Source organism: Lactuca sativa, chromosome 8, assembly GCF_002870075.4.
Source record: "Lactuca sativa cultivar Salinas chromosome 8, Lsat_Salinas_v11, whole genome shotgun sequence".
Taxonomy (NCBI): domain Eukaryota; kingdom Viridiplantae; phylum Streptophyta; class Magnoliopsida; order Asterales; family Asteraceae; genus Lactuca; species Lactuca sativa.
This window is the reverse complement of record NC_056630.2, coordinates 118,248,064-118,320,152: the sequence shown is the minus strand read 5'-3', so window position 1 is coordinate 118,320,152 and position 72,089 is coordinate 118,248,064. Positions and strand designations below refer to the sequence as shown.

Genomic DNA, 72,089 nt, shown 5'->3' with positions numbered 1-72,089 from the left:
TGAATGATTTACACAATCAATCCCCATATATTTAATTAGTCTCTTTTTGATCACTAAATTAAGTCCAAATTAAGTCTTGATCATTACTAATTAAATAACATGATTTCATATTAATATATTAGACCTTATAATATATTAATATTTCACAAATGTCCTCTCCTCACAAACGGTTTATTCAAATGTTCCGATGCCATGCAACCCAAATGGACCATGCCGAGTCGGGTCAAGTACATACCAATTACAGTTATGAACTTAGACACTAATCCAACAGGAACAATACAAGCAACATATATTGTAATGAATTGATATATTGGATATGAGTATTTCATTGAATAATTTTTGTGTTCTATATTAGCATATTTAAATCATTGAATAGCTAAGTTATTCTAAATGTCCATATTGGTTCATAGTTGTGGGAGCATCTATGAGGTAAGGCTAGTATGAGTGGATTGGTTAATTTTCGTGGAAATGAAAATAGAAAGAGATGCTACCAACTTCATAGGTAATGGATTAGGAGAATAAGTATTGGACTTGACCCGCATCAAAATCACTTTATGGATCGTAGTCAAGAGTAATGTTTTGATCAAGGTTGTAAATTTGTATTCTTAGACTTGAGATACATATTTTGGACTTGAGGTGTAGGTATTGTTGTGCTTTGACATGGTTTAACGTTGTTCCGTTAAAGACAGTCATAAGGGCCATCGTTGGGTATAACATGAACTACATTGATGGGTGTATGTAGTCGAGATGGGATTTTTCCCTGTTATTCGTTAAGAGTTAGATATCTAAGGCCCCACTCAAAGTTGAATGCTAAATAAGATTGATTGTGATCCATATCTCATGTTTAACATGATATCTAAGACAAATGAATAATTGATACCACACCTTTAGTAACAATTGTAGCTTAGAGCTCCTGGAATTGGTTGTTGATGAGATGACACCCTTCATATGTTGTTAGGGGCAGTAGCCCACTACTAGACGTTAGCTACTGTCTATGTTAATCTATAATGAATCTTGTGCAAGTGGTAGATTTTTGAATCTATATTTCCAAGAATCATTATGGAGTGATATTGTTAATAATATATGATCCTATAGGGTCACACCTTTATCAAGTTGGCGCATTTTGTATATTTATTATTAATATGATTTTTAATAAATAATATCAATTCTTTTATTTAATTAGGGAATAGTTATTGTTTTGTGAAAATAATAATTATAAGAGAGTATAACTAGTTATTATTTAATATGGTATGAATTAATAAGTCATGCACAACCTTTTGGACTAGTTGAGTTGTTTTGTATTTTACCTAAAGACAATGTTTATATTTTATATACTTTGAGTTTATAAAAATTAAAGAACTCTTCACTTTTCAAGAGGTATAGCCAAAAATATTAAACAAATATGGGGGTTGCTTGTCAACCTCCATGATTTGTCTCCCAATGCTTCTAAAGGCTACCATTACTTTAGAGTATTTTAATGGTTATGCCTTACTTTTCATGGAGTATTTAAAGGAGTGCCTTGCATGAGTTTTGAGAAAGTTTTTAGCTCTTCTCTTCTTCTCTTTTTTCTCTCTAAAACCATGAGTTTTATGCCTCAACAACACTCTCTCTTTCGAAGCTATATGTTGGTGTTTAAATGTGACATCCCCATTTTCACGGCCAAAAAAGACCGATTTTGTTTATGCTTTATAAAAATCAGAGTATCTCTTTTAATAAAAAGGTTGCGGAATTTGTTCCCAGTAAAACATGATAAATACGTTATCAAAGCATTTCCGAAGAAAAATATTTTTATTCATTTTAAAACATTTGGGATGTCATTGTCAATACAGAAACATAAGCATAAACAGAACTTACTTTCATTATCACTAGTGATTTATATCTCCTTAATCTCTCAGTGTAACGTGACTTTATATCAACACCTGTGATATAAATAAACTGAGTGGGTCAGGTTGGGAAACCCGGTGAGTACATAGGGTTTTCAACCCACAATAATATAATTATTATGATTAATCATCAAACAGTTAACCCAATTACCCATCCCCATTATCTTCTTTACTCTTAAGGGTCTACCCTAAGAATCAGCTATTTCTCATTCATTCATTCCTAAGGATTTTCCTAAGAAATAGGTACGAAGTCCATCGTTGCCTATGACACAACTGTTAAGCACATCTGCTAGTTCTATCACTTAGGCGCAGCTTCCAGAATTGTGACATTCTCTATAGGGCGCATCTGCCGGTATAGTCCTTTAGGCGCATCTGTCGGGGTTATGAGGTTATCTATTAAGCGCTTCTGCCGATAGAGTCCTTTAGGCGCATCTGCCAGGGTTTTATTGACAATATCATTTTCAAGAGTCCACTTGCAATACATGTTAATGGGTTTTTAAAGTACACCGGTGAACACATCGTTCACAACACCTACAGGTTGCGAGTCTGCTAGTGTTCCACTGGACTGTCTAGAGTAGTCCGTGGTTGTCATCTATACTCTGCTAGATGACGGGGCCAGCATTTGGGTATAAGGCTTATCACATCGTCCACCTCTCACCCTTACCTCATGGTCTATTTCCCCTCTCACCTCATCATCCAACTCATATTTCATCTATTACATCTACCCATGTTTTACCCAAACATTTTCATAGATATAAAATACATATACAGTTTAAATCATTCAAAACGTGTATAAAATCGTTCATCTAGCATAGACAACAAGTACTCAGATAATATGCACACATAACACGTAATTTATATAAAATACTTCATATATATGTGTAAGATGAAAGTAACTATGCACTCACCTGGAAAGGTGGTGACTCGGTACTCGGACAACACTTCGTTACTCTTAAAACGATTTCCCTCGACAAAACCTAGTATCATTACCACTAGGGTTTAGTTCAATATTCGTTGAGACTAGTTTAATAGTCTAGCTATTATTATTATATAAGCGTTAAACAATACTATATAACTCATAATAATAGCCCAAATAATTATTTTAAGGTCCTAATAATGTTAATATAATTAATTAGAAACTATATTAAAAATAGCATAGGCGTAGCTCACTTACAGCAGGTTTTATCGAAAACCGGGCTTTGCTTGGAGCAGCGTTTCCGAACCGAAGGACCCTTTTTCTCAGGACTCCGGGAGCCTCGGGGCTTCCCTTGGGTGCCAGGGGTTTTACCTAGGGTTTAGGGGGCTTAAGATAGGCTAGAGAGAGAAAGTAGTGAGAGAAAGAATGAGTTTTGGTGTAATTTCCTCGACAGCCTTTGCAGCCCTTTTATAGGCGCAGCTCCTCGGACGAACGTTGGGCGTTCAGCACAGCTACGCTGGGCGTAGCTTCGGATAGGGTCCAATTGTCTCGCATTTCGGAAGAGGATAAGGACCAAAGGTACGCTGGGCATACCAACCTCGGACGTGGGGCGTAGGGCGAAGCAAGGAGACATGGCGTGATCCGAAGGGTGCTTTGCGATCAGCGATGGACGGCTGCAATGAGGCCACGTCATCCATCTCGCATCAGACTTCGTGATTTCGATTCCAAACTTCAAAAATTCGTATCTTCCTCATACAAGCCCCGTTTTTGATGTTCTTTATATCCACGTGAAGGCGGGAACGTACTCTACAACTTTCGTTTAGACTCCGTCGGCTAATTTTGATTTATTTTAAATTTTATATTTTTAACAGGCTGGGACATGATTGGTTTGTTAAAAAATCCATAACTTCTTCATCCGACGTCCGTTTTTGTCTGTCCTTTTATCGTTACACTAATATTAACGATATCTTCGATTCTCGTTTAGGTTGTGTCGGCTAAAAACCGCTCGATCTAATATTCGAACTTCGGGTTGTACACTGCTAAGCCGAAACTTCGAAAAATCATAACTTCCTCATACGAAGTCAGATTTGGGCGTTCTTTTTATGGACGCTCTCGTTTTAACATATTCTACGACTTTCATTTAGATCGCTAAGACGAAAAATCACTCTATCGTAAATTCACTATTTACGCTTCCCGGTAGCGTGTCGGTTCCGTCGCGAAACTTCGACGGGTCATAACTTCTTCGTTATAACTCGGATTTCGGCGTTCTTTATATGTACGGAAACCTTGTGACATATTCTACAACTTGGTTAGGATTATTTATTCTAAATAATCTTTTGTCTAAAAGTCACTTTCGACCCCTATTATCTCTTAATTGACTAACCCGGATCTACGGGTGTTACATTAGAGCCTTACTTTGTGTATTCCTTTAGTGCTTAATTTTTTAAGCAGTTAAGGCTTAAAGAACAAAGTATTACAAGAAGGAACTAGCATCCAGGTGCCTTACTTTTGATGGTGGATACACATAGAGAAAATTACACTCTTTGATTTTTTGCTATCTTCATCAACACCCCAAAACCAAGTGGGTTCAAAGGCTTCAAAGGTTATTAGTCTGAAAACTCTTTGGTTGTTTTTTATTTCATTCTACTAATGGTTTGGTGTTGTTATGAACTAAAAATAAACTTGTTATTTTTAAAGTCTTCCGTTGCGATTTTTGTGAAAAACAAACTTATATTTTGTTTCAAAACCTATCACAAAGAACTAGCATTCTACATCAAGTTGAGTCATTGTTGGTGTCTCTAAAGTTCATCATTCTTCATCAACTTCAAAGCCTCCCAAGAGGATCCAAAGAACTACAAATTTTGTCATTTGTTCATCTCTTCTTTGGTTGGTGATTTATTCTTTCTACTACCTGCAAGATGATTCTTGGTGGGTATAAATTTTCTTATGTTATTTCGAAATCTCAAGTCTTCCATTTGCCAAATTTTCTAGTTTATGGAACTATTTTTGAAATAAAACCCAACAAGCCTTGATAAGCCATGCAAAGACATAAAGTTTGGAGTTTTATAGCTTATGACGTTTATTAAGACTAAATATGAGAATTAGACGTGGTATCGTTCTATACTAAACACTTAACGATTAAGTTGAAGTTCTTGGGAGTATGCAGGGTGTAACTTCCATTACGCGGGGCATAACGTCAAATTTCCCGTGTTTTCCATCTAAGGCTCTATACAGGGTGTAGAGCTGGTACGTTGGGCGTACTCGGTCTGAATGTTGACTTTTGACTTTTGATTGTTGACCGTTGATGTTGACCAAGTTTGACCTTAGGTCATTTGGGGTAATTTGGATAGTGTATTGAGGTTGGGTCCCTGTTTTATTGTATAGGTGATCTGTAGAGACAGTGTTTGGAGCAGGGATCAATTCAACTATCTTTCAGACTGTAAGGTGAGTTTTCCTCATTGTACTCGTGGGTTGAAGGCACTAATGCCGGCCCGCTAGGTTGTATGATGTATCATGATATATAGGATGTTGCTGTGTTGTGGGGTTTTGTTTGACTGGTGGATTTGCATGATTATCTGTTTGGTGGTTATATGTTTATCGGTTGCATATGTCGACATAGTGCGGTAGGTTGAGGCACTACTACTTTGTACGAAAGCCAACAAACCCGGGAGCAATCCAAACATAAGTGGAGGGCCGGGAGGGAAAACCAGAATTATGATGTGGACTCGGGAGCAATCCAGACATAAGCTGAGGGCCAGAAGGGCAATCCAGACTTATGTTGTAGGCTCAGGGTAAAGTCCGATGGTTGTGGACCCAATATTCATCTTTTACTTTATCTTTTCCATTCTCACTCCCTACTTGATTGCCACCATTCAATTCAGATGACTTTTCTCCTCTTGGCGAAGAGGTGGCATGGGCTGTGGGACCTTGAAGTTTTTTTTATTTATTTTTTATTTTTTTATATTTATTTATCAAATCCAGAGCAGATGATGATGTCACAAGTACACCTGATATTGCATCACAACCACCTATGTGAATAGCAGGGGCACTCAATCTTAAAGGACCAGATCCTTTTTCAGTTAAACTAGTAGCATTTTCATTAGCATTTGACACTAACATTGATTGTTCTTTCAAATTCACTACATCATTCTTTTGCTTTTTTCTTTTCCTAGTCAAATCTGTTGGAATTTTCCAGTTGCTCAACTGATCAACCAACCAAATAAAGATTAAGCTTTTATAAGATTCAAGATGTTTTAAAAAACATAAAGTTAGTAAAACAAAGTTAAAAATAGAGCTTTGTCTCAGTTTACCTTGGTTTTAGCCATCATTTGTGGCTCAACCTTCTCAACTTCAACTCATGACATAAAGGTTTTGTTTTACATCATTTTATAAAACTTTATTCTCCATTAACATAAAGATTGATTTATATGAAACTTACAAAGAATAAGCGACCCTTCTTTGCTTCTTTCCCATCATTTTTACCTTGATAAAATAACATCCAACAAGATTTAGATACACATATGAATGTTAAAGAATATTAAAAAGTTTAATTTCTTACCTCAACTATATTTCCATCACTTCCTTCACTCGTTCCTTTAGTTTCCCCACTGTTTTATAAACGAGTTAGCATTTATATGTGGAAACATGTAAGTTGACCAATATAGGCATGATGCAAGTTATGTTACCTATGTAAGTTCCCATCATTGTTTCCACCTTCATAAAAGACTTACAAGATGATCTTAGAAAGGTCACATTATGATCTTAGAAAGGTCAAGAAGACTTACAAGATGAACTGCAGGATGTGCATAAACACCTCCATGCGGATAGAAAGCAGCATAGGGTGGCATCATATGCTGATTTTGTGATCTTGCAAGTACAAAAAAGTCAATAGAATGGTCAACCTGATAAATCTGAAGGAATGGAGATAAATGTTTGCATGTTATACCTGTGGAGGACCCCACATATAAGGGGGAGGGGCATGACCAGATGCAACAGCAAGATTGTAGTATGGTGGTACAACCATTCTAGGGCCATAATATGCTTATGGAAATATAAATATCCAAAATAAGACTTGATTTAATAAAATTTAGATGGTTTGTGTTTTTAATTAACCTGCATGACTGCCTAATTTGGATATACATGAACACTCGTCTGTTGTTGATGCTGCAATGTTAAAGTCATACAAATTTATAAATACAAAAAAATGAATATAGGAAGGATAAAGAAAACTACAAGATTTATATGTAGTGTAAGAGAGATAAAACAAAATTTGGGAGCTTACTGGTGGAGGTGAAGAAGATTTTTCAAGCTTACAGTCTTGTGCCTCTTCATTGAGCCCCATCGAAAAGCCCCTAAAACTGTATCAATGAAGATATAAGAAATCCTTTCTACAGATACCCGCTCACTCAGCTGCAAAAGGACAAGAATGTCAATATGAATATGAACAAATAGAATCTAGGCTCTACTTATGGGAACTTGTTAACGTCACTCGAAAATTTAAATTCGAATGCGAATGAATATACTATCATACATCACCCACGTTGATTACATTTGTTTTTGGATCATATAATCCATGCATACCTTTCAAACTGGAGTTCCAGCATATCGATTTTATATTTATAAGAAACCAAAGCCTCCATGTTAATTTAAAATATCCAAGTTCATGCTTCTTTAAACAAAATAAACAACAAAATTAATTCCACATGTCCAGAAAGCCAGTCTTACTATATGGAACTTATTATTCTTCATTCAAACTAAATAGAGAAATCTTTAGAAGTAGAAGATGAGTATCCTTCATAAGATCCATATATAACAAGAGGAAAGCAACACAACACCGACCAAGTATCTTTTGCCATCATTTATGGTAACCAGTGACCAATCAGTGCCATCACACTTCTCCAAACACAAAATATAACAAACAAATAATGAAAAAGGCAGATATTTGACATTTCGAAGGGGCTAAGAGTGAAAGAAACAATAAAAACAATATCCAACTGAAGCATGCGGGCACTCACCATGAAATTAGAGTCAGTTGTGCATAAATTGTTTCAGGTTGCTAACAACAAGTACATATCAAGAATGTGAAAGAAAAAAAAAAGCAACATTAGTTTAATTAAGAAACACCATATAGATCATGAAAAGATAAATCATAACAATACACCAAAGAACAGTTGACATGAAACATTGGATTTACCTCTCCCTGAAAACCAGGTGGTTTCTGGTAAGTAGATTGTCCTGTCACATAATTATAATAGTATAATATTCATGTTTCAGTCCTGTGGGTTGACCATGCGTCCAACTGTTCTACACCAACAACATTTACATGCTTGCTATTGTCTGCAAAAAACCAAACATAAATAAATAACTCAACTAAACCCCAACAAATTCACTTCTGGACATTATTAATTAACCCACACACATGACATACCAATCCATGGAGTGGCATCACAGAAGCAACATATAGCATGCTGTCAGAAGCTATGCCATGAACTCCAGTTGAAGTACCAAGAGGCTGAGCATCAGATGGCGGTGGCATACATTGAGTTGGAAAAGGAAAGGAACCAGGAAAATCAGGAGGACGAGGTTCTCCATTCATCTGGGGGCGACAAAGATGTATAGGGACCTTTTCCCTGATTATTGGTGGCCCTGCATGAAGCAGGACATAAATTGGTATGTGGACCGATGCTTGACTTGCAGGAAAGTCAAGGCCGAGCATCAGCGACCTCACGATAAGACGCAGCCGTTGCAAATTCCTTTGTGGAAATGGGAAGACATCACTATAGATTTTATCACAAAGCTTCCCAAGACCGCATGAGGAGTATATTTTATCCGGGTCATCGTGGATCGGTTGTCCAAGAGTGCACATTTATCCAGACCCAGGAGAGTATATCGATGGAGAAGCTAGCCGAAATTTACGTCCGTAAGGTGGTGGCTCGACATGGGGTGCCGGTTTCGGTTGTGTTAGACCGAGATGATTACTTTACTTCTAGATTTTGGATGTGGTTTCATGACGAGATGGGTACTCGTCTTCATTTTAGTACCGCTTTCCACCCGTAGACAGATAGACAAAGTGAGAGGATGATTCAAACTCCAAAGGACATGCTGCGTGCGTGTGTGTTAGATTTTGGTGGGAGTTGGGATACGTATCTTTCGTTAGCAAAATTTTCGTATAACAACAACTATCACACTAGCATAGACCGACCTCCCTTCGAGATGCTCTACAGGAAGAAATGTAGGACCCCAATCTGTTGGGACGAGGTAGGTCAGAGAGTCATGGGGAGTACCGAAGTGGTACTCAAGACTATTGAGAAGATACAACAGGTCTGGAACAAGCTCTAGACTACTCAAAGTCTACAAAAGAGCTATGCTGGCAAGCGCCGGTCAGACCTAGAGTTTCAGGTGGGTGATATGGTTCTCCTGAAGGTGTCATATTGGAGAGGTGTCATCCGGTTCAGGCAGCGGGGCATGTTGGGCCCCAGGTACATTGTTCCGTTCATGGTTTTGGCTCGAGTGGGCCGGGTTGCGTATCGAATGGATCTTCCAGCCAAGCTTAGTCAGATCTACACCACTTTTCATGTCTCCCAGCTGCGGAAATGCTTAGTGGATGACTTCGTAGTTGTGCCTTTAAAGGATATTCAGGTGGACGACATCCTGAACTACGTTGAGAACCAAATGGAGATTCTGGATCGGAACACAAAAGCCTTGAGGCACAAGGTTGTGCAGTTAGTGAAGGTGCAGTGGATGCACCGTAAGGGGTCAGAGTAGACGTGGGAGCCAGAGGAGGAGATTAGGGAGCACTATCCAGGATTATTTGAGACAGCGGACTTCGAGGACGAAGTCCGAGACAAGTTGGGGAGAATTGTAATGCCTTGTTTTTGGTATGTATTTAAACTTATAATTTATTCATTTTTGTAGAGAAACTCGATGAGTCAGAAGCCCCAGACTCGTTGAGTAGAGATGTTTTGGACCCCGCGTTTTGGTGACCAACTCGACGAGTTAGGAGGTATCAAATCGATGAGTTGGCTGGGTGAAATGAAACCCTAAATTCAGGGTTTGCACCCTATTTAAACACCATAAAACTTTCATGCTGACCTCATTTCCCAGCCTCCACTTTCCTAACCCTAAATCTCGAAACCCTAAAGCTACTTTGAGTGATTGTGAGCAATTTTGGGTGTTTTTGGTGTGTGTTGAAGCCAATGGAAGAAGGAAAAGCTTGAAGACTCAGGAAGGAACTTATAGATCCAGAATCCTTGCCTCATCCACAACCCTTTTCTGGTATAAATCTTGAACTTTGGCCTTTTTGGGTTAGGGCTTGAGCTCAATCTCATTAGGAAGGGTATTAATGGGTAAAGTTGGAAACTTTACCATCCTAGAGGCATTTTCAGTCTAGATCTGTTGTATAGGGTGTAGATCTGAAGAATAATGGCTTAATACATTAAGAAGGGTTAACAGACTGAAGAACTCGATGAGTTCATAAAGGAACTTGGCGAGTTGATTAGAAGTTTCCCGATTTTGTTGTAAAGGACGAAATCGACGATTTGGAAGAAAACTCGACGAGTCAACCCGAGATATCATGATTCTGTGAGTTATGGAAACTCGCCGAGTTGGAAGATAACTCGACGAGTTGGATCGCAATATCATGATTCTATGATTCATGAAAACTCGACGAGTTGAAGGGCAAACTCGACGAGTTGTGTCATCTTGGAGCGTTGAATTTGACTTGGACCAAAAGTTGACCCTTAAGGGGATGGTGAGTATGAAAGGGTAATTAAGGAAATCTTTTATGTTCACGGGATTGAGTTGGGTTGATATTTGGAGCCGGGGAATGTTCAGCTATTTCCAGTTTTCGAGGTGAGTTACCTTCCCGGTATAAGTGGGTTGAAGGCATCAATGTCGGCCCCTAGTAGTTGTTTATAGTAGAGATGATTGTCTTTGTGATAATTGTTTTGTATGCCACTATCTGTTGAGATTATGTGCTTGTATGCTATGTTATTACGTTGTAATGGTAGGGGGTGAAATAGACCCCGTAACCGGTTGAAAGAGACCGAAGGGGTGGACCAGCACCCATATATGCTAGGCAGTTACCGGTTGAAAGAGACTGAAGGGGTAGGCCAACACCCTGATATGTTAGGCGGTTATAGGTTGAAAGAGACCGAAGGGGTAGGCCAACCCCCTGATATGCTAGACAATACCGGTTGAAAGAGACCGAAGGGGTAGGCCACCCGGATATGCTAGGCAGTATGTTTATTGTATGGTATGTTGTATGATGGGAGAACTCACTAAGCTTTGTGCTTACAGTTTTCAGTTTTGGTTTCAGGTATTTCTACTTGAAAAGGAAATGAGCCGACATGATCGCAGTGCATCACACTATGATTTTCCGCATATGAGATCTTTGAGATTTGTACTCTGATGTTGTTTTACTATGACATGTTTTGGTTATTGATATATTGGTTTTGATTGTGATATGGGAAGATACTATTAATGTTTTCAGACTACTGGTTTTTATAATTATGTAATTAAAAATAAATTTTTTGGTCATGAATTTTAGGATGTTACAGCATAAGAAACTCTCCGAGTTAGGATTCATAAAAGGTCACATTTTCCTATTAACTACATGGAGATAAAGAAGAAGAAGAGTAACGTGTTGCCACAAACCATTGTGGGGCTGGCCATTGCTGCTTCCGTCATGATCGTTTGGTATAGCATAAGGGGGAGGTAAGATAAATCAATTAGCATATGAAAAAGTCGAAAGACTAAGAGGTATGCATTAGTAAATGGTGAATATAATACAAAAAGTTGCGTTTTTTTCCTACCAAAAAGCGATGGAACAAGGTAAGACATTGATTAGCTCCTCACCTGATCATTCTTCTATGTAAAAGACATTAATGGCCTCTTCATCCTCATCATTGGAAATATCCCAGTTTAACAAACCTAGCCATAAGCTCATTTCATGTTTATGATTTATACATGTTTTAACAGATAAAATTGGTAAAATGCGAACACATATTCTTCTTTTTTGGTTACATTTTCTTTTGGTATTTTTGGTTATCAACTTTTTGTCATTTAATTTGATTACTTTGTTGTTTGTAACTCTTATTTTAATGCACAAGTATTTTGGATTCTATTTTTTTTTACATAATGAATCTTTGATAAATAACGAAATTGCTACAGGTTTCAAAAACTAAAAAACCCTTGTGATCGGTTCCGGTTCCTATCAAATTAGGTGGGCGTCCACCTGTGCTTACCCATAATTAATTAACCATATCAACCGTATATTTTTATTAATTTATCTATGCAACTTCAAGTGAAATACATTCGACCAGTTAACTTTTTTTTCTTTTAGCTGGAGTTATTTATTTATCAATTTGACCCACTAAAAATAAAACATGATCCAGATTGACCTAGCCAGTCATGAATAAATTGGCTAAATTGTCACTAGAAACATAAGATAACTAATATTTATTCAAGCTCAAAATACAAAGCTAAAATCTCTGCTGCTACCTACCCAAAGCTGGTGCTCTTGTTGGATAGAGATCGGAGATAAGAATACAAAGCTAAAAGTTATGGTGTTGTTTACTCCCACATTTCATTGTTAGTTGGTTTTCTCAAGTTTTTCCCTTAATTTATGTGTTCTTTAGGCATTGCTTTTGTTTCTTTCATTTTTTGGAGGATTTTAACCTTGTAATTATGACCGATTAATTCTTGTACTTTCTGCTCGTTTAATTTATAGTATTTTCCGCCGTTCAAACTATAATATGTATATTCTGCTTAATTATCGATTGCCATTTCTTCTTTTGTTGATTTGGTTATTTATGTTGGTTAATCTGACCATATACGAATCCTTTTACACAAAGCATGCAACAAAAAAAGTTGAGCATACAATCTATAAAGTGAACTAATTTCATATTTACTTTTAGTAATCAATTTTGTTACATGATAAAACACTCATAAGTATTCAAATTTGGGTTACCCTAACTTTAAAGCTTGGTTATATTTAGTTAAACCGACACTTTATTGAAGAAACTTGACTCTTTAAATAGAACAAATTCAACCGAACCGAAAGAATAAATAATCAAATCAATAATGAAGATTGATGACGCACCCTTCAGAGCAGGCCAGAAACAAGTGAACCCCCAGCGAAGAGTTCCTAACGAAGCCTGGGCTGGCGACTCGGCCGTCCTGACCGCCTGAGACCCTCGAGAGGCGACCGCGTGGGAAGTCCGCCCTTGCCAAAGGTTGTCCTTAGCTACAGTCCAAGGATAACGGCTCCAGACGACAAAGAGCACAACCAAAGCACTATCGCCTGGACCAATCGTTGGACCGAACACGAACGTAGAGCATGATCCTCCAATAAGGACGGTCGATCATGTCGAGGCCGCAGTCCTTGTCTCTCGTATGGACCGAGGAGGATCCTTAGTATAAAAGGCCGATCACTCTGCCTTGAGAGGTAAACTTTCCTCCCCGATCATTCACCCTCATACTTCCATACTCCTCCAACTAACTTGACCGTCAGAGCGCCTTTCCGAGACCTCTCCCGGAAGGCAGCTGACGTTTCTTCCTTCTTTGTGACCTCACAGGTTTTATTTTATCGATCATCTCCCAACAGCGAAGGTGGTTTGGAGCCAGGTCGCATCAAATATGAAGTTGATTCAATTGTAATTACACATGTGAATGTGATGCGAACAATAAACTTGTTAACAGTCGGAGTGTTGTTTCTGAATTACAAAACAATATTTTCACCTACTAAATATAAATAAACATCTCACAACGAGCTTGGGGCTATTTTGTGTAAATTGTATAGCACTAGCAATTGCACAACTACCTTTTAGAATTGTGAGAGTTCTTAACGTGAGTTATCATCTACGTTTGGTACAAGGTATGACATTATTACTAATTATCTGGATTTTCTACCATGCAATTTGACTTATTACATATTAACTAGCTATGTAGTTATACTATGTAGTTTTTACTTTGACTTCATTGGTTATTGTCGTCTATGTGTGGTAAACAATAATATTCTTAATCCTCCAAAGAATATTAAGTTATGAGAATGTGCTTCTAAATGTTGTATTTTAGGTACAAGTTAAAAAGGTACAAGTGGGTGCTAAGACCCAAGAGATAGTCCGATAAATATTATATTATGTTGGGATAAACATAGATTGTTTAAAAGTATGTCTAAGTGGTTGTGCCATCATCTGACAAAAGTTGAAAATATAATACCTAAATAAGTTTTTCGGAATGGAAATTATAATTAAAATGACCCTAGCAATAAGAACGGTTGTGTAAGTAACCAACCCATTTAAGCTTACAATTATAAACCGGCTTCGGTGACAATTTTGTCAAACAACTCAATTTTTCGCATTTTGAGAGCTCCTGTTAAAATATGACTCTACCACAAATTGTGGTAGAGGGGTATTTTATATATGATTGATAAAATACAATGAGGTAAATAAGGAATACAAGATAACTAAAAAAAATAATATACAGAGTAAATTTATTTTGGTCAAATATCTCTAATAGCCCACCTCAATCGAATAGTGGTGGACGAAGACGGAGCATTGCACAAAAATAATGAAATTGTGCACGTGGGAGACTTTTGGTGAAAATGTCCGCCACTTGAAGATTGGCTGGAACAAACTTGGTGTAGAGTTTTCCTGAAGCAACAAGTTCCCGAATGAAATGATAATCAAGATCTATGTGCTTTGCCCATTTATGAGAGACCGGATTTTGAGTCATAAACAAAGCACTTTTGTTGTCACACAAGAGAGTCGGACAATCAGGTGGTCAAGCATGCAACTCACGTAACAAGTGAGTAATCCATACAATTTCTGCAGCAGTGTTGGCCATTGCTCTGTATTCTAGTTCACAGCTAGAACGAGACATAATATGTTGTTTCTTAGCACTCCGGGAAACTAGATTTCCACATAGAAAAATGGAATAACCATAGGTAGAGCGTCTCATTTCAATACAACGAGCCCAATCAGCATCAGAATATCCCAGAATAGAAGTAAAATGAGGCCTTGTAAAGGTAAGCTCAAAGGCGATGGTGCCTTTAACATACCATAATATCCGTTTGACACACTGATAATGATAAACGGTGGATGCCTGTAGAAATTGACTTATTTGATTTACTGCATAGGAGATATCTGGCTGAGTAATGGTTAAGTACTACAAAGCCCCAACAAGTGATCGGTATAAAGTTGGATCAGAGAATAAAGCTCCAGTGGAAATAAATGTCTTATGTGGAGCAAGAGGTGTATGGACGGGTTTTGCATCAAGCAATTTGGCACGATCAAGAATGTCACGAGCATACTTTGACCGACTTACGAATAAGCCATCAACGGTGTAAGCAACTTCCATACCCAAAAAATAGTTAAGATCACCAAGGCCTTTGATAACAAATTCTTTGTTTAGACGAGAGACAAAAGAAGCTATGGTATCCTCTTGGTTTCCTGTCAGAATTAGATCATCTACATACACCAAGAGGTACATGACACAAGTACCACGTTTGAACTCAAACAAAGATGTGTCAGCCCGACTACATGTGAAACCACTAGAAGTTAAAAATATGCTCAGACGTTGAAACCAAGCGCGTGGTGCTTGCTTAAGGCCGTACAATGCCTTTTTTAAACAACAAACATGCTCTGGAAATTTAGAATCAATCTTGGTGGTTGCTCCATATATACTGATTCAGATAAGTGACCATGTAGAAACATGTTTTTAACATCTAATTGATGAAGTTTCCAGTTGTTGATGACAACTAAAGACAAGAAAACACATACTATTGAAGCCTTGACCACCGTATTGAATGTATGAGAATAATTTAAGCCGTGGATTTGAGTAAATCCTTGAGCAACGAGATGAGCTTTGTATCTTTCCACAGTTCCATCATAATTAAATTTTGTACGAAAGATCCATTTGGAGCCGATGACATTAACATCATGAGGTCGAGGAACTAATGTCCAAGTGCCATTTTGATGTAGGGCTTGCATCTCTCCATGCATTGCAAGAAGCCATTTAGGATCTTTAGAAGCCGACTTGAATCCCTTAGGTTCATGTTCCGTAAATAAGGCCAAATATAAAGAATGAGTTTGAGTATGCACTAAATTGGCTTGATGTCGTGGCTTAAAAATTTCAGCTTTAGCTCTAGTAATCATGGGATGAGTGTTAGAATCATCCACTGGTGATGTCGAAGGCTGTGAGGTTGAAGTAGATGGTTGTGTTGAGGAGGTAGAAGGTAGCGGAACCTGTTGGCTCATAACTGGGATCTGTTCGGGTGTGGAACCGACATTGACGGGCTGATCTGCTGTATGGGATGGAAGATTGATGGCACTAATGGGATAAAGTGGCCCGGAAGGCATTTGATCAACACAATCCAGACACGGTTTAGTCATGGAAACATGAGGGGCATTTGCAGGAAATGTAGAATGACCGAAATGCATGTGTGAAGTAAATTTTGAGAGCCCCGGTTTATCCAAAAAACTTGTTAATACCATCTTGGAATATTCTGTGGAGGATACAAGGCCCGAAAAAGGGAATGAGTTTTCATCAAATCTTGCGTGACGAGTAATATATATAAGAGAAGTAGTGAGGCCAAGGCACCGATACCCTTTATATTGGGAACTATACCCAATAAAAACACGTAGAACACTTCGAGGAGCAAGTTTATGTTCAACATAATCCTGAAGATAGGGAAAAACCAAGCAACCATAAGTCCGAAAGTTATTGTAAATCGGAACCTGAGAAAACAACAAATCAAATGGAGATTTGTGATCCAAAATAGGAGTAGGTAGATGGTTTATAATATAAGTTGCTGAACTAAATGCATCAACCCAATAAGTTGCTGGAACATGAGCATTAAAAAGCATAGATAAGTCGATTTCAACAATGTGACGATGTTTTCTTTCAGCACGTCCGTTTTACTGTGGAGTATAAGGACATGAAAGTCGATGAAACGTACCATTATCTTCAAGAAGAGTACGTACAGTGTCACCATCAGTTTGAAATACCTTGACTTTTCTAGAGAATTGTGTTTGCACAAGCTTTAAGAAGACATTCAAAACAGAAGAAAAACCAGATTTGGTTTTAAGTGGATAAAACCAACTAAATCTTGAATAATCATCTACAAACACAACATAATAACGATAATCATCCATAGAAGTTACTGGTGCAGGTCCCATAAATCACAGTGAATTACATCCAAAGGATGAAAAGCACAATTATTATTAATCTCAAACGACAAACAATGTCCTTTTGAAAGTTGACAAGAAGAACAAAGAATAGGTTTAGTTAAAATAGGGGTAAATGACAAACATCCACACTTATGCAAAAGGGAAATAACATCATAGACAATATGCCCTAGTCTTTTATGCCATAACTCAAAAGAGGCTCTAGAACATGAACTTGAAACTGCAACCAAAGCTTTATGTCCTCTTCAAGAATATATAAATCATTTTCACATTTTCCTTGTGCCAGAACTTGTCTCGTGTGCCTGTCCTGAATCTGAACGAAGGGTTGAGAAAATAAAATATCCACTGGGTTATCGTTTGTGAGTTTGCTTATGGACAAAAGATTCTTAGTGAGATGTGGAACAACCAAGGCATCATTCTATTTAATATGGTTTGAAACGGTAGTAGTACCAATATGAGAAATAGGAAGAGAAATATCGTTTCCAAAAGTAACTTTGGAATTACCCAGATATGGTGCACTAGTCTGGACAATGTCTTGAGAAGGAGTCAAATGAGCAGTTGCTCATGAATCAACATACCAATCCGGAGTGGATGAAGTCACATGACATTGAGCTTGAAATGCTTGTGCCAGATTCGCATATGGAGATGGTGCTTTCATGGCGTAACTGTATTAAGTAGGACAAGTGTTTTCATAATGTCCATTTTGACGACAAAGTTGACAGTGTGGAGGGTGACGAGTACCTCGTCCTCTGCCACCTGAGTTACCTCCATGGTATTGGGGTGACCGACCACAACCCTTACAGTTGGAATTGGGCTGAGAATTTTGAGCATAAAACGCAGCAGGTGGTGGTGTAGAGCCATGAAGCGACTTTAAGAAAAGTTCATGACTCTCAGCTTAAGAAAGCAAGTCACGAAAGGCAGGTCCTGGTTTGGAGGTGCGTATGGCTGTAGAAAAAGTTTCAAAAGATGCACTAAGCCCACATAAAAACCAATGAACTTTATCTGTTTCATCTACCGGATGACCGATAGCTGCAAGTTGGTCACAAACATTCTTAAATTTTCTACCAAAATCAGCAACATAAGCGGTCCCTTTTGTGCTTTGTCGAAGCTGATCACGAAGGTTTTGCATTCTTTCAACATAAGTATTACTATAGGCCGATTCAAGAGCTAACCATATCTCTCTGGCATGAAAGAGTCCAAGAACTTCGGCAACTGCTTCTTCAGTTAAAGAAGCATTTAGAATGATGACAACACGTTGATCAGCAGATAACCAGGAGCCATAATCAGAATTTGAAACTTCTTTACCATCTTTAAGAACTGTGATTGGAGGCAAAACAGAGGAGCCATCCATGTGGGATAAAAGATTTTGATATGTGAGAATAGGAAGCATCTGATGCTTCCATAACATGTAGTTAGAAGAGGATAATTTGATTGTAATCATGTGAAGAACAGTAGCCATGGGTAGAGACGCATCACTGATTGAAGAAGAAGAAGAAGACGACATGATGGGTATGAAAACAAAATCTCACCAGGGATGTGATAAACCAGAAGTCGATGCTCACCAGGGCAGGAAAAAACAAAAAAACGTAGGGTCCGATGGAAGAAGAGAGGGAGGAAGGCGACAACCCTAAAAATTGGCTGATACCATGTTAAAATATGAATCATACCACAAATTGTGGTAGACGGGTAGTTTATATGTGATTGATAAAATACAATGAAATAAATAAGGATACAAGATAACTAAAAAAATATATATACAGAGTAAATTTATTTTGGTCAAATATCTCTAATAGCTCCAAACATAAGGGCTATGTAGCAAACACCAAATGATCCAAGAAGCTGTGATAATGCATGCGTCAAAAAAAATTATTTGGAGTTTTAATTTGGACGACATTAAGCTTAACCTTGTCGATCCACTTTAATAAAGAAATAGTGTTTAGCCTTGAGGATTTAAGTAGGGAATTGTGGAAATAAAGCGTTCATCAAGGCTGTTTTGGGCGGGAGAAGGCCACACAAACCGTACAGCGATGTTGCGTTGATCCGTTAAAGTCGGCTAGGGTGACTCTTTATTAAAACGATCGAAACCTTTTACTTTCTATCACGAAAACTCAAAGATCTCCTCAAAAAGTAATCAAAGCGACAAATCAATAAAATGGTAGCATGGTCCTTTGATGTTCTCGCCCTAAAAACTCAGAATCTGAATTCAATGATGGAGAAAGGAACCATTTTGCAGATTTTGATCCAGAATTCTTTGATGGGTTGACTACACAGATTAAATTGAGGCGTTCAAATTAGAGGTATGGTTCCTTAAATTCATGATTTCATGAGTTTTGACGTTAAGGTTTGTACTCAAACCGTGTATAGTATATGGAGAAATTATGATATGTTCAGGCTAATTACCGAAATTAACAACTGATGTAGTTTAAAACTAGTGGTTATTTCATTGGAATGTGGTTAGGGCTCTGAGTTAGAAAGCTACGGTTAAACCCCGTAATACGTGTGCTTTGATGCCTAAGTGCTATATATAATGATCGAGATTAATGACTGTAAACAACTCATGTAAAGATGAAATACAAGTAGAAATTGTGTTAATTATGGATCATGGGTTTGAAAGGAGTATACAAGTTTTTTTAATTGTAGAAAGAAGTCAAGGGTATCGTTTCAATGGAAAGATATGTTGGTTTTTCTGGAAAATGAAACCGGTGTTTCTGTTGCATGGGAAAGCCTGTTGTTGACGCCGAGTACCAGGAAGAAATAGAGAAAGCTCGCCGAGACCTACGCACTTTGATCTTCAACAAAACTTGCGCCCCAATCATGCTTCGTTTAGCGTAAGATCCTTCGCACACATATATATTGTCATTGATGATCGAATTGAAATTGATGATTGTATTGTACGTAGATTTCATGATGCCGGAACGTATTGCAAACATACGCGGACTGGAGGTCCAAATGGTTCCATCAGGAAGCCTGAAGAGTTTGAACAAAGCTGTAATAAAGGATTAAAAGTTGCGATTGATTTTTGCGGTACTTACTCTATTTATTTTCCTTTGATCAATTTTTTTGGCACAAATTTTTCGTTTTATATACTCGTGTTATGTTACTAGTTATTTACAACACTAAAGTTGTGATGCCTTTACAGTAGAGTGCTTATATATATTATGTTGTTGAATTTTGTGTTTGATTAACGAGAGGTCTTGTTTGATATTTACTAGCTAGGGATGAGGTCTATGTAATTGCGTTTTTAGATCGATATAATGATATTTATTAAAGTACACAAGATTTTTAGGGCTATTTACAATTATGAAGATGAGGAAGACATTATCATCTTTTCCACAGTTGAGATATCGAGAGTTATTATCCAACTTTTATGTCACATATTGGCATTGGTCTCTACTGTCTTCCGGCCCAATGCATGCCGTCTTGTTCAACCTTTTTGGGAGGGACAAATTGACATGGGTCTCGGTTTCTAGATGTTCACACCCTTATTTCAAATACTGGATCAAATAGAAAATAGTAGCAAATCCAAGATCTCATATGCGCTATATATAAAATACAAAAAAAATGTGTGATTATTTGTCCTACTAAGCACAAAAAGAATTGCAAAACTTAATCAAATGGTAAAACACAGCATCTAAAAAGATGATTCCCCATGCAAGCTTCCTTTAGGCATGAACTCATAACCTATATATCGCCCTCTGAACAGTATCCAACAAGTTTAATCAAATTTGGATGGAGTACCTGCCAAGATAATTCATATCTAAAGAAAACCGAACCATAAACTTCAAGAAATGGGAATCAAGAAAACAAGAAGAAAAGCCCATAAAAACCCTCTTTGTGTCCTTGAAAACCCTCAGGTTTTTGCTTTTTGACAACAATTATCATTCCAGATCCGGATTGTGAAGCAGTAAGAGTGAATTCATCAATCCGACCTTTGAAAATTAACACAATCAAATCCTTTCTTCACCAAGAACATTATCAGGGAGAAAGTTCCTGCAGGTGGCATTTTGTCTACTAACCATACATATCACAACCATAATTAATAAATCATGGACCATTATTCTACTACGTGAAGCTTAATGACTTTTTTTTTTTTCTTTTCTTGTTAATGAGATCTATATTCAGTAATCATAGTCTATAAGGCTTCCAGATGCTGAGTCAGTTAATTACTCATGTCACCTGGATTTTAATTACTCGATATACAGTCTAGTACGCCAAACTAGTTGGCTTTTTTGATAGCAAAATGTCGAACAGTTAGTTAGTTTATCACACTATCTTATTTCCTTATCTAGCTTAAATCAAACGGTTTACAATACATAACTTACATTGGTCGTATTCTATATTCTTATGTTTTTTGACACCATTCTTGATTCCATGGTTAACTTCGTTTACAAAGATAATATAATAGAAAATAGTTCAGTTTATTAATGACAGTTTTCTGATCGATTATAGAAGAAATAAAGTCAAAGCATCCAAAGATCTCATATGCAGACATATTTAAGGTGATTTTAATCATACTGACGAATATAAGTTTTTATATATATATATATATATATATATATATATATATATATATATATATATATATATATATATATATATATATATATATATATATATATATATATATATAATAGATTAGAGTAATCTGTTGGTCTTGAGCAAGGTGAGATATACTTCCATATGGTTGTTTGTAATATGCTGCTTTTTGAGCTAGTGATATATTAGAATCAATGTTTTCTTTTTGTTGTCTACTTATTTTTTTAGCACACAAACTGAAGATTTTTGGTTCATGTGCAGGTTAAATAAGTACTTACCCAATAAATGGTCTATTGGCAGCATGCAGGCGTGGTTGCTGTTGAAATCACCGATGGTCCTACTATTGACTTTATTCCTCGTAGAAAGGTGCATTGATTTACTACGTAGTTGATATAAACTTTTTTCTTCTTCTTATGCCTTATCCATCTGTAAGTAATTTCCTTTTTATTAAAACTTTATACCACCATATATATATATATATATATATATATATATATATATATATATATATATATATATATATATATATATATATATATATATATATATATATCAAATGAGAACACCAAAAAGGTTGAGAACGCAAGAACAAAGTATATATTCATTTGTGATTCAATTATTCATTTGTTGAGAAATGATAAATTTTTACGCCTTTAATTTCAATTGAAGAGAAAAAACATATTCATGTTGATTCTGCCTAAAAATTTATCATTTCTCCATAAATGAATACATAGAATCACAAATGAATATATACTTTATTCTCGCGTTCTCAACTTTTTTGGTGTTCTCATTTGATATATATATATATATATATATATATATATATATATATATATATATATATATATATATATATATATATATATATATATATATAGCCAAGTTCTTTTGATAAACAAATTTTTTTTGACGAACATTTTTTTTGTTTTTGTTTTTTTGGGAATGTAGATTTATGCACAATCATTCTCATAATTGTTCTTACATCAATACTTATCATTCTAATATGATCCTACACACACACACACACACACACACACATATATATATATATATATATATATATATATATATATATATATATATATATATATATATGAAGTAGAAATATCATGGAGAATCATTTTATGCCATATGTTTACTTCTCCTTCATATTTTTTGTGTTTCATTTAGGATTCTATTGAATGGACCGAGGAAGGCAGACTCCCCAATCTTGAAAAAGGTTTTGAATCCTAGTTGTGTACACTCATTGTTCATGAGTTCATCTCACTTAAAGATTTCAATTGTTTGCCGTTGGAGTCATATTTATTTTACGTATTTGACATACTATTTAAATTACTCATTGATGAGTACAATAAATTTCTAAATCATATCAATATTGTTGTTTAGGAACCATATAGTTGTTGGATTAGCAGAAAAGGTTTCATTTTCATGACCAAAATAAGGGTTATATGCGACAAACAACAACAAACCTTAATTGATATATTCATTATAGCATCCTACTTTCTTATATTCCTATAATAGCATTATACTTAGATAAATCTCTCAAAATATAGCAATGTCAACCGAATACAAAGCAATTCTCACTATTATAGTAGGAAAGATTCTCAAATGTACAATATCTTAATAAGAAAAAAAAAAATTAAAGTACAACACTCGGTTGATTTTTCAAGGCACAATGCCTTAATAAGAAAAACAATCGAAAATTCAATGGTAATATAAATAAGTGAAAGTACGATGCTATAATAAACTAATAATTAAAACTATATATGTAGCTATTTATTTCTTGTAGCCCTTACATAAATGGATTACTGACACATTCTTACTTTTGCATCACTCAACGATATAGTTATATTTGACATTTGTTTTGTTCGGTTGCTGAAATTCTTAAACTTGTTGAAGGCCCAATACATTTGATGGACACGTTTAAGCGCATGGGTTTATGCATCATGGACTTTGTAGCTCTCTTGGGAGCCCATGTTATGGTAATTTGTATCTTACTTGTTTGGTTATAGGCTACATACAGGAAATTGCAATTTATTTTGTATTTTTTTATCATAACATCGCACTTCAAAATTTTTTCTTATTAAAATATTGTATTTTCAAATGATTTCGTATTAGGGCATTGTAGTTTGAAGAATGCTCTCTGTTTTCAAATTGTAATGTCCTAAAAAAAATTCATCCTCAGAAACCATATACAACCCGAATCCAATGAAATATGATGAATTGAGATGGTGTTTTGTAAATAAGTAATTCTCTCGAATAGATTAGCCATTTTCTAAAGTACAATCATGTAATATGAAAAAATAAAGTAAAAGTACGATGCTGTAATAAAGTTTTTTTTAAAGTATGTTGATTAAGACCTATTATCTACCAAAGTTTTTGTTTTGCTTGAAGGATCCTAACATGTTGTTAAACTCATGAAACATTTTACATTTTTGTCGCTTATCTTAATCATTATCTACCAAAGTGTTTATTTGTTTTTTGCTATCATCAAGATAGAACCCAAAAAAACAGATCAAACTTTGATGGCCCTTCCAAGCCACTCAAGTTTGATAACTCATACTTTATGTAAGTTTTGTTGATATTTTTTAAACATGAGGAATTATAGTTTTTCTAAGTGCTAACCGAAAAAAATATAAAATTACTTTCATTTATTCATGTACTTATATTATAGCATCCAATGCTAAATAGAAAAAAGAAACGAAAGTAGAATACTACATTTTCTATTTGTTGCATTTCACCTATTTTCTTACTATTCGATAACACCAAGTATTTGGAAAGCGTGTATATGTGTCTTTTGGATTAAATAAATAATATAACTTGATTTTTTTTAAACCAACAACCTACTGAGAGAGTATAGGGAAGAGTTGGTTTGGCGTGAGCCACAGGCGCTGGTGAGAAGAGAGTTTTTAAACCTACTGATAGGAGAGTTAGATGGGACCTCACTGATTCCTTCAGACCGGACAATGATGACTTTTGATGAGTTCCGCTGTGATGTTATGAAGCATGCTGAGGTATAGACCCATATATATATATATATATATATATATATATATATATATATATATATATATATATATATATATATATATCATCAATTCTAATCACAAGAAATGGCAATTCATTTTCTTTTATTTGGTTTTGTTATTTCTTCCTTTCATTTCTTCCTATTACATCATCCTACTTTTCAACATTTTCTTACCAAACCATTTTAAAGTATGCTGGAAAACAAGGTATTTTAGTGTGGACAATTAACTTTGTTTTTTTACCCGTACTAGAAACGTACTCACAATTATGTACTTTATGTTTTACCTTTAATAGAAAAATAGTTGCATCTTACTATTTTCTATATTATTATTGTGTTTATACCGAATCGTTAAAATGTAGATTCCAGAGTTGTTCTTGAAGGAGTATGCGCAAGCACACAAGAAGGTCTCTGAACTAGGTTTCATTAAAAACCCACCTTTTCATCTTTACCACAAGATGAAGAAGAAAAAGAAAAGTTCTGTTTTGCCACAAACCATTACCGGAGTGATCATTGCTGCTTCAATTATGATGGTGTGGTGTCATGTAAAGCAAAGGTAAGAATTAAATAATTGCTTTTAAAATTTTGTTGATTCTAAATATAACAATAAAACAAAAATTGTTTCCAAATGTGTACATCTTCTATTAGGACTTTCCCGTAAAATAACACAAATCATATGTTCTCCGGTTTTCATTTGTATATCCTTCTTGCTCTGCAAGTCATATTTTCCCGCCCTGCATTTTTTGGTGTAATAGTAATACAATGTTTAATGGTAATATATATATATATATATATATATATATATATATATATATATATATATATATATATATATATATATATATACCATTGTTGGAAATATTTACACTTGATCCATTACCTTCAAGTAAAAAAAAGTTTTTTTTTCATCCTCTTTGTAATAACCAATGGTCTTACGTGTTAACGACTTCAAATGTAAACATGTAAAGACATTTTGTTAATATGCTAATGTGTGCAACATGTATGATCTGGTTTTTAATTTTAACTTTTGTATTTTTGGAAATAGGTAACTCAAGAGTCATGAAGTCACAAGTCACAACATTTAAAACCTCAACCTCTGAAAATGCAAACATAAATTATTCTTTTTTGGTTACGTTTTCTTTTGGGATTTTTAGTTAACAACTTTGTGATCTGTTTTGTCTATTTGGATAATATTAAATCTAGAAAAAACATTGTACTTTTCTTGATTGAATTTTATTTGTGTAGCTTCTTCTTATGAAATCTCATCATACACGTTGTTGATCTTTACAATTTGGTTTCTTGTTTCTATTATAGGCTGTTGCAAAATCATTTTTATAAAGGGCATTTTGATTCCATTTTCAGCACAATAATCAACAAATTCTACGCATTTGTATTCACCTCCCTTATCCGACTTTGAACACTTAATTTTCAAATTCGTTTCATTTTCAACAGCAACTCTCCATTTTTTGAAAGTGTTAAAAACTTCTTATTTATTTTTGAGAAAAAACCTCATATCTTCCTTGTAGAATCGTCTATGAGGTAACAACTAACATGCTTACAATTGAGCTTCCAAATGAATAAACTGACTAATACATAAATTTTTTTACTTATAGGAATGAACCACTAACCCATACCTTCAACATATTCAACTATTTAATGAATGGCATGAGAAAAGAACTAGTGCATTAAATGTCTTGATCAAATTAAACAGAAAAGAAGATGGTTGTTATTCAATCATAACAGAAAAGAACCAACCTTTTTGGTTGTTTGTGTGCATTAAATGTCTTGATCAAATTAAATAGGAAGTATGTCATCCCTTGTTCTGTCTGATCATAAAATAACTTGTAAAGAAGAACACGTGCAGTTTGAGGCTCCCTAAAATCATCTGGTGACATCTTAAGCACCAAATCTAACATGTTTATCTACAAAAACAGGAGAAAAAACACTTAGTAGTTTTAACTAAAGCTCCAAGAGTCAGCTAAAGACAGAAAACATCAAAAAACACAATTATTTTCATAAGAGATCCAACAGCAGAAAAAATTTGTAGTAATTTGTCTCCTTCAAACCATCAAATGCAGAACGCCACTTTGATAAAACAAGTAGAAACATTGGCTCATTCATTGTTTCATAAATTGCCCTACATATATTTGCTTCAAACAATGTGCTTCCAGCATCATGATCATTGGAAGATTTAGATACATTGACTTCAGCACCAGGCTGTTAAAGCATCAAAAGCCCATTAAAGAAATACATATTTTCAAGCCTTTTGAGATGAAACCATTAATAAAGATCTCACATTTGAAGCAAGTAACTTGTGATTCTGGAAAGACATAATAAATTCAGCAACCTGGAAGAATATAACAACATCGCTGTTTTCAATAGTATGGTGTTCTTTCTCAGCATCCTCACGAACTGACTACATTAACACTGCTGAGAATACATATGGACTGATTAGTAATGAGTAATGACACAACGGATAACAATAGATAGCTTCATTGAGAATACAATAATTACCATTATACCCTCCTAACAGGAACTGATTAGTAAAATCATGGAGCAGCCTAAGGATATTCTTGTTTGTTGTTGGCATTCTTCAACTCTCCCATGGCATCTTTTTTGATGAATCACGTTGGTTTTTATGACCTAATGAATCATGAGAATCAGAATAAGGGTTTCCTTTAACTAAAGCTTTGGAACCATCCTGTACATAAAGCCAATTGATGAAGTTAGTAATGAATATCTGAATGGGTCCACTGCTAAATGAAAAGCTTTTACCGTAGTAACTCGGGTGAATGATCCACTGAACTTTGATCGAGCACCAATATTTAAAAGCATTGTTTGCCTTCTTTTTTTTTTTGAATTAAACCTAGTTGTTCACTGTAGTGAACTTGAAATGCTAAATTATAGTAACGAGCAACAAAGAAATTGCACATGCGAATGAACTTACTAGAGACAGAGTGGATGATGAGATAACCTAAACGGAAACGCCACCGCATTTTGTGGCTAAGAATTCAGATTCGAAGGATCCTGCATTTCAATGATCAGCGTAGAGTCTTCACCTTACTTGATGCAATGAATAAGGAGACAATTGACGGAGGAGATGATGGATTTCAGATCGACACCACCATCGGTGCGGTGAGTTTTGGAATGCGATGAAGATGGAGATTTATGTGATAGCAAAGGAATACATGTAATCAAAATTACAAAGATCCATTAATAAATTATAACACCCCAATTCTGGTATGATATTTATATTTATTATTTTTCAAGTTTTTGAAGGGACTCGACGAGTCGGTAGCCAGACTCGTCGAGTTGAGTCGGGATTTCGAGCACATTTAAGTTGGCGATTCGACGAGTCCATATTCCGGACTCGGCGAGTCCGCCAGTCTGGATGAAACCCTAAATTCAAGGGTTTGCACCTTAGTTAAACAACTTTTGGGGCCTCAAGTCAGCCCCCACCACCCCTCAGAGCACCATCCTCGAAACCCTAGAACCCTCTTAGCATTTTGTGTGATTTGGTGTGTTTCTTTGAAGATTTTGAGAGAAGAAGGAAGGTAGATCAAGAGGAGAAGAAATAGATCCTAGATCCTTGTGGAATTACAGAGTTTAGTAAGGTATATCTTGACTCTTTTCTGTTTCCATGCTTAAATCCCCTTTTTAAAGACATTAAAGTTATTCTTGAACCATTTCTTGGTTTGGTAGTAGCATAGAGGACTCATTGAGATGTTTAGCCTTCGGATCTAGCTAGGTTCGAGTTCCAGAAGCTTAGATCTAATACCTTTATGGAGCCATTTTGCATGAAAGCTCTAGATCTACTCTTATAGTGTGCTTTGAACCCTAAAACCTTCATTTGATGTTATTTACATGTAAAGTTGGAAACTTTACGTGTTAATCAAGGCCCTAGAACCCAGATCTATGAATGGAATGGACTGGTTTCAAGCAGAATCGAGTATATAGTGTTTGCATGCATACGACTCGGCGAGTTGTTCTTCAGACTCGGCGAGTCGAGTCGCGAGTCCCCTGTTTTCCCCGTTTCGAGTTATGTCGAGTGGAACCAGTGAGTGAGAGAAGGACTCGGTGAGCTAGAGGGGTAAACTCATTCGTGGAAGAACTCGGTGAGTCCAAGGCAATCTTCATGCCTCAAGAACAGACTCGACGAGTTGTTCATACAACTCGGTGAGTCACAGCTAGAGTGTTCATCTGTTAAAGGAGAACTCGACGAGCTGTTAATACAACTCGGAGAGTTGGATGCAGATTGTCTGAGTGTTAATATTAAAGAGGAACTTGTCGAGTTTGTGCCAAAACTCGACGAGTAATAGCAAGTAGAAGCAAGAAGTGAGAGTAAGGACTTGACGAGTTGGTGACCAAACTTGACGAGTCAGGTCAACTAAAAGTTGACTTTGACCGATAGGTTGACTGTGGCCAGGGGTAAGATAGTCATTTTACCCTCAGTGTTATTATCAGTGTTTGATTGATGGTATTTATGGAAATTGTAGTCGGGGTGAAACCGGAGCAGCAGCAGACAGTTTCTAGAGCAGTTCTTTCAGCAGCTAGGCTACGAGGTGAGTTCCCTTTTCAGTAGGAACGGGTCTAAGGCCACAATGCCGACCCGTTTAGCTAGTAATAGTTTCCAGACTTCGGCCCGATGCAGTAGTTAGTATGTTTGATGCCTTCGTGGCACAGACAGGATTTATGTGATTAGGTGTTCTGGGCTACGGTTCGATGCAGTTATGTGTTCATGCTAGATGATTTGTTTATGCTATACTATGTTATGCTCAGTCAGTTTTCGGACTTCGGTTCGATACAGAGGGCAAGGCCCTGGTTAGTTCCGGACTTCGGTCCGATGCAGTTAGTTCCGGACTTCGGTCCGATGCAGGGACGAGGTCCCAGTCAGTTCCGGACTTCAATCCGATGTAGTTTCCGGGTTCGGCCCGATGCAGAGGGCAAGGCCCTGGATAGTTCCAGACTTCGGTCCGATGCAGTGGGCAAGGGCCCAGTATGTGTTATATGTTATTGTATGGTATGTGGTAGTTTGGGGGGAGCTCACTAAGCTTTGTGCTTACAGTTTCAGTTTGGTTTCAGGTACTTCCGCAAGTAAAGGGAAGAGCTCGGGATGATGGCATTGCACACACCACAACTTTAGTCTTATTTCCTGGGAGTTTGTTGATTCATAGTTTGATTTGATAAAAATGTTCATGACATTTTATTATGAGTTGAGATATTTGACACCTGGTTTTATGATGTGACAATCAGTACATGATTATTATTATTATTATTAAAACGAAAATTTTTGGGTCGTATTTTTGGTTGTTACAAGTTGGTATCAAAGCCTTGGTTTGAGAGATTCAGGCACACTCTCGGGTGTGATTGGACTCAAACTGAGGAAATGGTAGGAAGATTTTCAAAAGTGTTTTTTTTTAAAGAATTTTGAGAAAAGAAAACAATTTCAGAAAAAGTATAAAGAAAGAGTTTTAGAAAAAGTGAAAAGAATTTCGAAAAGAGCAAAGGGTGTGGTGCATGCAATCAGCCGAGCTCAAGTAAGTACTCCCAAATTACCCATACAAGTTTATGATCATCAGTTACAGTTTCAGTTTTAGTTCCAGTTTCAGTTTTAGTTTCAGTTTCAGTTTCAGTAGAACAGCATGCTAGTATAGGACTAAGGATCTAGGAGGATGCCTTATGTGCCTGCTTTATGTGTTTCAGCTTGATAAGAATTTCATGCTAGTATTGAGTAGACAGTAATAGGATAGCCTGTGTAGGTTATGCCTGATAGTATGAGCATAGCATTGTATGCTAGTACAATTTCTTGTTATGAGAATAGTTTTGCCTGGGTATGTATCCTTTATCCAAATGTTGCTTACTTTGTGCTTTGTGGGACTCTAAGTGATGAGAGTTAGCCATTAGGTGAATACGTCACCTCACATGTGATCAAGGTTGAATGATCTCAGAGTGTTGGATTTGGCCCTACTGCGCAACTCTCATTTGAGTCTAACCGTTGTAGGGACGAGTCTTTTACTCGAAGGATTATCCGAGCCTCACTGCATGTGATGGTATTCAGGTGGTGGCTAATTGGCATTACAAGGAGGCCTTCAGTAGCTGAGGATTGGTTTGGGTGGAGTCAGAAGTTCCCTAGGGCAAGCCTAGGATGAGAGTAGCAGAGATCAGTAGTAGTAGAAGTGACTTGGTGAAGTTGAGGCAGTACTTGACCAAGTACGGATAGATGTGGAAGGTAGTATGGGCCCGTACTACTGAAAGCAGAGGATCCGTACTCGAATCAAGGAAAGCTGAGATGAGACCTGGAAACTTGTGATAATAGTGATCCCTCGAAATATATTTATGATCCTGAAGTTTATTATGATGTGTTTTCAGAATGGTAGTATTGTGCCCTCGACCAGCAGTCAGCAGTTCAGGTGCCGAAGGGGGATCAGGACCAAACCCGGAGGCTGGGCAGATGGATGAGCAGACTAGGGAGTTTCTCTCTTCAGAGATTACTCGCACCATAATTGAGTAGGCTCCTATGATCTTCGGTTCGATCAAGGAGGGCATCTTAGATTTGATGGACGAGAGGTTGAGCACTTTCCGTGCTGAGGTAGCGGGATTGGTGGGAGGAGGTTGGTCATGCCATTGGGGATGAGCAGCTTTGGATGCTATGACCTGGGCTGACTTTACTACCAGGTTCAAGGCAGAGTTTGCACCGGTCATTGAGGTGCAGCAGTTGGCCAGAGAGTTTCAGGATCTTACCTAGACTACAAAGACAGTGGCGGAAATTACCGCCAAGTTCATGGATAGGGCACTTCTCGTTTCTCAGTACGCGGCTGATGAGGAAATGAAGAAGGCTCGTTATCATGAGATGCTGTGGAGTGATATTTGCCAGTTCGTGAGCCGATCCAGCTGTAAGACGCTAGATGACATGATTGCTAGGGCGAGAGAGAGAGAGAGAGAGAGAGAGAGAGAGAGAGAGAGATTGAACTTAAGATGGAGAGGAAGAGGAAGCCGGAGGCGGCTCCAGGTTCAGGGAATTCGGGAAAAAAGCCCAAGAGTTCAGATCACAGAGCTAGGAGTCAGCAGAGCCACGGTCGGTGTGGCAAGTGTGGGAGATTGCACGATGGGGCGTGCAAGGCAGGGAGTGTCGGCTGCTACAAGTACGGCCGGACTGGGCATATGAGCAGAGATTGTACAACCACTACTACCACCATTGCACCATCAGATCTGATTTGCTTCCAGTGCAATCAGAGGGGACATAAAAAGTCCTAGTGCCCGAGTTTAGCTGCTGCGGGGAAGGTGTCAGCACCTGTTCCTGCTACTTTGAGGATTACAGATGGCCGTCAGGGCCGGGTCGAGACGCCGGTGGCGAAGAGTAGGGCTCTTCAGCTGACGGCAGAGGAGGCGTGAGCGACTCCTGATGTGGTGATGGGTATGTATCTTTCCTTTATCTCTACATTTTTTTATTGGTTGTTTCTTATGGTTATATGTTTTGTATAGGGTCATTCTCAGTGAACGACATTTCAGCTACAATGTTGTTTGATTCGGGGGCTACCCGATCATTCGTCTCCCTTGCTCTTAGCAAGAGGTTTAGCAGAGCTCCAGGGGAGCTAGATTGTCCACTTGAGGTTGAGATAGCAGCTGATAGGACCGTTAGGTTGCAAGGGTACACATAGGGTGTTCCCTACAGTTATTCGATGAGTAGTTTCCGGTGGACTTGATCCCTATTCCTCTACGAGGGAATAAGGTTATAGTAGGCATGGATTGGCTGAGCCCCAATGGGGCGGTGATAGATTGTGAGCTTCAGTTGGTGAGGGTTCACACTCCCAGTGGGGGAGAGTTAGTGATTCAAGGTGAGAAGCCACATCGCGGACCAGTTCTGTGTTCAGCAGCGAGAGCGAGGCACTATGTCCAGCAGGGTTGCGCTGGTTATATTGCCTATGTTTTAGATGCCCTTGGGAAGGGCAAGACGACAATTGATGATGTTCCGGTGGTGCGAGACTACCCGGATGTACTTCCAAGGGATTTTTCGGGGATATCTCCTGAGAGACAGGTTGAGTTCGGGATTGATCTAATCCCTGGTGCGGCTCCGATAGCCAAGGCACCGTATCGGTTGGCTCCCTCGGAGATGCAGGAGTTGTCTACGCAGCTACAAGAGTTACTAGACAAGGGATTTATCAGGCCGAGCAGTTCGCCCTGGGGTGCACCGATTTTATTCGTGAAGAAAAGGGACGGGTCGCACCGTATGTGTATAGATTACCGGGAGCTGAATAAGGTAACGGTGAAGAACCGTTACCCACTTCCGAGGATAGATGATTTGTTCGATCAGCTTCAGGGAGCGTCTTGGTTCTCCAAGATTGATTTACGCTTCAGATATCACTAGATGCGAGTCAGAGGCGAGGATGTGCAGAAAACTGCCTTCAAGACCCGGTATGGTCATTATGAGTTTGTGGTGATGCCGTTTGGGCTCACCAACGCTCCAGCCGCATTCATGGACCTCACGAACCGTGTGTGCAGGCCGATGCTGGATCGGTCTGTGATAGTATTCATAGATGATATCTTGGTGTATTCCAAGACTCAGGAGCAGCATGAGGAGCACCCGAGAGAGGTGCTAGAGGTTTTGAGGAGGGAGAGACTTTTCGCGAAGTTCTCCAAGTGAGAGTTATGATTGTGCGAGGTGCAGTTCCTTGGTCACCTCGTCAACCAGAAGGGTATTTTGGTAGATCTGGCCAAGATTGAGGCCGTGATGCAGTGGGAGGTCCCGAAGTCTCCATCTGAGATTCGGATTTTCCTAGGTTTGGCAGGGTATTACAGGAGATTCATCCAGGATTTCTCCAAGATAGCAGTACCGCTCACCCGACTGACCAAGAAGTCGGTAGCGTTTCGTTGGGGGCCTGAGCAGCAGATAGCGTTTGAGACCCTCAGGCAGAGATTATGCGAGGCGCCGATTCTCACCCTGCCAGAGGGAATAGAGGATTTCGTAGTCTACTGTGATGCCTCGATCACAGGTATGGGAGCAGTGTTGATGCAGCGAGGCCGTGTGATAGCTTACGCCTCGAGACAGTTGAAGCCTCACGAGGCCAATTGTCCTACGCATGATTTAGAGTTGGGGGCAGTGGTGTTTGCCCTCAATATTTGGAGACATTACCTTTATGGGGTCCGTTGTACCATTTACACAGATCACAAGAGCTTGAGGTACCTCATGGATCAGCCGAATCTGAACATGAGGCAGAGGCGGTGGTTAGATGTGTTGAAGGATTATGATTGTGAGATCCTTTATCATCCAGGGAAGGCCAACGTAGTGGCCGACGCTCTGAGCTGCAAGGCAGTAGCGGCCCTGATCAGAGACATTTGTTTGAGGATGACGGTGATTACTCCATTAGTGGAGCAAATCAAGGAGGCACAGGTAGAGGGCCTCAAGGAGGAGAGACAGAAGTGTGAGAGGATCATGGCCCGAGTAGCTTCATTTGATTATGATAGTAGAGGATTGTTGACCCTTCATGGGAGAGTTTGGGTGTCGTACTGGGGCGGAGTACGGCAGGTGTTGATGGATGAGGCTCATAAGTCTCGATTTTCCATTCATCCAGGGGCGACGAAGATGTATAGAGATCTTCGACCTTATTATTGGTGGCCCTGCATGAAGCGGGATGTCGCCTGGTATGTGGAGAGGTGCCTGGCCTGCAGGAAGGTTAAGGCAGAACACCAAAGACCTCATGGCAAGATGCAACCGTTAGACATTCCAGTGTGGAAATGGGAAGACATCACCATGGATTTCATCACGAAGCTTCCCAGGACTGCGCGTGGAGTGGATTCTATATGGGTTATAGTGGATCGGTTGACGAAGGGTGCTCATTTTATACCGATCACGGAGAGTATATCAGCAGAGAAGTTAGCCGATATTTATGTGAGAGAGGTGGTGGCACAGCATAGAGTGCCTGTTTCAGTGGTGTCAGACCAAGATGTCTGTTTTACTTCCAGATTCTGGAAGCGGTTTCACGACGAGATGAGTACTCGTCTAGCACCGCCTTCCATCCTCAGACGGACGGGCAGAGCGAGAGAACGAGTCAGACTCTCGAGGACATGCTGCGGGCATGTGTTCTAGACTTCGGTCGCAGTTGGGATACGTATCTTCCGTTAGCGGAATTTTCATATAACAACAGTTACCACACGAGTATTGATCGACCTCCCTTCGAGATGATCTATGGGAGGAAGTGCAGGACCCCGATTTGTTAGGGCGAGGTCGGTCAGCGAGTCATTGGGAGCACCGAAGTGGTGCTCAAGACGACAGAGTTGATTCGGCAGGTTCGTGGCAGACTACAGACTGTGCAGAGTCGGCAGAAGAGTTACGCCGATTGGAAGCGTTCAGATTTGGAGTTTCAGGTGGGCGATATGGTCCTCCTGAAGGTGTCACCCTAGAAGGGTGTTATCAGGTTTCAGAAGAGGGGCAAGCTGGGCCCCAGGTTCATCGGTCCTTTTAGGGTTTTGGCTCGGGTGGGTCGGGTTGCTTATCGATTGGATCTTCCGTCAGAGCTTAGCCAAATCCACAACACTTTTCATGTTTCTCAGTTGAGGAAGTGTTTGGTGGACGAGTCGGCAGTAGTGCCCATTGGGGATATTCAGGTTGATAGCAGCCTGAATTATGTCGAGAGACCAGTTGTGATATTTCAAGTTTCTGAAGGGACTCGACGAGTCGGTAGCCAGACTCGTCGAGTTGAGTCGGGATTTCGAGCACGTTTAAGTTGGCGACTCGACGAGTCCATATTCCGGACTCGGCGAGTCCGCCAGTTTGGATGAAACCCTAAATTCAAGGGTTTGCACCCTATTTAAACAACTTTTGGGGCCTCAAGTCAGCCCCCACCACCCCTCAGAGCACCATCCTCGAAACCCTAGAACCCTCTTAGCATTTTGTGTGATTTGGTGTGTTTCTTTGAAGATTTTGAGAGAAGAAGGAAGGTAGATCAAGAGGAGAAGAAGGAGATCCTAGATCCTTGTGGAATTACAGAGTTTAGTAAGGTATGTCTTGACTCTTTTCTGTTTCCATGCTTAAATCCCCTTTTTAAAGACATTAAAGTTATTCTTGAACCATTTATTGGTTTGGTAGTAGCATAGAGGACTCATTGAGATGTTTAGCCTTCGGATCTAGCTAGGTTCGTGTTCAAGAAGCTTAGATCTAGTACCTTTATGGAGCCATTTTGCATGAAAGCTCTAGATCTACTCTTATAGTGTGCTTTGAACCCTAAAACCTTCATTTGATGTTATTTACACGTAAAGTTGGAAACTTTAAGTGTTAATCAAGGCCCTAGAACCCAGATCTATGAATGGAATGGACTGGTTTCAAGCAGAATCGAGTATATAGTGTTTGCATGCATACGATTCGGCGAGTCATTCTTCAGACTCGGCGAATCGAGTCGCGAGTCCCCTGTTTTTCCCGTTTTGAGTTATGCCGAGTGGAACCAGTGAGTGAGAGAAGGACTCGGTGAGCTAGAGGGGTAAACTCATTCGTGGAAGAACTCGGCGAGTCAATGCCCTGACTCGGCGAGTCCAAGGCAATCTTCATGCCTCAAGAACAGACTCAACGAGTTGTTCATATAACTCGGCGAGTCACAGCTAGAGTGTTCATCCGTTGAAGGAGAACTCGACGAGTTGTTCATACAACTCGGCGAGTTGGATGCAGATTGTTTGATTGTTAATATCAAAGAGGAACTCGTCGAGTTTGTGCCAAAACTCGACGAGTAGTAGCGAGTAGAAGCAAGAAAGTGAGAGTAAGGACTCGACGAGTTGGTGACCCAGCTCGACGAGTCAGGTCAACTGAAAGTTGACTTTGACCGGTAGGTTGACTGTGGCCAGGGGTAAGATAGTCATTTTACCCTCAGTGTTATTATTAGTGTTTGATTGATGGTATTTATGGAAATTGTAGCCGGGGTGAAACCGGAGCAGCAGCAGACAGTTTCCGAAGCAGTTCTTTCAGTAGCTAGGCTACGAGGTGAGTTCCTTTTTCAGTAGGAATGGGTCTAAGGCCACAATGTCTCCCCGTTTAGCTAGTAATAGTTTCCGGACTTCGGTCCGATGCAGTAGATAGTATGTTTGATGCCTTCGTGGCACAGACAAGATTTATGTGATTAGGTGTTCCGGGATACGATCCGATGCAGTATGCAGTTATGTGTTCATGCTAGATGATTTGTTTATGCTATACTATGTTATGCCCAGTTAGTTTTCGGACTTCGGTCCGATATAGAAGGCAAGGCCCTGGTTAGTTCCGGACTTCGGTCCGATGCAGGGGACGAGGTCCCATTCAGTTCCGGACTTCGATCCGATGCAGTTTCCGGACTTCGGCCCGATGCAGAGGGCAAGGCCCTGGATAGTTCCGGACTTCGGTCTGATGCAGTTTCCGGACTTCGGTCTGATGCAGTGGGCAAGGGCCCAGTATGTGTTATATGTTATTGTATGGTATGTGGTAGTTTGGGGGAGCTCACTAAGCTTTGTGCTTACAGTTTCAGTTTGGTTTCAGGTACTTCTGCAAGTAAAGGGAAGAGCTTGGGATGATGGCATTACACACACCACCGCTTCAGTCTTATTTCCTGGGAGTTTGTTGATTCATAGTTTGATTTGATACAAATGCTCATGACATTTTATTATGAGTTGAGATATTTGACACATGGTTTTATGATGTGACAATCAGTACATGATTATTATTATTATTAAAACAAAAATTTTTGGGTCGTATTTTTGGTTGTTACATAAATCATAAATAAATAATCAAAAGATAATCAACGATTGCAAAATAGTTTCAAGAAACACAATCAACATGAGGCATTGGATTCTAATTGAGGATTAAAATACGAACCTAAGTTGATTTACGATTGTTTCTGATTGCTGTAATGCATAACAAATTCACCAAACTTGATTGGTTTAGAGGAAAGAGATCGACCAGAGCATTCAAATCGAAACAAAAGGCGAGAAATCGATTCTGATATGCAGATGGAGGCGATCGGATGAGATGGAGGTGGTTGGTATGATGATCTGATATGTCACACCCCTGAACCAGACGGGTGAAACGTCCGGGGGCTCGTGTGACTAGAGATTGAAATATCATCACAATGAATATACATGAAACATAACACAATCGTCACCAACATTACATATTACAACTGGCATTGTTCACATCAAGTACATTGTTTTACATTACATAATTCGAAAATATAAATTGTACGATAATTGACACGTGCATACAAGAAATCCCAAAATACTCTTGATGGTTCTTCAGCTTAACGATTACCTGAGAATATAAGTTATTTTGAAAACGGTCAACATATGTAATGTTGGTGAGTTTATAAGCATGTTTGATTGAAAAATTTTGTATTGGTTGCATAACCCAGAAAATCCGATATTTTCTATAAAATTCTTTGAAAAAGATGTAATGACTAAGTATAAATGTATGTGTTATTTTCATTGTAAAATCACGTGTAAATGAAAAATCCAAATTCCTTGTATTATATCTGTTATGAGAAAAAGGTAATGATTAATAGTGTTTCCCCCCAGAAAATCCGATATTTTATGATTTATAAAAGTGTTATAGTTCTTGTATCTTCGTATAAGTTGTTTTGTATTGACACAATCGAAGGGTTTAATCTCCGAAATGTTAAGATGGTATTGAATCTCTATGTGAGCCGTTATAACCATGCATGATAATGACTAAATTGTCTGTCTTGTCATTTTTCCAAACGCCAGTATTTGATCAAGGTTTTGATGTCCTAGATTGGCCTAGTCTAGCTGTAACGAACAACTAAGGCGTGGGAGGTCGCCATGTATAGATCTATACACAAACTCTCATTCTCCCTCCAGGAGACTCTGATTATAACTACAGGCTACGGCCATACACTCGGTGATGTCAACCGACAAGTCCCACTAGATCCCAAATATTTCCACATGAATATGTATAACGTTATATGTATTTAGTTTACAAACACTAGTTGATATATGGATGTGAAATGACAAAGCCCAACAAAACATGAAAAAGGACAATTGTGGCCCATTAGACATGTAAATTGTTCAAGGCTTGTTAGGTATGCAGAAGGACACTTAAGGCCCATTAAGCATATAATGAATATTACAGGCCCAATTATCATGTAAATGGGTCACTAAGGCCCAATAAACATGTAAAGGATAATTTAGACCCATTACGCATGTAATTGGGTCAGGCCCAATACACATGAAATGAATATATTGGTCCCATTAATCATGCAAACGGATCACGAAGGCCCAATAAGCATGTATAGGAAGTATTAGGCCCAATATTCGTACCCTTATTGTATTTCGTTTGTTTGTTGTAGTATGGTTTGTTTAGTTGGAAAAATTTATTCATAATGTTATGAAAAGCGAGTGTATTGTTATAATGTTATTTCTAGCGTGATACGTCCGAATTTTGTAATTTGAACTTGTTTTAATAAAATTACACTTTAGGTCCCTTAAGAACTAAATTAACATTGAGAGGCTTATTTTTATATAAAATTACATTTTTGGTCCATTTTAATCAAAAATAACATTTTTGTCCACAAATTTATAAAAATTTATATTTTCGCCCTAAATGTTTAGTAATTTACGGATTTGGTCCAAAAATACATATTTTCACATTTTCGACCCATTATTGCAGAAAATTACATTTTCAGCCCCTTAGTTTCATAAAATGACACTTTCGGCCCATTTTTGCAAACTTAACATTTTTGGCCCAAATTTTGAGATAAGTGTTGTTTTCAGCCCCTAATCTTGTTTATTCTTATTTTTGGCTCAAGTTTTGTTTAAATAACATTTCAATCCCCAAAGATTTATATTTTTGCAATTTTGGGCTCAATAAACCATGAGGCCCACATTAAGGCCCAAAATGCCAAATTTTACACTTTTGACCCTTAGGAAAATATGGTTGTTATATGTGACATCCCTAATTTTCACAGCCAGAAAAGACCGATTTTGTTTATGCTTTATAAAAATCAGAGTACTTCATTTCATAAAGATGTTGCGAAATTTGTTCCCAGAAAAACACGATAAACACGTTATCAAAACATTTTCCAAGAAACGTATTTTATTCATTTTACAGTGTTTGGGATGTCATCGTCAATACAGAAACATAAGCATAAACGGAACTTACATCTATTTACACTAGTGATCTACATCTCTTTAATCTCTCAGTGTAATGTGACTTCGTATCAACACCTGTGATATAAATAAACTGAGTGGGTCAGGTTGGGAAACCTGGTGAGTACATAGGGTTTTCAACCCACAATAATATAATTATTATGTTTAAACAATCAAAGAATCAACCCAATTACCCATCCCTATTATCTTGTTTACTCTTAAGGATTTATCCTAAGAGTCATGTATCCTGCATTTGTTTATTCCGAAGTCCCTTACTTCCAGGGTTATAGGACTGGCACTAAATCCATAGCTGCCAATGTTCGTTCGTAAAGCACTAATTCCATAGCTGCTATAGTCTACTCATCGGGTACTAAATTCATAGCTACCAGTGTTTATCTAATATGTACTAAGTCCATAGCTACCAATTCCTAACAGGTACTAAATCCATAGCTATCGGTGTTTGTCCAATAGGCACTAAGTCCATAGCTGCCGATGTTTATTAGGCACTAAGTCCATAGCTGCCAATGTTTACTCACATCATCTTTTATCTCTCATCATTCATCTACCCATGTCATGCCCAACATATTTGTATATATAACATACATATACAGTTTAAATCCTTTAAAACATGTATAAAACGTTCATCTAGCATAGACAGCAAGTATTCAGATAATATGCACACATAGCACGTAGTTTATATAAAATACTTCATATCTATGTGTAAGATGAAAGGGACTATGCACTCACTTGATTAGGTGGTGACTCGGTACTTGAACAGCACTTCGTTATCTCAAAACAATTTTTCCTTGACCAAAACCTAGTATTAATACCACTAGAGTTTAGTTTTAACGTTAATCGCGACTAATTAATAGTCTAGCTATTATTACTATTATATAAGCGTTAAATAACACTCAATATAACTAATAATAATAACCCAAATAATTATTTTAAGGTCCTAATAATGTTACTATAATTAAATAAAAGCTATATTAAATATAGTATAGGCGTAACTCACTTACAACGGGTTTTTATTAAAAACCCGGGTTCGCTGGAGCAGCGTTTCCGAGCCGAAAGCTTTTCTTCTCGGAGCCGTCGGGCGCTCCGGGGCTTTCTTCTCATGATAGGGAGGTTCCCTAGACTTGGGAGGGGTTTAGGGAGGTTAGAGAGAAGTTAGAGAGAGAAAGAAAGGTTTGAAGGTGTGAGGAAATTATGAAGAGTTCATCTCTTATTTATAGGAATTGTATAGTAAAGTAGTCTCCAAGCTTCGTCCGTAACTTTTGTATACGAGCTCCGTTTTTGTCTGTATTTTTACCGTTAATTTCCTATTAAAGAGATCTTCAACTCTCATTTAGACCTCGTTGGCTAATTCTCATTCTATCTCGGATTTACAAAACTGTATCGAATTCGTCACGCTCGAAAAGTAGAGACTAAGCTTCGTCCATAACTTTTGCATACGAGCTCTATTATCGACGTTCTTTATATCCATGTGTTGGTATTTACGAGTACTACAACTTTCATTTAGATCCTGTCGGCTAATTCTCACTCTATCTCAGATTTACAAAAATGTATCGAATTCGCAACGCTCGAAGAGTAGGGACTAAGCTTCGTCCATATCTTTCGCATACGAGCTCCGTTTTCGACTGTCTTTTTATCGTTTAATTCCTATTAACAATATCGTCACTTATCGTTTAGATTATTTTGGCTAAAATCGACCGAACTAAAATTTAGATTTCGGGCTGTGCACTGCTATGCTAAATCTTAGAAAAATCATAACTCCCTCATACGAAGTCAGATTTGGATGTTCTTTTTATGAACACTATTGGTTTAACATATACTACGACTTTCGTTTAGATCTCTAAGGCTAAATCTCGCTCTATCGTAAATTCACTATTTACGCCTCCCGGTATCGTGTCGGTTCCGTCGCGAAACTTCGACGGGTCATAACTTCTTCGTTATAACTCGGATTTCGACACTCTTTATATGTACGAAAACCTTGTAACATATACTAAAACTTGGTTGAGATTATTTATTCTTAATAATCTTTTGTCGAAAAGTCGTTTTCGACCCCTATTGCCTCTAAATTGACTAGCCCGGATCTACGGGTGTTACATTTATCTCCCCCTTAGGATGATTACGTCCCGGAGTCATCAACGAAATAGGATTGTATAATGACTCCATACGTTATCTCTTCATCCTAGGTAATAACTGTAACTTCTATGTTACTTCGAACGAGTATTTAACTCTTGGACTCCTTGACTGCAGGCGGTGCTCGGTCTTGCACCTGCTCATTAGACTTTCAATTGTGTGTTGTCACCCTTCTAATTTATCTCCTTATTTCATCATCCATTCATGGTTTTTTTTACATACGAGCCGAAGATTTGGGCTAGAAGAAAGAAGTTGAATGGTTTTGGGCCTTTACTTGTCTTTACTCGAAATTATGGGGTCCAATAATTATCTTTTCGTCCCATTGGGCCCTCATATATGTTCACGGCCCAATGAAATTAAATTAAAGAGGTTTAGGGTACATTAGGGCTATTGGAATTTGTTGTGGCCCAAATTGGCCCATTAGGAGTAAACTAATCCATTTTAGGCCCATTATGTCCCAAAATGTTGATTTTTATGAATGCGTGTCCATTTAGAGCCCATTTAGCGTTTCTAGGCCCAAAATAGTCAACTTGGATACTTATTGGTCCATTAGGCCCAATAAGAACGTCCTAGACCAGAATAGACTTGAACCGGAATATTTAGAGTTTCAAACTCTTTGTTGAACATGAGAGATGTATTTAAATGGGCATTGATTGATATTCACTTAGAGTACATGCTTTACAATAGTTGAATGGTTACCTGAGAATAGAATTTTCCTAGCTAAAATGCTAGTTGTGACACGATACACGGACGCTACGAATATGATGGAAGACAATACGTACAGACATTTTCATCGGGATAGAGCAACATTTGTGTTTCCTATAATACCATTGCACTTTTAAGTTAAGATACCCACCTCTACAAGTTTCTCTTTATTTACAAAAATACCACAATGCATCTTGGCCATCCTTTTTTTTTCGATCAACACTCCACTTTTAGTTCTCGGGTTCTCGGGAAACTATGAGTTCTCAAATGATCATTCCTCTCTCTCTCTCTGTATATATATATATATATATATATATATATATATACACACACACACACACTTTTATAATTCAATAATCTTTTTTTACAATTTTAAAATCATTAAAACTAAAAACAATAACCAAATGGACAAAAATACCCTTCCTTTACATTTACAGAGGTTTAATTCAGATGAGGTTTTAATACTGGTCATCTTCCTCAAGGTGTCTTCTTCACAATCGCATGTACAGTCATCTCTACCATCTTTTTTCTTGCCTCTGGCCACTTTTTTCTTGTAATCGTTTGTAAGCATCAGAGTGAAGAGAATCTAGTCAGCCACCAGTTCTTAGAACAATATCACTTGAGGAAAAGTCCAGCTAATGCATTAGTATTGTATAAAGATTGGTTTTAGATTGAGTAAGGTTAAAAGAGGAGATTACCCTGCCGCCATTTATGCAGCCTTGCTTACACTCGAACCATGAAAACTCTTGATCTCATCATAACTTCCATAAGATAAATTCTCAACATTCTTTCTCGTTTCAGATTTTGCATTCTTTCCATCACTTCCAGTTTGTAAACTTAGCAGTTGATGAACCTTTTTAAGCTTCACATTGTATGCAGATTTTTCATCTAGTTGACAACTTCGCTTTTCTTCAATTAAATAAAAAGGCATAACGGTTTGACAAAGCCTCAAGTTCCTGGAAATCAACAAGAAACTTTGATTTGCTAAAATTAATTTGATAATAAAAAAGAGATGAAAGAATATACTACCTCCATATGCTCTGGACCTATATAGATGTAAAAGCATCTGTCAAATGTTACCTCCTCCAATAACTTATCCTCTTCAGTTTCAAGCCTACCTTTACCATATATTTTTGCCAACTTCCATTCCTGATTCCGCAATCAAAAGATCAATAGTTTCTTTTCCAACATACTCAAGAACTTGAAACCCCTTAGCAGTAAAAGCTCTTCCAATTTGTTAAAGTTCAACCAATCAATAAAAAAATCAATAAAAAACTGATATTTTTAGTAGTAGATAAAAACAAGAAAGGATTGTGCTAACCTCTAAAAGAGATGGTGCAACAGAGCCTTTTGCAGGTATAACACCTTGTTGTATAGAGTTTTCTAGCTGGAAGATCATATATAGTTATAATGATTGATTTGATTACTTTCACAAAACAAAATTATATGCCAATAAGTTGACCTACTTCTAAACAAAATTGGTTTGTTGCTATTTTCATCACTCTCTTCTTTTGGTCCTTGTGAAAAGAAATAGATCGACTATCATTATTATTACTTAGCTTCATCTTCCTGTTCATTTGTAGATTACTTGAGTTAGTAACATTCTTGTTAGTAACATTCTTGTTTTTATTATTACATATTAGTTTCCAAGAGTTCAAGAATAAGCTTCTAGAGTAAGGATTTGTGCATTTTCTCAAGAAGCGAAAGAAATACCAGGGAGTTAGGAGCTAAAATCTAGAAAGGTGCTCTACTTGTAGGGTCATCTGTAATTAGCATGTGATTTTGAGTGTTACCTAAGTGAAGGACGATTGTGAAGGAAAACAACTTGAAGAAGACAATAGGAGTATTAAAACATTGTCTGAATTAAATTAAACCTGTGATTTTTGTAAAAGAATGGTATTATTGTCTATTTGGTTGTTGTTTTTAGTTTTAATTATTTTAAGATGGTAAAAAAATTATTAAATAATAAAAACTATTAAAAAAATAGATTTTGATAAATTTGATATTTTAAAACATTAAGAAGAGCAAATATGATATTTAAAGTTTAGATCGGACAAATACGATATTTAGTCGATCAGGAAGGATATATATGAAATTTTCCAATTTTTAAATCTTAACGATTATCTTGTAAAATATCATATTGTTGATATGCTAGCCTCAGCAACCAAACAAAATCAAGGAAAATTCATATCATAAAGAAAATCAAATAAACACAAATCAATTGGAATTAAGTTCCTAAAGAATTAACAAGCGAAACCATAAATGCAGTTGCAACATAAAATAGTTACTCTCCTAACTAAACTCTAATCTAATTCATGAGTTCAGGACTCTTCATAGACCAAGCACCCACACTCTCAACAGTGACGGTTTCCGTACCGTTGTTAAATAAAAACAAATGTGCATCTTCGGCCACTGCTATTGTCGGATAAACCCTCGATGTTATGACAGTCTTTCCACCCTCACCAAAGCTTTCAACAACTGAGTGATCGATCAAGCTTCTAAGTGAAAGCGTCTTTGCACTTAAATCAACATCCACAAACCCTGCAAATGATGGCTTGTACTCGTTCTTGTTCAAGGTGGAACTGTGAACATCATATAACAAAATGAAAGTCAATATTTTGGAAATTAAGGAGACCTTGCAACAATGAATCGCTTTTGAGTCAATTACAATTCCATCCTTTTGTGTGTGTGTGTGTGAGAGAGAGAGAGAGAGAGAGAGAGAGAGATATTACGGTTTAGCATCAGAACACATGAGAACTTTATATGTCTTGTCAAGAGTCTTGAAAACCCTAAAAAATACGGGGGTATATTCTTCAAGCTTGTTTGAAGCCAACGTTAAAAGCCCAAATGGCCCTAACCCTCCTTGTTTAGTACCCGTGATCCCACATATCTCCAAAGCAAGATTTTCCGAGGGCAATTTCGACCATTCCGGATCAAAATTCTCAGCTTCATCCAAGCTTGAAAACGAAAACATAACCTCCACATCCGCCTGTATCATATATATCATATCAACACTCATAAATGAATCATATCTAATCTAATTGTCGATATAATCATATAAACGTACTACAACTAATGCATAAGGTACAAACCTGAGCAGGAGTAATTCCTTTGACCTCAACAACGTCGCCCTTGTTAAGCTTCACATCACTTAAGTGCACGTTGTCACCTCGAAGTGTTTCCAATTCATGAATTGGCCATTGTAGCAATTGCTTTCCACTAGGGTCCAGCCATACCATACGTGGAATCAACTACACAATATAAATTCCAACGTATAATTATTAAGTTTATTTTAATATTAATAATAACACAAGATTAAAATTCTATTATATATATATTCAAGATAAATATGAGCAATTTGATTACCTGAATTCCGGCCCACCCCTTTGCAACATCTTCGTAACTCGTACTCGACTCATTAGCCCAACCCCACAAAATCCTCCGGTTTTGAACCGGGTCAAAAAATGTCTTTGACGCATAAAAATTACCATAATCATATCTTAACCCGGCCCAACCATCAACAGAAGTGTTATCCGGGTAATATTTATCCTTAATCGTGTCATATGTACCTATCGTGTAATACTCAAACCTAGTCATGTCAAGGCTAACCTTAAACACATGTTTAACACCACCCTTCAACACTGAGGTATCCAATCCGGATTGCCCATATGCTGATACCGGGAAAAAATCCGGACACTCCCACATACCCGTACCCGGTTTGTCATGGAGCGTATGTTTGGCCTTAGTCCACTTAACAAAATCCCGACTCCTATACAAATAAGCAATCCCTCGATGCTTGTGTTTACTACCTACAATCATCTTCCAATGACCATTGTTGAACCAAGCAGTTGTAGGGTCACGAAAAGATGAGACGTTTTCATAAGTGGGTTTTACTATCGGATTATCATCTGGTTTGATCCAGTCACGGAGAAACGGGTCTGAATAATTTGCAGGAATGGCGTAGTTTTGGACTTGATAGCCTGGTGCTGGCTTTTTATCGATAATTCCTGTGTACAAAATCACGGGTTTGTTTCCGGGTAGGATTGTAGCGGATCCGGACCAACATCCGTATTTGTCAAAAGGTTTCGATGGTACGATTGCTGGTTCGAGTGGAATCCAGTTGATCATGTCTTTTGATACGGAGTGGGCCCATACGATGTTGCCCCATACAGCGCCTTTCGGGTTATATTGATAGAAAAGATGATAGTATCCCTTGTAATACATGGGTGCTGAAAAAGAATACAAAACTAAGTATCAGTTTATGTTATTATATCAAAATAATACATGTTTTTAGTTTCTAATATATAAGTTAATTTTGATAAAGAATTATAAGAACTTAAACTCACCATTTGGGTCTATCTTGGTTTAATTTGTGTCCATCGCATCGCGCATGAGAAGGAAAAAAACACAATTAGTTATAAGAATATTTGACATAGATACATGGTAACATAATTTTTAATAAAAACAAAAACTTAGCTGCAAATCGTAATTAAAAAATAGAAACCTTCCTGGTTTATTTAACTTAATTTTCAAAATTAAGTGATGTAATGTGGTTGTAAGGGGCAGTTAGGTAATTAATTGCCAATATGAAAAGAGCTCATGTATTTTGATAAATTCACGTGTTGAAAGAGGACATGGTCACCATCACTACAATTTTCCACAAAGCCATGAGGCATATCATACCATAAAAAGTGTCCTTAGCATCTCAGATTCTAACCCATATATCGTAATTTTCCATAGGATCATTTTATTGACCTTTCAAACTAATATATCAAGAATAATTATATTGTGCTTTTGTTTGAGATGGAGCCCAAGTTGATGGCTAAAACTAGTAAAAGTATGTCAATATAGACTTATATAGAAATTATTGAATACAAAGCAATGTATATTTTCAATTATGTGTGAGACTCATGTATTATATAAGTTTATTTTAAAAAAATTAAATATGAAATTTTAACAATTCAAAAAGTTTGAATTTATATAAAAAATGAGAAAAATTTTGAATTATTAAAATTAACGAGACTTTAATGTACGTATTGAATACATTACATATATAACTCATTTTTAATAAATACCTTACATATTAAATATGAAATTTTAATTTAATAAAATAAAAAACACAATAAAATAATAAGTGGAAAATAAATTTATTACAAGATTCTTTCTTTAATTTTGTTTGTGTGTGTATATATATTAATCAACTCTGAAGTTTTTAAGCACATGCCCTAGCGTGTTTGCATGGGTCAAAAAGTTGACTTGTATTTTATAATAGAAGCATGATTACACGATCAATAAAAAATTAACATTAATAATTAATAATTAATAATAGTTAATAATACAATTGTTCATATATATGGTATTACTTGTCATTTCATCTCGATCCACATAATTATATTAATGGTAGGAGGTGAAAAGTACACGTCTGGAATTCAAACATGTTCAACATTGAAAGATATCGGGGCTAATCCATTTGGCTAATAAGATATATAACTATGAGTTTCTAACTAAGGGGTCATGGATTCAATTGAGGACAAATACTAACATATACCTTTAAAAAAAAAGGAAAAATAATTCAAACATTGGAAATTAACACATATGGAGATTTTTATTTACCTATGATTGGCAGGGGACACCGAGGGGATATATAGTATATATTTTTTAAATTGCAGTTCATTTTATTCATAAAAAAACTTTTTCATAGTACTTATTTATTATATATTATTTTTATAATAAATTAAATATCACGATAAATTTCGCAAATGGTTGGCGCCCGCAAAACTTAATTTCTTCCAATACCTACATACACTTAATCAAGAGATTCATTTGACTATATATTATCCAAGGGTAACATTCGACAATAAAAGATGGAAAAACAGGCAACCAATTGATCTCATCTGTTTGGAAAGTCTGATTTATATTTAAAAAAATATAAACAGTTGTGAACAACTCTGTCAATAAGTAGTTATTATTATTTATTTTTTTTACATTGCGTTGTATAAGAAAAAAAAAAGATGAAAAAGAAGAAGATATACCGTTAATCCAGTTTTGCTTAGGTTGAAAGTGGTATCCAGTTCTGTAAATTTGTTTGACGTTGATCGCATTCAAAGATTGGTAGTTCATATAAACCTTGTGGAAAGCCATAACTCCTCCTTTTCCTGCATTGATATGATCATTGAACAATGGAAATAAACACACTGTAAATGCAAGTAGCAAAATCAATCTATTCAAAATCATCGTCATCATATTTAAAGAAAACACACACCAAAACGTGTGTATTTTTGAGAGAGAGAGAGAGAGATGAGAGTGAAGGATAGTTCAAGGGGTATTTATAGAGAGAGGTTGGCATACCACGTTAGGATAAGGTTAAATATATATGAATCGGATATTTTATAATATTTCCGCCGGGAATCATTAACGAGACCGTTTCTCATTTTCGAATCTAAAATGTTATTTTGAAATAATTTTAGTTTACATCGATCCTACAATTAATGAATGCAGTATATGATTGACGTAATATATAAAGCCATTTTCAATTATGGATCCAAATAATAAATCTATGTATTAAAGTAATAGCATAATATCCGTTAAGGGTAAAATACCTTTGATTTTGAAGGGATGTAATACAATCCTCCCTTTAATACCTTTGACTTATCTATACAAATCAAGATACAAAAGTTAAAATCAACTTTTCTAAAACCAATAATAATATAATTAAGTGATGACATGACATTTATGTGGTCAGCTAGAAATTAATCTTGACCATTCAAACTATTATTAGGTTTACAGTACTGTAATTAATCTTTATCAAAAAAATCGGAATATATATAAATGGTCAAAGTATTTAAATTTTGAAATTTCAAAACGATAACCTAAATTTTAAATTTAGATGATAAAAGAAATTTTCAGATAAAGTCCTAAGAAATTGTATTTTTAGAATAAATATGAAAGAGTTCAACAGATTTTGGGCCACTTGCTGAAAATTAAGTGAAAATTTGTACCAAAAAAAAAAAAGTCTTTATATTTTCTTTGATCATTTGGATTGTTTTTTTTGTTTAGGTTAATCGGTTACTTTTTGTGACGTAGCATTCGGCAAATTTTCTTTAATTATATTAATTAATGACACGGATGGTTTTTTCTTTGAAATAATTAATAAGGTGGCAATTTAATTATGTGATAGGACCATTGATCTTGAGCTATTAAAATCAAATAATAAATTAAAATAATTATCCCCAGGAGGCAAGCAAACTAGAAAAGTTGTACGTGGTAGAAATTTTTTTAATTAATAAACAAAAAGGATATGATGGTTACATTAGTGTATGGGATAGCAGGTGACAGTGTCATTCTAAATTGGTAAAATTTATGGTTCATTTGCGAATAAAATATCATTTGTTACTTTATGAATGGCGCAACGCTTTCAGAAAAATAAGAGAATCGAGTTCAATGTTCAAAGTTGTCAAAAGTCAAAGATAGGCGTCGGAGTCCCGCATCCATGGACTACCAATGTTTTAAAACCCGACGCATCGCTGGTCAATCGGTACAATCCGGTTTTTCAGAAATTTTCTAGTTTTTATACATACATGCATGCTTACGTATATCAAGGATGGGAATTTATAGTTCAAACGATAAAAAAAATGAAAGGATATTCCCTACTCACTCGATTATTATATACATATATTAAAATTATATACATATATTAAAACTCAACCTATTAGAAAAGTAAACTTCCAATGTTTCACACTTTTACCACATCAATTTGGACAGAATTACTGTTTCGTCCTTCTACGTTTACAACATCTTAATATCGTAATCCACAAAAACATCGACATCAGTTTGTAACCATCCACATCACTTTGTAAATTTCTCCATCCCTTTCTTCTTCATTCGTCTCACACTATCTTCTTTTCTTCTTGAATCGTTTCCGACTGTTCCTTTGATTCTCCTGAGGACTTCATCCAAGAATATAGGAATTCAATTGCTCTCACCAAAAACCTTTTGCGCTCTATTGTCGCCACATAATGCCTGCAACCAAGCACTTGTACCCCGTCGTATGAGGAATTTCGGTATGTTGTTGGTTGTTTCACTTTTGTTTTGATTTGCGTACAATTGGTCTTCTTTCTAATCCTATTGTGTTTTTGAGCAATGTCTCCAACTTCTTTGGTTTGACGGTCGACGATTTGCCGCCCAAGAAATAAGGATTTCGATTGTTGTCCCCAACCAACTTTGCGCTCAATTGCCGCCACCAATCGCATGTTGTTTGTTATTTTGTTATAATTACGGTATGTCATATGTTTCTCCAACATCTTTGAATCCATCATTCTTCCTTTCTTACTTCCTGTGTTTGATGCTATCGGTGTCTTTTTATCCTGGAATTTAGGGCTTCAATTACATTTTTCTCATTGATAAGGTATTTCAAATGCAATATGTATATCTCTCTTACGCACACAATAAGCACACTTCTGAAACAATTAACAAAATTGGGTCTTCTAATCAGGCGCTCTTTTCTTTTTCTCTGAATTTTACAAAAATAACGACAAGTATGGTTTCCTTGCTTTCACCATTCGTGTAGGAAACTCGATAAAGAGAGACTTCTCAGACTTAATTTCAACTTCCTACTATTTCACGTTTCTCAAAGTTGAAGCAATTTCTGCATATTCACACGAATTGCAGTTCTTTGCAAATATCAACCACATTGACAGTCAGAGAATCATGTAATCCATTTATTATCTATCTTTCTTTCATTTTTCTTGTGATTATGTGATGTAATTGATAATTTAACGGTTTTACATTTATGTAGACAAGTTGTTTGTTGTTTTGTCTAATTGAATAAGGAACTATTTTTTTTCTGTTTCATAACTTATAAGTGATTGTGGATATAATATGTATGGTGACTGATATAAACATGACAAGCATGACGTTATTTGGCTGATGCTTCAAAAACTTTATCAAGAATGTTTCTCCTGTGACCAATTAGATTGTGAATTTCATGCTAGATATGGGTTTTCCAAACGGTAAGTATTGGTTTTTTAGTTTTTAAAAGTCAATTGCTACCATTATTTTAGTTTATATATTAATGAAATATTATTATTTTCTTCTTTCAACAATTGAAACTACAAGGAATAGTCAACCTATCATCTTTGACTCACCAACCTGTTTCTTCACAAGCACTTCTTCTTGCCGCTAACACTTTAAGCAACTTAATTAATTTGATTCTTGAATCTTGATAATGTCTCATTTTAACCATAGGTTGATGATTAAATTTGAAATTGTAGATGTTGAGCATACCTTAAGGAGGGCAAGGCCTTTTGGGGTTTCAGAAGGTATATTTTTATTCCACAATTCCCATTAACATGTGTAAGAGCATGCACAAATGTGACAAAATCTATAAGATTGTGTTAGTGGAAGAAAACCAAATCTATAAGATTACGCCACCTCCACACTGTCATACTCTAACTTTGTTCATCTATTGATACATGGCAGCAAGGCACTCTAACTTTGTTCATTTACTGATAAATGGCAGCAAGGCCGAAACCTGTTTTTTGTTTATGTTTCTTTTCCTTATTGAAGAGTATCCCTTTTGGGTCTTTTTTTTCCTCATGTTGTGTATAATTTATCTGAATGAATTTTTATTTAATGGATTCAACAACCATAGATTGATTTGAAGTTCGAACTTGAGGTTGAAGTACCCTTCAACAAAAATAATTAAATTGTAATCGCCAGTTTGAAGGTCGAATATGAGGTAAACCAGTTAGATTTTCTTCACCCCTCACCTTATTGCTTTTGTTTATGACTGGAATAAACCTGAATCATTCCAATTCCTAAGGATCCCATTCATTCCAAAAAAAAAACTAATAGTTAGTTATGTTGATTCCAGTGGATATCACAGAAATTGAAATCTTTGATTCCTTTATTCTAGACCCAATTTTTTTTCTTTATTAATGGTCAAAAAATCAATGAAATAATCCGGCTTGCAAAGTCTAGTGGGATTTTAAAGTTGGCTTATAAAAAGCTGGAAACTGTCCTGGTCTTTTGTTTTTTAGAAAAAACCAGATTAATTAGTGGTAAACGGTCTAGTTTTAACTGATTTTTGATCAGTCCGTTGGTTTTCAATTGTTCAGTACACATCTGGTTTTTGAGACATAAGAACTGGTGACTCACCCGATTCCCGGTTTGACCGGCCGAATCGATCTGATTCTTAAAACAGTAGTTATATGTAACATCCCGAATTTCAGAAGTATGATTTAAGGGTTTAAAGTGTAATTTCGAAGAAGGGGCTCGACGAGTAGGTATGCTTACTCGTCGAGTCGGAGAGAGTTTTGGGTTGCGAATTAAGTGACCAACTCGCCGAGTCGGAAGCTGGACTCGACGAGTTAGTGCTGGAATGAGAAAACCCTAATCTTAGGGTTTGCACCATATTTAAAGGACTTTATGTTCTTCTCTCAGCCTCCTTATTGCCCTTGAGAGACAGAAAACCCTAAGCTCGTGAGTGTGAGGCCATCAGAGAGAGATTGAAGCTTTGAAAGGTGTTCTAGTGGAAGAAGCTTGAAGATCAAAAGGGCTTGCATCAAGAGAGTGGTGTAGATCTAGAATCTACTGCAGTTTGGGCACATCTTGGAGGTAATAAGCTGTTACCTTGCCTTTGTTGCTTCTATATCTATTCTTGAATGAGATTTGGGGTCATTTTGGTATGATTGAGATCTATTTTGGGTTTGGAGTTTAGATTTGAGGTTACTACTCCAGATCTAGACTTGTTGTAACGACCCAAAAATCACGACTAAAAATTTCTTTTAAAACATTACTAAAACTGGATTTATAAAACGTATCATAAGTCAAACATAACTTCCGAGTATTAAATTCAAAACATAATATTATTATCAGAGTCAAACATTCCCAGGCTAACTGACTATGGTGTGTGCTCTGCAATCTTCCCGAGCTCCTCTTTTGAAAACCGAGTACCTGAAACCAAAACTGAAAATCGTAAGCACGAAGCTTAGTGAGCTCCCCCAATCTACCACATAACACACAAAACATATAAACACATATTGGGCCTTGCCCACTGCATCGGACCGAAGTCCGGACTAACGGGGCCTTGCCCCCTACATCGAACCGAAGTCCGAAGCTGGCATCGGACCGAAGTCCGAAGCTAACTGACTGGGGCCTTGCCCCCTCCATCGGACCGAAGTCCGAAGCTGACTATCCGGGACCTTGTCCCCTCCATCGGACCGAAATCCGAAGCTGACATCGGACCGAAGTCCGAAGCTAACTGACTGGGGCCTTGCCCCCTCCATCGGACCGGAGTCCGAAGCTGACTATCTGGGACCTTGTCCCCTCCATCGGACCGAAGTCCGAAGCTGACATCGGACCGAAGTCCGAAGCTAACTGACTGGGGCCTTGCCCCCTCCATCGGACCGAAGTCCGAAGCTGACTATCCGGGACCTTGTCCCCTCCATCGGACCGAAATCCGAAGCTGACATCGGACCGAAGTCCGAAGCTAACTGACTGGGGCCTTGCCCCCTCCATCGGACCGGAGTCCGAAGCTGACTATCTGGGACCTTGTCCCCTCCATCGGACCGAAGTCCGAAGCTGACATCGGACCGAAGTCCGAAGCTAACTGACTACAGCATATCATAGCATATCAACTGGCATAAACTCCCATATACTGCATACTACATCGGGCCGTAGCCCGGAACACATAACACATAGTTCCTGTTTGAGCCACGAAGGCATCAAACATACTAACTGCTGTATCAGATCAACATCCGAAACTACTGCTAGCTAAACGGGCCGGCATTGTGGCCTTAGACCCGTTCCTACTGGAAGGAAACTCACCTGAACTGCTGAGCCCTGCTGATAAACCTCTGGCTGCTACTCGACAATCCCCTGAACTGCTGCTCCTCTAGCTCTCCGAGCTTCCAATGCTCTGAAATGTTCCCCAAACTTCAGATCCAAGGCCACTCCTTGATGCCTCCAAGATTCCCACTCCTTCTTCTTCCTTAAAACCACTCAAAATGGCTAAAAAGCTTGAATGAACACAATGGGGGCTTAAAGTGCGGCGTTCTGGGTGCAAGAGGCTGTAAAGGAGCCCTAGGAAGAAGATTAAGATGCTTAAATAGACTCCAAGCCCCAGATTTAGGGTTTTCCTCGCACAGACCAGACTCGCCGAGTCCACTTGGCCGACTCGTCGAGTTGGTCTTTTTCTTATCGACCCGGATCCCGCTCCGACTCGCCGAGTCCTTCCTTTGACTCGTCGAGTCCCTCTTAAATTTAGGGTTTCCTTTACTTTCTTGGCTTTCAAAATCTTGGGTGTTACAACTCTCCCCCACTTAAACTGAACTTCGTCCTCGAAGTTTATCATGGCCCACCGCCTGCGATCTGCCTCCAATACCCAACACCAGCCGCCTACCTGCGCTGGTCTTCCACCCGGTCCAAATAATCTACCGATATCTGAGTTACCGGACTCCCACCGGTCACTACACTCCATCACAATCTCCTAGTCGCTCATACTGAAACGATGCTGCTGGAACCAACTCCTATCTCCCATCTGATTACTCAACTCCTACTAACTCGAGCCTTCCATCCTGAAAGAAAAGCTACCTGCCTAGCTATCCTTTTAGATCACTTACACTTGGCAGAAGGCTCAACTGATCCTGCTGAGAGAGACTTGCCATTTCCAAATCAACCAACTATACCGTCAGCACTTGCATTCCAACACAAAACTAATACTGACCCAAAACCCTGAAACCTTCCAAACACTGAACTACCTGCAATAATGAACATGCCTGAAACACTAAACTGCCTGAAACGCTGAACCGACTGAAACGTTGAACGGCCTGAAACACTGAACTGGCTGGAACACTGAGCTGCCTGCAACATTGAACTGGCTAAAACACTGAGCTGCCTGAAACACTGAACTCCAACCCAACTGTGGAGTCAAGGGACTCCTCACTTAGTCGCTTCCACGACTCCTGAACGAAATCTTCCTCTAGGACTAGTTTCCACTAGTTATCCTGTCACTGCGGCTCTAGCAACCTTCCGATCCAACCGATCGGGTTCATACGTCACCTCCTGACATCATCAATTCCACGACTAACAACATGATGGCTCCCAGACTGACGGTAGCCCACAACATACCCGAACCCCAGCGGTCCACTGCGACTCTGATCTCATAACTGATGTGACGATCTATAGCCCATATTGCTGACTTAGCCATAACTGATCCCTTTGGGAAATCCGAAAGCTAACCCGTGGATTCCCATATCCTCACTGCTGCACCCGAACTGGTGGGTACAACTGCTTTCCCGCGTCTAACACGCGCTCATGCTACCTACCAATCTGATAAAAGGCTGCGACTACGCTCGCGGACTTACAACTCTCTAATACTATCTAGCTGCTAGTGGATGCTACGGCTACCCCCGCAGACTTACAACACCACTACTACTACCATCTGACTGCTAGTGAATGCTACGGCTGCCCCCGCAGACTTACAACACTACTACTACTATCTGACTGCTTGTGAATGCTACGGCTACCCCCGCAGACTTACAACACTACCACTATCTCGAGAACATCCTAACTATCCCTAGTCCCGCTAGTGATTCCTCATCCCGATTTCAAAAAAAACAGTCCTTAGACTTTGAATTCTGCATCATCCTCGACATCTTATATCCTTGATATACTTAGCGCTTCGTCGAGGAATCCTTCGGCTTGGTTCCCAAACCAACCGTCTACTAATCCGGATACAAGAAGCTATTGTTGGGAAGTTTCCAACCTCCCAAATCCTGAATCTACGCAACCTGCATGCTGCCTCAGACACTGGCTACTAATACGAAAACATCTCTTGTTACCCGTTCTCAGGATCTTCATTCCGACTCTCATGCGTCCGACAGGTGGTCCTCCAATCCTGGATTCCCAACCAGCTTCTAACCATCTCGATTACATGAACTAACTGCTGGGAAAAGTTCTCGAACTCCCCAAATTCTGAACTTCTCAATCCATCCAAAGCTGTGCTACTACCATTTCTTCTCAGAGGCCGCACACTCATCCTGAGTCTACGAGACTCTTATCCATGTATCCCCGGAGGGTTCTCCCCCACTTCGATCCTGCTTACCCCTTGCTGCTTCACACTCAAAAGAGATCCCGATCTTTGCTGCCATTCTATAATCATTCTGCTAAGGAGCCCAAGCCTGCCATAGCTAGGGATCTAACCAATTCATCCCAACACTAACCACTCCGAACTAGCGAAACGAACCAACTCTCTCCCAACCATGCTATAGTTATTGCATCCTCCAAAACCTTCTCCATAAGAGCACATCCCCTAACTACCAACCAATTATCCGAGGTATGCAAATGGCATATAACATAATCACAAGCAAGCCACACAATAACACAATGCTTATACCACAATTTGATGCAGAACCATAACAATATAATCATGACATAAGCTGACAGAAAAACAAAAGTTACGCACCTTCATTACACAGTGCTGCTCGAATTCCTGCTGAAATCTACCGGAAAACTCGGCTCTGAGCCGTGGGCACCCTTGCCGGGCCTCGACAACTGCTGGCGGTACTCGAAGTCCCATGGGCAGGAGCTGGCACCTGCCCTGCTGGATACAAACTCGGACAGTGGGCCTTCTTGTGGCCCCTCTGACTGCAATGGAAACATAACGGATCGAGCCCTTGGACGATGGTAACAACACAGTCTCTGCTAAAATGACCAATCTGGCCGCACTTGAAACACCCAGCATCGCCACCACTCCTACGCCTACACACACCCATGTGCGTCCTTCCGCACTTCCCGCATCGATTGCGGCTCTGATACTTCCTCGTCCTCAAATCTGGACCCTTGGGCCTCTTACCCGAACCTGTAGCTACCTGAGTCTCATCGATTTTCCTTTTCCCTTCTGACTCCCTGCCCGACTCTCGCTCCTGCGTTACCCCAACGGCAACGCCTGCTAACTGAACAACAGATGTCTGATCCTGAAGCCTCGCTATTAATCTATCAGTGATCCTCACAACCATGTCGAGCAGCTCCTCGCAAATGGCTCGCGAAACTTCCTCAACTATCCAATCATGCAATGGTCTCTCTTGGAGATAGAATTCCCCACTCACCCCTGCCCCCCGATGGCAGGAACTCGAAATGGGATCTCCCTCCCTGGTGGATCCCTGAACTCCAAAAGATTCGGGACCTAGACGAGCCCCAATCTGTCCTGAAACTAACCCGGCCTTAAAGGCCTCAAGATGACTGTCCATGAGCTCCACGATGGCCTCTCTAACCGAACCGAAAATCACTGGAGTCTGATCAATAATGTTGCGCGTAATCTCTGCGGAAATGAAATCCTTCATTTGATCATCAAGCTGCCCGGCTCCGAAGCCCGAGCCAGACCCCTCCTCGACACCTGAACTGCTAACTGGTAGCTCGCGCAATGTCACCATGCTGAAAATATAACAAAATCCTGATCAATTTACATAATACTGCTGAGGGATTTCTCACTCACTACCCCATTCCTGGTTTCGTCTTGGCCCCTCTTGCATCGAGTATGGATCCTCTGCTTTCAGTAGTATGGGCCCCTACTACCTTCCACATCTATCCATACTTTCCTCAAGAGTTACCTCAACTCCACACAGTCCCCTTTACTCTTCTACTGATCTCTGCTACTATCATCCTAGGCTTGCCCTAGGGAACCTCTGACTCTACCCACACAGTCCTCAGCTGCTGAAGGCCTCCTAGTAATGCCAATTAGTCACTACCTGAATACCATCACATGTGACGAGGCTCAGATAATCCTTCAAGTAAAAGACTCATCCCTAGAACGGTTGGACTCAAACGAGAGCTGCGCAATAGGGCCAAATCCAACACTCTGAGATTATTCAACCCTGATCACATGTGATGAAACGTATTCACCTAATGGCTAACTCTCATCACTCAGAGTCCCACAAAGCACAAAGCAAGCAGCATTCGGATAAAGGAAACATACTCAGGCAAAACAATTCTCATAACAAGAAACTGCACTAGCATACAATGCTAAGCTCATGCTATCAGGCATAACCTACACAGGCTATCCTACTGCTGTCTACTCAATACTAGCATGCAATTCTCATAAAGCTGAACACATAAAGCAGGCACATAAGGCATCATCCTAGATCCTTAGTCCTATTCTAGCATACTGTTCTACTGAAGCTGGAACTGAAACTGAAACTGAAACCGATACTGATAATCATAATATAACTTGTATGGGTAAATTGGGAGTACTTACTTGAGCTCGGCTGATTGCATGCACCACACCCTTTTCTCTTTTCAAAACTCTTTTTGCTTTTTCTAAAATTGTTTTCTTTTCTCAAAATTCTTTTGTAATTACGATTTTTCTTTTGAAACTATATACCACTTCCTTAGTTTGAGTTCAGACACACTCAGGAGTGCGCCCGAATCCCTCAAACCAAGGCTCTGATACCAACTTGTAACGACCCAAAAATCACGACTAAAAATTTCTTTTAAAACATTACTAAAACTGGATTTATAAAACGTATCATAAGTCAAACATAACTTCCGAGTATTAAATTCAAAACATAATATTATTATCAGAGTCAAACATTCCCAGGCTAACTGACTATGGTGTGTGCTCTGCAATCTTCCCGAGCTCCTCTTTTGAAAACCGAGTACCTGAAACCAAAACTGAAAATCGTAAGCACGAAGCTTAGTGAGCTCCCCCAATCTACCACATAACACACAAAACATATAAACACATATTGGGCCTTGCCCACTGCATCGGACCGAAGTCCGGACTAACGGGGCCTTGCCCCCTACATCGAACCGAAGTCCGAAGCTGGCATCGGACCGAAGTCCGAAGCTAACTGACTGGGGCCTTGCCCCCTCCATCGGACCAAAGTCCGAAGCTGACTATCCGGGACCTTGTCCCCTCCATCGGACCGAAATCCGAAGCTGACATCGGACCGAAGTCCGAAGCTAACTGACTGGGGCCTTGCCCCCTCCATCGGACCGGAGTCCGAAGCTGACTATCTGGGACCTTGTCCCCTCCATCGGACCGAAGTCCGAAGCTGACATCGGACCGAAGTCCGAAGCTAACTGACTGGGGCCTTGCCCCCTCCATCGGACCGAAGTCCGAAGCTGACTATCCGGGACCTTGTCCCCTCCATCGGACCGAAATCCGAAGCTGACATCGGACCGAAGTCCGAAGCTAACTGACTGGGGCCTTGCCCCCTCCATCGGACCGGAGTCCGAAGCTGACTATCTGGGACCTTGTCCCCTCCATCGGACCGAAGTCCGAAGCTGACATCGGACCGAAGTCCGAAGCTAACTGACTACAGCATATCATAGCATATCAACTGGCATAAACTCCCATATACTGCATACTACATCGGGCCGTAGCCCGGAACACATAACACATAGTTCCTGTTTGAGCCACGAAGGCATCAAACATACTAACTGCTGTATCAGATCAACATCCGAAACTACTGCTAGCTAAACGGGCCGGCATTGTGGCCTTAGACCCGTTCCTACTGGAAGGAAACTCACCTGAACTGCTGAGCCCTGCTGATAAACCTCTGGCTGCTACTCGACAATCCCCTGAACCGCTGCTCCTCTAGCTCTCCGAGCTTCCAATGCTCTGAAATGTTCCCCAAACTTCAGATCCAAGGCCACTCCTTGATGCCTCCAAGATTCCCACTCCTTCTTCTTCCTTAAAACCACTCAAAATGGCTAAAAAGCTTGAATGAACACAATGGGGGCTTAAAGTGCGGCGTTCTGGGTGCAAGAGGCTGTAAAGGAGCCCTAGGAAGAAGATTAAGATGCTTAAATAGGCTCCAAGCCCCAGATTTAGGGTTTTCCTCGCACAGACCAGACTCGCCGAGTCCACTTGGCCGACTCGTCGAGTTGGTCTTTTTCTTATCGACCCGGATCCCGCTCCGACTCGCCGAGTCCTTCCTTTGACTCGTCGAGTCCCTCTTAAATTTAGGGTTTCCTTTACTTTCTTGGCTTTCAAAATCTTGGGTGTTACACTTGTGATGCTCTAGAATGTCGTAAAGCATCAGTCAATGAGTTGTTGGTGAAGCCCCTTTGTCTTAAACCCTAGCCCTAGAGCGAAAGCCTCAATATGGATTAAGGACTGAAGGGACTCAGCGAGTCACATGGGTGGACTCGGCGAGTCATATGAAGATGGTCATGGCCTCGATGAGTTGGAAGAACAACTCGGTGAGTCTATTGAAGATTGTCGTGGACTCGGCGAGTCTGTTCTTGGACTCGGCAAGTCAGGTCACAGAACCCCAACCTCTTTTGGTTAAAACCTCAGCTTAGTGAGTCGGTTGGCGACTCAATAAGTTGGGCAGGATGGAACTCAGAGATCGTTGGACTCGACGAGTCTTGGGGTGACTCGGTGAGTTGAGTCGTGCTATGAGAGTTTTCTGAGTTTGAGAACTCGGTGAGTAGAGTCAATCAGGAAGGTTGAATTTGGCCAGGACTTTGACTTTGATCTGTTTGACCTTCAGGGGTGTTATGGTAATTTTCAGATATTTATGTCATTGGATCATTAATGATTATAGGTGTTGAAGTTGGGGCAGTGCTTCGGGTTTGTGCTTCCGTGATTCGGTTCGGCAGTTGCAAGGTGAGTTATCCTCACTATATCAACAGGGTCTAAGGCACCAAGGCCGACCCTTTATCGGATGGGAATCCGGGTATTTGTTTGATATGTTTTTGAGTTGCTAGATCTGCATCCTGGTTTTAGGATGGTGTTATGTTAGTGACCTGGTTAAGGTCGATATCCTGGTTTTAGGATGGTGTTATGTTAGTGACCTGGTTAAGGTTGGTATCCTGGTATGTAGGGTAATGTTATGTTAGTGACCGGTTAGGTCGGTATCCTGGTTAGGATGTTGCTATGCTGCATGATCTGATAGATTTGTTTGTTTGGCTGAGGATTGTTATGTGATTAACTATTTTATGTGCAATGGTTGTTTGGTTGGGGTTGGGTTGAGGCGGGTCCTGCTTTGTGCTGTAGGCCAACATACCCAGGGCAGACCGGATAGACCGAAGGCCCAGCAAGCGGTCCGGATAGGCTGAAGGCCCAAGAGGGCGGTCCAGACGTGCCGAGGCTCGGAGAGTGGACCAGGGCGACTGAAGGCCCAGTGCGGGTGGACCAGTCATATTGTAGACTCAGAGGGTGGACCAGGTGGATTGAAGGCCTGGTGCGGGCGGACCAATCACACTGTAGACTCGATATACATGGCTAGACTCAGAGGGTGGACCAGGTGGATTGAAGGCCCAATGCGGGCGGACCAATCACACTATAGACTCGATATACATGGCTAGACTCGGATAGTGGACCAGGTGGAGTGAAGGCTCGGTGCGGGCGAACCAGTCACATTGTAGTGTTTTGGTTTCAGGTACTTCAGGAGATCGTGGGAAGGCGAAGGCATGATCATACCGCTCCTCATACTTCATGATTTTGTGATCTGGTTCTGGGGATACTCTGATGTTTAAACTCTTTTGAAAACAAATTGTAATAACTTAATGGCTTTTGAATGAATTAAAAAGTTTTAAATTGGTGCAATTTTTATGAGTGTTACAAGTTGGTATCAGAGCCTTGGTTTGAGTGAATTGGAGGAACATTCGTGTGAATCCAGTCTCAAATCAAGGAGGGATTTTCAAAATGGTTTTCAAAAGGTTTTTCGAAATAAGTAAAGGAGGATGCAGAGGGTACGATCAGCCAGAGCCAGTAAGTAGACCCCAAAATACCATACAAGTTATTTGAGTATGTGATAAGTTATAACAACATGCTAGTACTAGGCTAGGGATCTTCAGGAATTGCATGATAGAATTGCCTGATTATATGATGCCTGCTAGCCTAGGGTTTCCTTTGTATGAAACTGACATCATTACCGTAGTTATTTAGTGTATACATCACGGTTACACATAATTAAGATCTTATAGCATGAGAATGTTTGATTTGGCCTTATGTTATGTTCTTGTATGATTGGGAGCTTAGGGTAGGATTGGATATTCGAAAGTCTAGAGGGTCCAGCGTTATGTATGACTAGCGTACACTAGTGCTGCAGGGTTGGTGGAAGTTTCATGGATGGGTGGGTTGTGTGGGACCAGTAGGTCGGTTATGAGATAGTTGTGCTCCTCTAGAAATGAGGATTGAGTGTTCGTTATGTATATGTTATTTTTAGGGTGTTGTGGTGATACTTGATACAAATATGGGTAGGTGTGGAAGGTATTATGGGCCCGTACTACTGAAAGCTCAGGACCCATACACGTATCAAGGAAGTCACAACCCCTAGGGTTTTGTTGGGAGCTATTCCTTGGGTTTATTATGAGGAATGCCTAATATCTTGTGGCATATTTTCAGTATGGTGGTTACGAGGCGTAACGGGGATGGATCGGGATCGGGAGAGGGTGGTCAGGGCGGATCAGTACCACCCGAGGTCATTGGTCAGATGAGTACGGATGAGTTGGATGCCAGGATTCGTGAGATCCTGCATGATGAGGTTGCTGCTATGTTCCGGGCTGAGTTGCCAGAGATGTTTGGGTCGATCAAGACCGTCATGGTTGAGTACTTTGATGAGCGCTATGCAGCTCTTGCGAAGACGGCTACCGCGACATCTACAACGGCTGTAGCAGCGGCAGGGGGAGGAACCGGTCGAGGTTTTCAGTATCGGGACTTCGATAATACGAAGCCCCCTACATTTGATGGAGTTCAGGATCCTATCATTGCTATGAGATGGTTTTCAGACGTGGAGGGTTGTTTCTTCAAGTGTTCATGCCCTGCGGATCAGAGGGTGAGGTGTGCTCTAAACCTTTTGAGGCTCGGAGCGAAGGATTGGTGGAGGTTGACTACGGGATCTTATTCTGATGCTCAACGGGCTGCGGTTACTTGGGATCAGTTCCGGGAAGGATTGGTGGAGGTTGACACGCTTTTCAACTTACAGCAGAGGAGGTCAGGTCAGAGTCAGAAGCAGCTGCTGGTATGTTTCTATCTTGATATCTTATTATTGTGTGGTATTGTAAACCTTTCCGTCTTTTCAGCATGATTTGTAGTATGATTGAGGACCTTAGTAGTTAGGAGTGGTAGTCGGTTAGTGTCAAGGAGGATTGATGATAGAAAGATAAAAATATATGATCTCGCTGCTAGGAATAGCAGCTACGATGTAAGAAGTGTTCAGTTGAGATTCAAACTTCCTTGGAGTTTGGGTTGTGCAATGACGGAAGAGTTGTTCTGTGGAGGTTGCTCACTCCGGAGGGAATCAGGTCATGGAGAAGGGGGACTATATCAAGTAGGGTCGATCGAGCCATGCCATATTGTCATCGGTAGTTAGTAGTTGGTGCACTAAGTAGGGAGAATTGGGAAATTCTCAGATGAAACCGCAAGCATCCAAGGTGGGTTAGTTTTTTTGGATTCAGCAGTGTCATTAGTCGAGAGTTTGGTATGGTTAGAGCAGGTGATAGACATATGGGGCAGGGAACATACCATGGTTTTAGGTAAGGTAGTTGATCGACATGAGGCCTGGGATTAGGCTGGGGTAAAAATTCATAGAGCGGATCTGGAGTTCGGAACCCTTAGAGGGCTAGAACAGACTGCATGGGTGAGATTCCCGGGATGAATGGTTTAGGGTGATGTATGAAAATTTTGAGCGGTCCGGATAGACTGAAGGCCGCTAATCGTACCAGTCAGGCCGAAGGCTCGAAGAACGGTCCAGACAGGCTGAAGGCCCAGAAGTGCGGTCTAGACATGCTGAAGGTTCTGAGAATGGTACAGATAGGCTGAAGGCCTGGTAAGGCGGTCCAGTCATGCTGAAGACTCTATATGTGTTAGTAGACCTGTATGCGGAGATTGACTGAGTATGTTGCTATGCAATAGCAATCAGTAAGTCTGGCCCCAATTACTGATCATGATGATGGAGTTAGCTAGAGGCTGTGCATAGGCTTGTTAGTTATGTGATCAGATTCGGAGTATATGTGAGTTAGAGAATAGCAGTTGCTCTACATGGGTAGTGTAGAGTGGAGTTTTAGCACCATGGCACTTACGGATGTGGTAAAGGTTGTTGAGTAGACTTCCTGGAAGAATGGAAGGGAAAGGTATGTAGCTCTGGGAAGGAATGTTGTTCATCTAAAAGGAAAGAAGTAGTGTGAATGGATGGTCGAAAGTATTTCAGTTATGGGCAGTGAACATTGGGATTGTACTAGTTATATCGGAGCGCATCTGGGCTGGGTGTCTATTGAGGTTGTGGAATGATTATTGGTGGTTTTGAATCAGAGGAGCTTGGAAAAGATGCAAGGATAGATCCTTGGATTCCAAGTATTGTTATAGTCATGGGTTATGTATGTAGTGGTATTTCATCCCAGGGATGACTGGACCCATCGTAGGCGTGCCTGGTATTCCAGCCCGAGGCTGATTGGGCCGGATACGATGTGTATATGCGTTAAAGATGAGTGTTCATGGGAGTTGCACGGAAGTTGTAGGAGGTATTATCATATCAGCGCAGTAAGGGATTTGATTCAGGGAGGAAACTGGATGAGTTTCCATCAGTGTAATTTGATAGAAGTAGCGCCAGTTGTACAAAGGATAGCAGGTTAATATTGGGTCTGGACCCGGTGGTTTATAACGGTATCCAGTTTTCGCAAGCTACAAATGATTGTGTAAGTCGGGAATATGGTAGTATCATCAGGTGATACTTAGTTGATATGTGTTGTCGTCGGGGAAAAGAAGTCGGTGGTCGGCTTTGATCAGTTGTCAGGGCCCTTCAGGGGAAGGGATTGATATTTTTTTGGGATTCGATAATAGTGTATGAAGAGACCTGGTTCAGTTGAGATCGAAGGTTGCTTCGAAGGAGTGTTATCCGAAATCGTGTGCTGAAGTAGGCTTCGAGGACGAAGCCTAATTTAAGTGGTGGAGAGTTGTAACATCCCAAATTTTAGAAGTATGATTTAAGGGTTTAAAGTGCAATTTTGAAGAAGGGACTCGACGAGTAGGTATTCTTACTCACCGAGTCGGAGCGGGTTTTGGGTCGCGAATTAAGTGACCAACTCGCCGAGTCGGAAGCTGGACTCAACGAGTTGGTGCTGGAATGAGAAAAACCCTAATCTTAGGGTTTGCACCCTATTTAAAGGACTTTATGTTCTTCTATCAGCCTCCTTATTTCCCTTGAGAGACAGAAAACCCTAAGCTCGTGAGTGTGAGGCCATCGGAGGGAGATTGAAGCTTTGAAATGTGCTCTAGTGGAAGAAGCTTGAAGATCAAAAGGGCTTGCATCAAGAGAGTTGTGTAGATCCAGAATCTATTGCGGTTTGGGCACATCTTGGAGGTAATAAGTTGTTACCTTGCCTTTGTTGCTTCTAGATCTATTCTTGAATGAGATTTGGGGCCATTTTGGTATGATTGAGATCTATTTCGGGTTTGGAGTTTAGATCTGAGGTTTCTACTCCAGATCTAGACTTGTGATGCTCTAGAATGTCATAAAGCATCGGTTAATGAGTTGTTGGTGAAGCCCCTTTGTGTTAAACCCTAGCCCTAGAGCGATTTAGACCTTTAACTCCTCGGTTTTACGTAAAGTTTGCAACTTTACGTGGGAGTTATGCACTAGAAGAGTGGATCTATAGTTTGGAGCCCCTGCATGGCTCGAAAAGCCTCAGTATGGATTAAGGAGTGAAGGGACTCGGCGAGTCATATGAAGATGGGCATGGCCTCGACGAGTTGGAAGAACAACTTGGTGAGTCTATTGAAGATTGTCGCGGACTCGACGAGTCTGTTCTTGGACTCGGCAAGTTAGGTCACAGAACCCTAACTTCTATTGGTTAAAACCTCAGCTTAGTGAGTCGGTTGGCGACTCAATGAGTTGGGCAGGATGGAACTCAGCGATCGTTGGACTCGACGAGTCTTGGGGTGACTCGGCGAGTTGAGTCGTGCTATGAGAGTTTTCTGAGTTTGAGAACGCGGTGAGTCGATGGGTTGACTTGGCGATTAGAGTCAATCAGGAACGTTGAATTTGGCCAGGACTTTGAATTTGATTTGTTTGACCTTCAGGGGTGTTATGGTAATTTTCAGATATTTATGTCATTGGATCATTAATGATTATAGGTGTTGAAGTTGGAGGCAGTGCTTCGGGTTTGTGCTTTCGTGATTCGGTTCGGTAGTTGCAAGGTGAGTTATCGTCACTATATCAACAGGGTCTAAGGCACCAAGGCCAGCCCTTTATCGGATGGGAATCCGGGTATCTGTTTGATATGTTTTTGAGTTGCTAGCTCTGCATCCTGGTTTTAGGATGGTGTTATGTTAGTGACCTGGTTAAGGTCGGTATCCTGTTTTTAGGATTGTGTTATGTTAGTGACATGGTTAAGGTCGTTATCCTGGTATGTAGGGTAATGTTATGTTAGTAACCGGTTAGGTCGGTATTTAGGATGTTGCTATGCTGCATGATCTGATAATTCGTTTGTTTAGCTAAGGATTGTTATGTGATTAACTATTTTATGTGCACATGGTTATTTGGTTGGGGTTAGTTTGAGGCGGGTCCTGCTTTGTGCTGTAGGCCAACATACCTAGGGCGGACCGGCAAGCTTGAGAAATCCATTTATGGATTGAAACAAGCATCTCACACATGGAATCTTTGTTTCGACGAGAAAGTCAAAGAGTTTGGCTTCCTACGAAGCGAGGATGAATCATGTGTATACGTCAAAGCTAGTGGGAGTATAGTTAGCTTCCTCATATTGTATGTCGATGACATACTGCTCATAGGAAATTTCATCCCGACCCTGTAGGAAGTTAAGTCCTGGCTTGGGAAGTGTTTTGCTATGTAGGACCTCGGAGAGGCTGCCTATATTTTGGGAATAAGGATAGGGATAAACAGGAGTAAAAGACTAACAGGACTTAGTCAAAACACTTACTTGGACAAGGTACTAAAGCGTTTTAGTATGGAGAATTCCAAGAAAGGGGAGTTACCAATCTAAAGTAATGCCAAGTTGAGTAAGATCATAGTCTGAGTACCGAAGTTGAGATAGCAGAGATGAGCCGAGTACCTTACACTTCTGTAGTTGGCTTGATCATGTATGCTATGACTTGCACTTGCCCTAATGTGGCCTTCGCTCTGAGCATGGTCAGCAGATATCAAGGGAACCTTGGCAAAGCACATTAGACCGCAATCATGAATATTCTTAAGTACCTGCGGAGGACCAAGTAATGGTTTCCAGTCCTCAGTGAGAGTGATAACTTGAGGGTGTGAGGGTATAGTGACGCCAGTTTTCAGACCGACCGGGACTACTACCATTCTCAGTCGGGCTGGGTCTTTACTCTAAATGGAGGAGCATTGACTTGGAAAAGTTCCAAGCAAGAGACCGTAGCTCATTCAACGTGTGAATCAAAGTACATAGCGGCGAGCGAAGAGTCAAAGGAGGCAATATGGTTGAAGAAATTCATTGGAGACCTTGGAGTTGTGCCAGCCATAAAGGAGCCTATGAAAATTTTCTATGATAATGGTTGCCTTGACCAAGGAACCGAGGGATCATGGTAGATCTCGACATATCGACAGGAAATATCATTTTATTCGACATCGGATGGAAGTGGGACTCCTTGTTGTGAAGAGGGTATCGTCGGAGGATAACCCAGCAGACCCCTTACGAAGGGACAGGGTAGGGTTAAGCACTAGCAGCACGCTAGGAGCATTTGGCTGAAGGACGATATAAGTTTAGATTAGATAGTTTTCAAAACCTGTAATAGATAAATGTAATTGACATTTGATGATTAAATAAATGAGTATTATTTATAAGTAAAGTTACTGTCTTATGTTAATTGTTTCATTTTGCATGTTTTGACTTCCTGGATAATAAGATTATTTGAACGTTCCAGAGTCACTCATACTTTAGGAGTAGGTATGAAAGAAGATTGTCATGAATTAGTTTGTAGATTGTCTAAAGTGTATTATACATAGCAAAAGTTTGTTGCAACGTTCATGAGTGCTTATGAATAAGATTTGAGCATTGAAATAAACCTACGCTTGCTGGTATCACTTCATGGAATTTATCACGAGTGATCGCAAGACGATAATTTTTGAGTGTTTGAGATATTGAAACTGATTTGGCCTATTTGGTTGTTTAGGGAAGCCTTTTTAGGGTTAATCATTTTATGATTCCCTACGGTGCCTTTTCAGTAGAAGTTCTTAATCGAGCTCCTCTAAGGCATTGGTTTTATTTAAAGGCATTTATTATATATATATATATATATATATATATATATATATATATATATATATATTGTTCCCTATAAATAATCATTAGGTTAGCTTTTGGTTTAAGCTTTTGACCAGATTGTGGTTTTCTCTGTACGTTCATCTCATAATCAACACAAGAAAAACCTTTATCAGATTACTTTCATATGTTAGTGATTGATTCTTGATTGTTCTTGATATTCCGCATTCGTCATCTCGGATTTATTCCCAACAAGTGGTATCAGAGCAGGTTCTTGTAGATCTCAGCGATTTTTGCAAGAATCGATCCCGTTTATGGCAAAATTTTATCTTGAATCTCACCTTGTTCTTTAAGTTTTGTAAGTTTTCTGAAAAGAAAAAGCCTATACCTCGTTTTTATTGAAAAATCTTGTTCAGATAGGTTTTCTGCAACTCATTATTTCATATGATTTGTTCTTGAATCGTGTTTTGGAAGACATTTAGAAGAAAATTTCGTCTTTATTTGAATTTTCATGTGCAGATCTACTTTATCTCTCTAAAAACCATCTCATATCTTTTTTCTCTCACTAAAAACCCTTTCAGATCCGTTTTTCTCTCTCTAGAATCTTATCAGCTACTTTCTCTCTCTTCAAGTTCTATCATTTGTTGAAGATCTAATGGATAAAACGAATTTATTGTTTAACTTCATTTTAGAACTTGGATTAAAGGTTACTAAACCAATCTATGGTGATAACAAAGTGACCATGTTTCAAATCAGTGGTCGATCTAGGTTGAATGATATTCCTGAGTTGTATAATCTTCTTATTGATAAGAAAATATCTAGATACTCATATGTTAATCACCATGAGTTAAGAGAGATTGAGAGAATAGTAGAACAATTTCGGATTATATATGAATATTTAGATCGGGAACATAAACAGATGTTGAAGATAAAAAGGGTTGAAAAAGAAAAAGAAGAAGTTCATGTTGTTCATGAGTTTCAGATGAATTACAATATCTCAAACACTCAAAAAGGCTTCCCTAAACAACCAAATAGGCCTATTTGGTTGTTTAGGGAAGCCTTTCACATTTGTCGTCCCTTCCTGAGACTTCAGACAAGTTTCAATCTCTGGTTTCTGTGTTCAAACCTATCACTGTTACATGTTTTGATTCCATGCCTCTTCCGCCTCTAATATCCCAAGACCAGAATCGATCTTCAGAATGTTTCCCTAACAACGGTTGTACTAGAGTTCAATTTCCGAACTATGGTCCACCAAACAATTGTGTTGTTGAGGAAATCATTCCTAAGAAAAATGGACATGACTCTAAAAAATCCAACTTTGTTTTGGCGTCATTTGAAAGTGATGTAAATGAATAAATCTGTGTGATAACTTATCTGAATCTTCTATCTCTAACTTTGATGTGATATCGAAATCGACTCTAGTGCCAATTAAGCCTCATTTCAACAATCCATCGACTGGACAAACTTCCAAGTCATCATATGACTCTCGAAAGAAACCCTGGCTGAATAAGAAGTATATTGTTCATCCAAAGACCGAAGCTAGGAAAGACCTTAAGAAATAAACCAGTTTTAGAAAAGACTCTAGGTTCCTTGAGAAATCCATGAAGAAAGTATCTCAAACAGTCAATCCACCTACTAGGAATCACAATCCTTTCATGCCTGTTAAGAAATTAAGAAGCCCTCTAAACCTGCTAGTTCCGATGTTCAGAACAAATCTATCAATAGTCATATAAAAATGTCATTGTCCAGACTTCTTCTATGAAATCTGACTCTCTTCGGATAGTTTCTTCTTCCGTGTTTATTGCTAAATCGGATGGAACCATTTTCAAAAGACAACAGTTTCCAAAAAATAATGTGCCTTCGAAAGCAGCAAACAAAGGACAAGTTGCTAGAAACACTGTTGTTCAGAAACCTTCCAACGACTCAAAAAAAAGTTTGAATGGAAAGTGAAACAGTCTGAAAACACAATTGTTTGATCTGTGAACACAGTTATGATGGGTTATGAGCATAACATCATTCCTATGGTGTTCATGCTATCCTAATGGCTTTGATCTAGGTTTTGTTGGATTAGTGTCTAAGTCCATAACTATTTTGGTATGTACTTGACCCGATGGTGCATGGTCCTTTTGGGTTGCCTTCACCAAAGCCACTTGATTGGATGATTTATGGAGAGAAAGGATTAAATATGATTTATTAATATATTATGGGAATAATATATTAAAGGAGAAATCATATTGTTTAATTAATATTAGTCAATAATTAATTGGTAATTAGTTTTGTGACTAAAAGAGATTAATTAAACTTAAGGGACTGGAATTGTAATTATAAGATAATTGCAAATTGGGCTATGGATTGCCATATATTGAGGAGTGGACGAATTCTATGGGGAAACCCATGAGAAATCGTCCAAGGCCTTAATTAAAGGAGTCCATAGGTTGCTTAGGGCTTAAGCATCCAAAGTAGGGTTTCCTTGTTAGATAACCCTAATAGCCTCACTATATATAGAACCCTTAAGGCTAAAAAACATGGAGAACTTCTCTTCTAGGGTTAGAACACATTTTGGGCAGCCTCCATCCTCTCTCCTCCTCATCCTCTTGCTCTTGGTGTTTGTGAACCATTAGAGGAGTGATATTTGTGACTCTAAGCTTTCTAAAGTCAATACAAGAAGGATTTGGGATTGTTATTGCTATATAACAATCAAGGTAATAACTTAAACCCTTTCTTATGTTAATATGATTACTTGTATGCTAGAATTAGGGTTTATAGCCTTGGATAACTTGCATGTACAATAGAGAAACCTAGATCCAAACATTAGGGTTTGTATGAGCACATAGGATGTTCTTATAGCCAAAACCCATCAGTGGTATCAGAGCCTAGATTGGTTTCTATTGTATTGATGCTTTATGTTGCTGAAAATCGTTTTCTAGCCTTCTGTTCGACCTGACTCGGCGAGTCACTACCTGGACTTGGCGAGTCAGCCCTACTCGGCGAGTTCCAAAGTGTGACTCGGCGAGTTGGAGCGTCAGACAGAGGAAACTTCGGATTTTGTTGTTGTTTTGCTTAGGGATTATTACCATATTCATTTTAAACTATAAAATACGAATTTTATTGTTTCTTAATGAATATCCTTGGCAAAACACAAGATAATTACCAATTAAATAGATAATAACTTCCTTATATGATTAAAGTTGATTATTTGTATTAATTGGGTAACTTATTTTGCAAGAAATTGAAATTAGGATAATGACAAAATTAATTTGTTAATTTATATTATTTGTTATTTGGTCCTTGTGTTATGAAAAGTTTCAATTTTCCCCTTAAGGTTTTATAGTTTAAATTTGAACTCAAAAGTTTAGTTTTGAAATTTAAATAGTTGAAAGCCTAATGTTTTGAAAAGG

General features: G+C 38.9%; 2 protein-coding genes across 2 annotated transcripts; one reads left to right on the top strand and one right to left on the bottom strand.

Moving 5' to 3' along the window:
• Positions 1-19,634: 19,634 nt before the first annotated feature.
• Positions 19,635-23,822, top strand: LOC111902014 (probable L-ascorbate peroxidase 3, peroxisomal). Its single transcript, XM_052766672.1, has 6 exons — positions 19,635-19,816; positions 19,888-20,012; positions 21,438-21,487; positions 21,825-21,890; positions 22,695-22,743; positions 23,424-23,822. The coding sequence occupies exons 1-6, from the start codon at positions 19,704-19,706 to the stop codon at positions 23,534-23,536; spliced, it is 516 nt and encodes a 171-aa protein (XP_052622632.1). The 5' UTR covers positions 19,635-19,703; the 3' UTR covers positions 23,537-23,822.
• A 20,862-nt stretch (positions 23,823-44,684) lies between these two features.
• Positions 44,685-47,288, bottom strand: LOC111902010 (beta-fructofuranosidase, insoluble isoenzyme 2). Its single transcript, XM_023897881.3, has 5 exons — positions 46,857-47,288; positions 45,877-46,739; positions 45,603-45,761; positions 45,243-45,499; positions 44,685-45,092 (listed from the first exon to the last, which is right to left on the bottom strand). Exons 2-5 carry the CDS (start codon positions 46,732-46,734, stop codon positions 44,819-44,821), a joined length of 1,548 nt encoding a protein of 515 aa, XP_023753649.2. The 5' UTR covers positions 46,735-46,739; positions 46,857-47,288; the 3' UTR covers positions 44,685-44,818.
• Positions 47,289-72,089: the final 24,801 nt, after the last annotated feature.

What these genes read in the sequence shown, in the direction of transcription:
- LOC111902014 (XM_052766672.1), top strand. Translation starts at nt 19,704, where the DNA reads ATGGGAAAGCCTGTTGTTGACGCCGAGTACCAGGAAGAAATAGAGAAA. An exon ending in CCAATCATGCTTCGTTTAGC is followed by an intron (nt 19,817 to 19,887) that starts GTAAGATCCTTC and finishes TATTGTACGTAG; the next exon opens with ATTTCATGATGCCGGAACGT. An exon ending in AGTTGCGATTGATTTTTGCG is followed by an intron (nt 20,013 to 21,437) that starts GTACTTACTCTA and finishes GATCGATTATAG; the next exon opens with AAGAAATAAAGTCAAAGCAT.
- LOC111902010 (XM_023897881.3), bottom strand. Translation starts at nt 46,734, where the DNA reads ATGTATTACAAGGGATACTATCATCTTTTCTATCAATATAACCCGAAA. An exon ending in AGGGGTGGGCCGGAATTCAG is followed by an intron (nt 45,762 to 45,876) that starts GTAATCAAATTG and finishes TATATTGTGTAG; the next exon opens with TTGATTCCACGTATGGTATG. An exon ending in ATGTGTTCTGATGCTAAACC is followed by an intron (nt 45,093 to 45,242) that starts GTAATATCTCTC and finishes TGATGTTCACAG; the next exon opens with TTCCACCTTGAACAAGAACG.